The sequence below is a fragment of the Chenopodium album genome, chromosome 12 (assembly GCF_948465745.1).
Source record: "Chenopodium album chromosome 12, dcCheAlbu1.1, whole genome shotgun sequence".
NCBI classification, from domain to species: domain Eukaryota; kingdom Viridiplantae; phylum Streptophyta; class Magnoliopsida; order Caryophyllales; family Amaranthaceae; genus Chenopodium; species Chenopodium album.
Window position 1 is genome coordinate 32,845,796 of NC_137845.1, and position 72,089 is coordinate 32,917,884.

The following is a 72,089-nucleotide window of genomic DNA, read 5'->3' on the forward strand; positions in this document are numbered from 1 at the left end:
AGAACAGAGCTAGGCTAAGTCCTACCACTATTATTGCTTAAGTGCATTCATCCACAACAGAATCGAATTACTAAAAAAAAGTCGAATAAAGTGCATACGCGAAGCCCTACCCCTACGCTTGAATGAACTCCTAAAACAGCCACTTGAATTGATTCTACTTCATCTCCACCAGGCACCCCTTTCTCTCCTTACCAGACTGGACAAGACGGATGGGATGAAGGATAACAGACAAAGCAAGCCAGCCAACAAAGATTGATCTAGTTGTTGTTGGGGACTTTCCCGGGGATGGGAGTCCTTCATATCATATGAGGATTCACCTTTGAAACACGAAAGAGGGTCTTACCCTACGCCAGACAACAAGAATCGCCTGAGCCAATTAGCTGTTGTCGACCGTGCTTCACTCTACCTCGCTTCCTTAATGCTTTTCAAGCACTAAGTAAGTAAACAACCTTCCCCAGAGGATTTTGCCTACTCATTGACCAGTAACTTCGGCATCGAGACACTGACTCCCAAATCAGCTAACCACTCTTTGTAAAGCAGAGCAACTTTCTCATCCCTAGTGATAATCTCGTCACCAGTGGGATTGGGGGCTATAAGTTGAAATGAACTAAACCTGTAATCAAAACTGTTGACATGGGTGAACTCCTATCCTATAGGGACTATCCCACATTGAATCGACAACAAGTATCTTTCCTTTCAAAGATTACTGCTGGAAACGAAGTCTGACTCTTCCGGATACGCATCGCCCCCTTTTAGAGGCCTTACGACGGCTACTTTTATTAAAGAACTCGGCGTAATGACAACTTTAGATGGCAATCCTTGATTGATTTCAGAAGGGGTGTAAAAGAGTTCAACACTACGCTCATTTCGTAGATGTACGATTTTAGGGTAAAGGATTTTTGCTTAGCTCCTTAGCGAATCCCTTTGCTTTGATGAAACTGTTAACATTATCTTTGTTTTTCTTGATGCTTTAATAGCTATCCGGATAGCAGAAGTGCAATCATTTGCGAAAGCTTTTTCTTCGCGCTCTTTTGATTCTAAGTTCTATTCGTCCTCGGGCACTCTTCCAAAAACGATCTGATGTCTACATGCTTAACACATGAAATGGGCCTTGGCTAGAATAGCTAATAGGCGGGTAGATTGGTTTTCATACCCCTGTATTTCCTCTTTCTTACTTCCGGGTTGGTGAGTTACTTGCTAGTGTCGACATAAGCACTTTCTTGGTTATAACTGTTAGTCATTCTTCCAATGTAACCATTGGATTCCCAGGAAGAGACGAAAGATATTCGCGAATTACAGCCAAGTGGATGGAAATAGTAGAGCCAAGCCTTCTCTAAAAGAAGCAAGTGCAAGTCCCAGGAAAGCAACTACTAGCTAATGCTAGAGGATCTTTGCTTGATTCGACTTCTGCCTTGATGTGCCTCCTCCTTTTTCAATATGAAATTTGAGATTCACTAGGTTTGTCAGTCACACAAAAAGGAGTAGAGAAGGGTTCGGTTGCATTAACTTCTACGGATACGAGGGAGAACTCGCTATTCCTAATACTAAGACGGCGTCTCTTGCATACACTTACAAAAATGCAGATAATCTTGAATGAACGTCGGACATTTTCAGGTGGTGAAAGCCCAATGTATTCATTTTTTCTTTGATTCCGCCCGTTGGCGCTAACAAATAAGTCAGAAGCAGGTCCGATTGTGAAGGGAGAACACTTGCTTGGTACAACTCTCATGCGGACGTCCTGCTTGATACAAGCAATCAGTAGAAATTAAGACAATAGGCAGAGGCTATTAGTCAAGCAGGGACTCCCTTAGGAATTTAGTGAATATGATACCTTCTATTCTATTGATCTGGAATTGGGCCAATACGATTGATAGGTAAGGTAGTCGCCTTTTTAGGGAATGGGATAGAGGCTCTAGAGACCTTTATCCACGCGTGGACCAGATCGATTGAAAAGATTGGAAGGCTGGGTTAGGCAAAAAGACGGGTATGACTCTCCTAGATAAATGGACGTGTAGAAGCATCTCCATTAGTTTATACCATTTGTAATTGGTAACGAAAAGGATTGTTGATGCTCTACTTGTACACAAGAAGTCGAATTCGGCTTTTTCTTTTTATTATTATGAGTATGCCAGGTACTGCTTTTGGATGATCATAGGCCCTCAGATAATGATTGTGTCAGTGCATGATAACCCGAAGTCTTAGTGTGGTTGACAAAGGGGCTTACAAGAATGAACTGTTGAACTAGCTCGAGCGAAAAAGATATATTTGTTAGTAACAAAGAAAGTGCTAATCTCGCAGTCAGTTGGTAAGAAGCGGCGGAGAGAGGTGTAAATTATGAATCAGCAAGCCTTCCAACAAAGGATTTTGTAGTGGAGATTTGGTGATAGGCCTGTGTTGGCACATAAAATAAAGACTTTCCAACCCGATCATTCAAGGGTTGTAATAGCTAAAGCTATGCTTTTAGAAATAGACAAGATTGATTCTCCTTTCTTGGGTTCAGTTTTCATTAAATGTGTAAGGTCACTTTGGTTATTGAAGTGAAGATACTTGCATAAATAGAAACTTCGGGCGTAGAAGAAAAGCCCTTTCTGATACGTCAAAGAAAGAAGCCGATTATACGCCGTAAAGGAAGCATATGCCCTGTTACTGACCAGGAGGTGGTGTTCATCAAGCCTCCCTCCGGATTTAACCTAGACCTTTGTCTAGCCTAAAAACCCTTTCATTCTAAGTTGGAGTTCCATGGCACCTAACTTAGAGAGCACCCTAACCCCATTTCTGTTCAGGTGATAAAATAATAGAATATTCACCGACATATCCGATTTAGATAAACTGCGTCGGGTAGAAGACTCAAGGGCCGTAAGGTTCAAGTCTCGCTAGAGACGCAGGGTTTGATAGTATAGACGCCGGGAAGAAGAAGGCAATAACTTCTCTATATTCTATGTAGCGTAGCTATTCCTTAGTAGCTATTCCTTAACCTGCTTGATGGATCGGAGGATATCGCCACTTTTCGTTTACGGATTTTGCTTCGTATTTCCAATCTTAAATTTCATAAGAGTAGAAAGCGAAGATTGGTTCTAGTTTTACTTTTCTCAGTTTCATTGATGAATTATTTTTTGCATTCGTGGCTTGAACAAGTAAGCGGTGGAGCCAAAGAGCACCTCAGTAGCGCTCCAAAACGGGGACGGGGAGCCGGTTAACCCGCCGCCTACGATTATCACGAATGCTATTTGGATGAAAGAGAGACAATGGGGTCTTTAGACTCAAGTAGAGTATTTATGCCGGAAGAGAAAGTCTGTTTTCAACAAAAGTCAAGGAGGGGATGAATAGTAGATGATTGAGCTACACCCATTTTATAGCCCTCCATTGGGCATTGTCTCATTGATAGCAGCGATAGCCGGCAAAGAAGGAAAAAGAAGTTTCCATCTCAAGTGAAATTGATCGTAAATTCGTGTTTCAGGGTTTTAAATTTATAGACTACTAGCAGAGGTCTTCATATATAAGAAAGTTCAGTACTCAAGCTCAGTGCAAAATTAATGGAGCTTCCGACATCAGACGGTTGAGGCTTGGGTGGAGATGGCAGGACTGAACTTATTAAAACATTAGTCCTTACCATCCAGGCATAGAGTACCCGAGATTAGTTAGGAAGCGTGTAGCCTAAAGAAAAGAAATTATCATATCATGTTCACAAGGAAAGTCAAGTTTCTAATTCATAGTTTAACGGGTCTCACCGTAATGTTTCTAGCCCATGGTTTTGGATCGCAAAGGAAGTGGATTGTCATCACTAGTCCAATGTGTTGTTCTCTTGTATCGTCTCTACTCTTTTCGCTTATATATTTTATTTGGGAAAAGAGTCGTTTCTATCATTTACTTTATGATTGGACTTATAGGTGGACTTTATACTTATTTTCTATGAGTATCCTTTTCATCCAACTTGATTATGGTCTTCGTGCAATTTTTCTCATTCTTTGGCGTCTTTGGTGTTCTAGGGCAGCCACTTCCTGTGCCTTCCCCCCTAAATCGCCAGGGGAGGATTATTCTACCATGATGGCGGAAAATCCAAATCTAGAGTCTCTCTTCTCCGAAGGGGAGGCTTTTGCCCAAGCCTGGAGCATTTGCCGGCTAGTTCGGGGGGAGTGCCTGGGGGGTCCAGTACACCACCGGGACCCTTGGGGGATCCGTCTTTTGTTCCTGACGATGCCGATAGGCAGCCGGGTGATCCATCAGGGGAGGAAAGACTACAGAAGAGGCCCTGGCACGGGCCCGAAACTCCATTTCCGGAAGATTTCGCCTGCTCTCTAAGTGCCCGAGCCCTAATGAGGCGAATAGTTTCATTGATGAAAGACATTCTCCGGGAGCAGAGGACCCCCGTGGGGGATCCTCATAATATGGAGAGGGCTGTCGACTCCTATTTTGCAGGGGCTGAGGAAGAAAAGAGGTTCTATTTTCTAAAAAAAGGGCTAGAAGAGGGGTGGGAGAAAAGCCGAATCTATTCAAATCTATGCAGGGAGCTCGAGAAGGAATGTCTCACTTAGATTCTCCGGTGGAAATACGGGAAAACTCCATTCAATTCTCAATGGAAACGGAGTTTTGCAAATCCTCCCCGGAACTAGAAGATCATTTTGAGATCTTCGAACATATTTGAGTGTTCAATGTAACTATTGTCACTTCAGCCAACACACATGATGAGACTTTACTAATTTGGAGCGGCTTTTTGCAAAAAGATGAGGGTTAGTAAGATGCCGGAAAATCAAAATATACGAGATCACAAACGTAGATTGCTCGCGGCTAAAACAAAAAAGACGTTAGAAAGCTTTTTGTTAAGATCCCGATATCGGTTTTTCCGGCTCCATGACCGTAAAAACCTTACATACTAGTAACAGACCGAAAAGGTTTGTGAGGTTCCTGCTACAATGACTCTCATTCTAGTGGGGAGAAGACATGTGGGAACGAGCGGAGCGAGAGCAATTTCAAGAGGCGGGCTGTCTTCATGGTTCCCAGATCATGGTATAGAACTGCGATGTAGCCCTTTTGATGCGGTGCTTTCTCGATCAACTATATGACTTTAATGAAGAAAGAAAGCTCAACGAAGTGTTTTCAGCTTTGTTTTAGCCGCTGGACACGCTATTCTTTTTAGTGATTCACGTGTCCAGCTACATATGATCGTTCACTCCGTGTAGCTAGAACAATGATACGCTCGGAAGCCTAGACGATCTGGCTTCCTTCGCTCCCTAACGGAGAACTTTGTGATAGTATGGAGCTTGGGGTAAACCGTAAGGGTTCTTCTTCCTTAAGTATTTGTAGAGTACTCTCCTGTGTGTTTCACGGATACTAAACGATATCCTTGGGACATCGCTTAGAGGTAATGGGGGCGGCCATATCCAACTGGACATGCCCTTACCCTCGAAGGAAGGAAGGAAAAGTTTAAGGGCATGTTCATATTGTTCTAAGGCAAAGGGAAGGTGGGTCTTTATAGGGTATCAGACTGATAATTTGCTCATACTATTTATGTTGAACTTTATTCATACTTGAGCTTCCTTCATACTGTAGTTGCTCATACTGATCATTTGCTCTCATCATCTCATACTTGTTAAGCATTTTCTTCATACTGAAGTTGTGTTGCTCATACTGATCATTTGCTCATATTGATGGTTCATTAGGCTAATGTTGTCTCTGGTTGGTTATGCTACTACTGTGTCTGGTCAGTCTATTACGATCTAGCATTGGCCCCAACAAATTGTCTAGCCACAACGAATGAATCAAGCTAGGAAGTCAGGGATCGGAGCTGCTAGCACTGAGTGGTTTGTCTAAAAATAGGAGATGATTCAATATCAACCTATATCAACTGAACACCCCATAATAGATAGACAATAATAAAATCTAAATGATGATTTAGATTAATACCTTCTTGAGATTTTATTACATCTACTCTAAAGGGTATCAGAATTGATATCTGTACTTTTTTCTTGCTTTTCCCCCATAATGCAAGCATGTAAGCATATAAACAACCTTAATGCTTTGCAAGCACTAAGTAAGTAAACTACCTTTTGTACGATATCAGAAATGACCTATGACCTGAAAGAAAAAAGTTGTTCAAAACTTCCCTTTAGGAATAGGCAGTTAATTCATACCAGACATGAAATCCTCAGCCTCGAATGAAAGATATGAGGAATTTCATTGCCTCTCTTTTCTGGCTAAGGGGGTCCCGTAAACCTAGCTCGCCATAGGATTGTGCGGGTAAGACTTCTCTTAGAATGAGTAAAGAGGCTATAACTATAAATAAGAAAACATCTTAAACTAGCAGGCCCTTCCATAAGTGGGTTATGCCCGATACTTGGGAGAAGAAATTCTCTTTTTCCTCTTACTGGAGATACCCCTCTTTCTATTGAACTTTCTATTTCGATATGTTTTTTTGTTCTCAGAGGTTTTCTTTCAGTTCAATGCTTCCTCTCCTTCAAATCTTTCAAATTCTTCTTAAGGTCAAGGCAATATAATTGGCTCGCTAAAGCTTCTTTTCATTCTTCATTTGAGCATTTGCTTCTTGTCTTACTGACCTTGGGATTGGTAAGGAATTCATTTAATTAGCTGATAAGTAAAGCTAGATTTGTTAAAGAGCCCATAGCCTAACTCCCATTAGACAACCTCTAATAGGATGTATGTTAACTGCCCCTCTTCCTAAAACCGCGGTTACAAGAGAAGGAAGGAAAAGGGCACTCTCCGCTGCATTGGCACTGGATGTCTTTAGGACTTCAACAGAATAGTCCCTTTTTTAATGAATGGTAGGGAACTTTCCCAAGCGTAATAACTTACTTGCTTTATCCTATCCCTTCCTTATTGGTCATGTAAGAAAATCTCTCCACTTGAGAGACACTCGTCTGGAGACTCCAACTCCCAAGAACTCTCTCTCTCTCTGCAAGAGAACTATCACTTTCCTAATAAATTGAATACCTATCTTTCTTTCTCGCCTGAAGGCACAGGCAGGCCTATCTCATAGGTGGTTCAGGATCAATGGATGCCTTATTAAGCTACTGGATCTAAAGTTAGTTGACTTGCTTACTCAAGAGAGTAAGGTAATTCCTATTTGCTTACTCGTTAAAGTATGGAACAAGACAATTGAGGATGCTGGAAGGTATACCAGGCGAGGGATGAGCATTCCAGCGTTACGCGCCTTTTCAATAAAGGAGCGAAAGGTTAGACCTTAGAAAGTCAGCGAACAACATAATGAAGAAGAATGCGAAAGTATGGAAAAAATCTGGGAAAAGAACAATGAGATCTCTGAAAAAGAAAAGGCAAGGAAGTAGTCAAAATGTTTCAAAGGATACAACGCGTTCTTAGGCTTAAGAGTATGCGCATCTCGTGCTCGATCTAGCAATCTTGGACGATTGTTTTGATGAACTGTCATTAAACTAAAAAAGAAAGAAGAGAAAGAACTGGGAGTTGGCGCCTGGTTGCTTGCTTACCAAGCAACCCCGGCAAGCTCCTCCAGTTCGATTATTATTCTTTACTTGACTTATTATTATAAAAACTACTCACTATCCAATGAAAGATGATCGATTATCTACCCAAGAAGATAGAATGTCCTACATATGAGAAAAGGTCACAAATAGAGTTGAACCAAGTAACATTGCAAAGGCATAATGATAGTAGGGTCGGGATATCCCCGCCCTCCGAATCGGACGTGAAGGTCTCCCCTCATACGGCTCTCTGCAGGAGAATCTCCACTCACAGCTTCCCATAATATCCTCCCTTTACCACATCATGGGGGTTTACAGGAGATCCTAGAGGCTCGCTCGGAAAGGCTGCTATACTATACATTTTGACTTAACTCTACTCTAGTAGTCACTACCCTCACTATACTAGTCCGTCCGGCTGCTATTGCTGAAATCATTACTCTTCATTCTCCCGTGCTCTAGCAATCGCGCTCTCTATACCACTACCATGTAATTAGGTAGGGACAATCAATCCGTAGTGACGGGAATGACGGAATTAATGGGGATCCTTATCAATATCAAAATATTGAAAGAATATATAATTAGTTACACTACCTTTCTCTCACTCAATAGATCTATCTGGTTTGATACGGTACAGTACAATACGAGACGATCAAATGCAATGGGATGGATGGTAGAAGGCTGCCTGCGCTCAAAAGAGAGAATTCACTTGTCCCCTTGTCCATAGGGACCTCGTGGCATACAACCGAAACGACTCCCGCCAAATAGCCGCACCTTTCTTTTTTTCAGAACCTCGTGGACGGAAGAAAAAAGGGAAGTTTTAAAACAGCGCACAGAAGACTCGCGAAGTAGACAGCTCAGCCCCCTAACCTTGATATTTTATTAGTAAAGGGGACTCTATCATGATCTTATGAATTTAAAGATCTCAAAATGGAAGAACGAGTTCTTTTGCTGGCCCCTCTCTCTAAAGGGGCGTAAGCACTTCACTCACTAAGGAATGAAATTGATTCACTTGCATTCTTGCTAGCACTACAAAAAGCTAATGCCCCTACTGTTGTTGTGCAACCTTTCCTCGGGTTCGTAGAGTCGGGTTTCCCGTTTACCCACAACGGAGTAGCCTCCCCGACCAGGCAGGCGACCACGGGTCATAACGCACTTTTCGCACAACAAATCCACTTTGAAGTTGACTTATTCGCTCGACCAATCGTCGTAATGTGTACGAGATACCATAGGGGCCCAATATCTCAATAACACCTTTGTCTAAAGCTTCGAATGAGACTTCATACCCAAAATGCAAGAATGATCTAACTATAAAGTCATTAAAAACTTGATCGAAGAATCAGCATTTATTAAAGAAGCTTTAGAGTCGATTACAAAAAGTACTAGTTTGAAAGGCTCGTTGGAATTAATCCGCTACAGGATTTACTTATACGCAACAAAATCACCTGAAATACTAAACTAAATAGGTATAGTTTGATAATGGTTGGAGCAGCAAACTCGGATTCGGCAAGAATCTCATTTTTTGGTAATACGAAGAGGGAATTGGCCCAAAAATGGGGTAGGGGTCAAGACGCAGTCGGGCGGCAGCGGCTGACTTAAGTGCCCCCCGAACCGTGCAAAATAGTCGCCTAATACACGGCTCACTAACCCTTCCTAAGGTGAAGGTACTTATTATTCGTCGGCGGTCCAGCGCAACCCTACTATACAAAGCCGCCCCCCAACTCACTTAAAGGATGCTGCTTAATTACAAAGGAAATTATTTATTAATCTAGGGATTTCCCTTTCATTAAGCGCATCGAGCCAGGAGCGGAACTAAGAGAAATTAACACTTAGAAGACTATGTCTCTGAGTGCAAATCTAAATCATACCGCCGGACGACTTTATCTTACAAAAGGTTAAAGGATTCGGATTGGAATCTGCCCCTATTAAGGTCCTCCCATTCTTGCATCCTCCTTTCTAAAGGGAGAATTTCCCTGGTCCAACTATATGACGTCGGGTCGTTCCCCCGAAATCGAATAAAAGTTTGTATAATTTCATTAAGAGCATTTAACCGGGTACTAGATGTCCCAAGTCGTACATCTAATCGGTTAAGTGTGGAGGAAAGAAAATCCTCACTAGGAGGGAAGTTGAGAACGTTTAGGGATTGGAAGTAATCCCGGAGGTGTTCCCTAACCGGAAAGATTTCTTCCAGCGAGACGCCATGTGGTTCCAGGGGTGGCTGCTTAGGAACTGAAGAAGTATTCAGATCCGGAATTCCCGGTACTGCTGTAGGGCCAGGTTCTCCTGAAGGGGCGTCCGCGGCAAAAGCACATGTCCCTCCCCGAGAAAGCTCACTGCCCTGAGGGTGACGCCCTCCTCTGGAGAAAGGTTTAGATAATCCTGCCAGTTTGCACTATTAGCCGAATCTAATTCGGCGGGCATCACCCTAGTACCAACCATTTCTCCTGGTCCACAGGAAATGAGTGCTCCCATCCCCAGCAAGGAGTATAATTCTACAAAGCATGTCGCAAGGAAAGCATGTAAGTAGACCTTCCCATAAGTCAATATTAGTGATGAAATCATAACAAGAATAAAATAAGCCCAAAAAAAAAAAATACCAAATCTATTCATTAAGTAATTCGAGTAAAGATGAAAAAAAACTGAAGTAAATAAAAAGCACAAAAAAAGTGTTAGGTGAAAAAAGAGGACCCTTACAAAGTTGGAAGAAACAAGAACTAATTACAATAGCTTTAGAAGTACCAAAAATTCGAAGATAAGATGACATATTCTATTAACAAAATTTCCTTTCTGTAGTTCCGCTTCTTGCTCAAAAATGAAGAAAGACTTTTCCAAAATCACCGGTTGGGTTTGCCAACCAAGAAAGGCATGGGAATTTTGGCATATGAAGAAAACGATTCTTCTTTCTTCTCTTACGAGGTTTCTATTATTCGATTCAGCTTGAAAAGAAAGATCAAGCCTATAAGAGCTCATCATCATGTTCAAAAGAAGAACCTAATAGAATGTGAAAGGGCGTGACCTATCAAAGTAAAGAGTAGTAAGGGCTAATTGAAGTCAATCTTCAAGTTATTTTAATGACATAAGGCATTGGATAACTCCTACGTAGAAGCGGACTCCCACATAAGCACGCAAACAAGGGGCAACATCCGAAGCAAAAACAAAGTCTAAGAATTCGAAAACACATGCTCTTATTATTTGTTAGACGATACCACCCCCTAACTCTTCTTTCCCCCGCAGGCACTGCATCTAAAGCAGGTTAGGCAGATGCCGACAACGTTGGAAAGCATGTTTCAAGTAAGTCCTAACATTTTTTATCTATGAAAGGAGTCTAGCCCCAAGGGAGTAGAAGTTTTCAAGCTGATATAAAGTATACCAAAATTTATCAATATGGTTAGGGTTCATTAAGGTACGACCCTAAGCATATTCCTTTCTGCCTTTTGAACGAATCTAGAACCTCAAGATTCATTAGAAACCTTTCTTGGAAGACTCAATTCATTAAATAAGCCTAGTACATAATCACTGAAGACTAACCTCGTAGCTCACTTAGATCAATCAGTTCAAGCATTTACAAACCCACATTCCTTTTGTGTTCTCCGGAGACTCTTTCTGCCTTTGTCGAACTGCCTTGACGCTATTGCAGGCTTTGACCAGCTTTCCTTCGCTTACCGGAGAGCAGATTCTTTATTACTGACTTTTCGCAGTTGATCACACAAAGGAATCGGTCCTTGTGAGGAGGAGGACTCTTCTCTTGCTGTAAAAAGTGCTTACTCATGGTCAATCGTGCAGTTGATGATATCGTTCAGGACTAGTTTCCAGGCATACACTAACCATACATGCCGCTTTCTCGTTCAGGAATTTCTTAAAATGAAGGTTCAAAAGCAGCAATAGATGAGATTGAATCAGACAGAAGGTTTACCCCTCTCCCTTCTTAGGGCAGGGTTAGGGTTCCAAACCTTGCTCTTTGGCCCGCTGTAAGGCCAATAAGAGAATGAAGAAGGAGATTGGATTCTTTCCCTTCCATATGGTTGTTAGTTATTCTATGTCTTGGTCTAACTCGAATGGTTAAATGGCACAGCTATTAGCCAAATCAAATCGATTTCGTGTCGGCGTAAAGCTATTAACGAGCCTTTCCGTTCATTCAATATATGTCTTGTTCTAAGGCTAAGGAAAGTCCTATTGGAAATAAGGGGCATGCCTAAACCTGATATTCAACCATTCTAGCGGCGAGTTTAGCCATCCTTGTGGTGTGGGAGGAGCCTAGTTTGACTTGAAATAATGAAAGGAAAGTCAAGAATATCATTAGTCAGTTGCTATTGAATCAGCTTCTCGAGTAGGCAAGGCTTTCTTTTTCTTCGATAGGTCAATCATCCACTCTTGAATGAAAGGCGGGTTTTAGAGAATCAAAATAGCAATTTTAGCTTCTTGACTTTAGAAGATCTCGAGTGGACTAGTCTTCTCGAAGGTCTTTCGCTAAACCCTCTTCAAAAGCGGATTTTTCTGCTTATTCAATGGATTCTGAAACTGCATTTGAGGAAGCAGACTGGCCTGATTCCATTTAAACTAGTCTACCTCTTGAAAGGTTTATTCGCTGGAGTTGTGTGACATGCTAAGGATTGTGCGTCTTTCGGCAACACCATTTTGTTGAGGTGAATATGGTGCGGTCAAAAGACGACGAATACCATAAAGATAGAGAACCAATTGGACTGAGCAAGGGGATGGTTCTTATTAGAAATAACGCTAAAGGTCAAAATGATAGCTCTTATGCCCCCTTTAATTGTTATTTTTAAAATTGCCTCGATTTTGGTTACTCCAATTGCCCCGACCTTATTTTTTGCCACTTTGGTTATGATTACCATAATTTTGATTATGGTTCCCATATCCTTGGCCTTGGTTTTAACCACCATAACCATGGTGGTTATAATTGCCTCGGAAACCTTGGTTTCCTTGGTTTCTATAACCCCCATTGTGGTAATAATTATCAAAATTACCATTATTCCCATTATTTCTTTGATTATCAAATCTAGGTCCAACATTGTTATTAGACACATAATTCACATGTTCATTCTCATTGCCAACATAATCATCACATCTATCAAAAGAAGCATTAGGACAATTTGAAGCATCATGGTCATATGAATAACATAAATCACAAAACATATAACCACTAAACATGTTGCTAGAAGAGGGAAGGGGATTTGAGTTAGGAAATGTAATTAATCCAAACACAAAACAAGTGAAAGAAAGAAAAGCAATTTAAAATAAAAACTAAGAAAGATAGAATCAAAAGAAAAAAGTTATAAAACTGGGTTACCTCCCGGGAAGCGCTTGCTTAAGGTCCTAAGCTCGACCCTTCTTCCAAATCATGGAGGGTCAAAGAACACCACCTTGTCTAAAGTGGTATAGGAAACAAACTTCTTGTCATTCCTTGGCAACTTCACATCATTGTTGGATGTATTCTCTTTTGTTGAAAATTCCGAATCAAGTTTACTTTGCTTCAACTTCATTTACTTCTTCATAAAAGTTCTCTTTTTTTCTTTGTTTTCTTGCTCTTTGTAGTAGACGGCTTCTCATCATCATCACATTTGGAGTCAACCTCATCCTCTCTAGGGTAGAGCTCAAACCATGAAGGTATATCAATCACCTCCTCATCCACAAGCTTTGAATACTCCATGTTGTCTTCACTAACCTTCTTGCTTTCAACACTTGAAGGCACATTATTAGAAGCTTCAAGAACATTGTTAGTTGAAGAAACATTATCATTGGAGTGAGCTGAATTGATACACATAATTCCCTTCACAAAAGACAAAGATTCATGCATCGACTTAAGCTCAAAACTAGCCTTATTGTTACCAACCCGAAAAGTAATAAGGCCACCCTTCACATCAATCAAAGCTCCCGAAGTAGCTGAGAAAGGTCTCCCTAAAATGATAGGTATGTTGTCATCTTTCGCTATCTAAAGCACAATGAAGTCAACTAGAATTGTAAACTCGCCTATCTTGAGGGGAACATCCTCAACTCTTCCCTTTGGAAACTCACCTAGCTTAAGCTTCCTAAAAACCGAATAAGGCATTATGCTCACACTAGTACCAAGATCGCAAAGAGAATTTTGAAACAATTTCCATTGATTTTGCAAGGGATAGAAAAATTACCCGGATCTTTCATCTTCTTAGGTAAATCATTGTGAATCAAAGCACTACATCACTCCCCAACCTTTACCAAGTCAATCTCATTACACTCTCTCTTGCCACTCAAGATTTCCTTAAGGAACTTAAAATATCTTAGCATTTGAGTCATGGCTTCGGTGAAAGGGATTGAAAGAAGAACTTCCTTAAGCATATCAAGAAATCTCCCAAATTGTTCATCAATTTTGTTTCTCAAAAACTTTTGGGGATATGAAAGTTTGGGTTTGATCACATCCTTATGCACTTTTTCTTCATTATTCTATTCCTCTTTAGCTTCTTTGCTCACCTTCTTTGACACATCAAGCTCTTTATTCTCGCTTGAATCACTCACCTTCTCACCCTCTTCACTCTTCCTAAAAACTCTCTTCAAGCACTTTATTACTCCTTGTGTTGATAGAATACACGGCTTTCTTAGGATCAACTCCTTGATAGGGTAAAGAAGAAGGGCTAGCATTCACACTCTCTTTCAAGGTGTTCGCTAATTGGGTGATTTGTGTTTCAAGCATTTTGTTGTGTGTCATCATCTCATTGAGCTTTTTGTCCCTTACCTGAAAGGAATAGTGTCCTTCGAACAAGTGTATTATTCCGATAGGGGGTTCGGAATTGTTAGAAAGCTAATTTTTCAGTGAGGTCAAGTGATCGGAATGCCTGGGTAGAGGCCACTTCCGATCAGTAATATTAATGCATAATTAATATTACAGCTTAATCTTGACTGAACCCTTCGGGTCACACCCAAGCAACTAACGAGCCGAAGCGACGAATTAATTAGGAATTAATTAATAAGTCGACCGAGTAATTAATATTTAGACGTCAGAAATTCGAGCTTGGAGCGTCGAAACCGAGCGTCGGAAGTCGAGTCAAAAATAGTAAAATACGAGACGTGAAAATAATAATAAATCAACAAAGACCGAAATTCCCCTAGCATCGGAATGCCCCGAGAAAACCGACTTCTATAGGCATATAGTCTAGCAAGGAGGCTAGCAAGCGCATCAATCCGAGCCTAGGCTGGCTGGTGCGTGCTAGCGCACCTTCGCTATCAACAGCAACACAAGCTAGCAATGCTAGCTAGCTAGTAGTGCGCTAGGGTGTTAGCACTGCTAGCAGTGTGTGCATGCTGGCGCGCAGGGGCAGCGATGCATGTGGCATGGCGCACCACGCCCAGCACAAGCAGTAAGCCGAAGCTAGCAGTCCGCACCAAGTGCGAGGCTTGCTAGCAAGCTGCGGCTAGTAGCCCGCACCTAGTGCGTGGCATGCTAGCACGCTGCAGCTAGCAGCCTGCACGCATAAGCCTGCTGGGCCAAAGGTGGCAGCAGCCACAGCAACCTACTTAGGGTGCCTTGGTACCCAAGTGGGGCTGCCACGTAGCGCGATCTCATTGGGTGTTTGGGGTGTGTGTTGGCCGGTTTTGGGAGAGGGAGTGGGGAGCAAGTTTGTTTCCCCCTCTTCCAAATGGTCCTCACCTATCCTCTCACATGAGCTTTCCACTTGTTGATTTATTTCTAGTTTAATTGTTAATTTTATTTTAGCTTTAAAATAAAATGGGAAAATCAAATTCTCCCACATTGATGGGAGAGCTTTTCACACTCATGATTTTCCCTATATATACCCTAGTTGGGGTATTGGAAAAATCACTTGAGTAAGAGTTGAAAAGGGCATCACTAGTAGTGAAAACCTTTGAACTCAAGAGTTGAAAAAGGCATTACTAGTAGTGAAAACCTATGAACTCAATTACTCGGGTTTCGGTCGGGCCTTGCTAACTCCAAGGCATTGGACCTAGTCGGTGTTCGAGATGTGGGTGGACTTCCGTTGGAGGTCGTCATATTTTCGAGGCTAGCTTTCGAAGTAAGAGCCCCTCGAGGTCGGGCAAAGCACGCGTCAAAGGTATAATTATTATCTTAATCTTGTCATTAAGTTAATTATGTTTATGGGTTTATTTATTGCGAGTGTGGTCTTTGTTTTGGGTTTGTTTCCGCGGTGAGTCGGACTCATCAAACCCCAACAGCGGTATCGAAGCCTCGCTCGTTTAGTTTTGAAATCATATTATTTTTTAAGGTGTTTTATGGTTTAATTTTTCTGGTTTTAAGTTGCTAACTAGATTAGTAGCTCGTTTTATTAATTTTAACCTCGTATTAGAGCTGACTTCAGCTCCCGAACCAGATTTCGACCCACAAATGGTGAATTTTGGGTGGAAAAGGCGTTCTGGAAATGGTTTACCCTTTAAGGGCTCTCTTTTTAGCCAATAAACGACTAGAAGTGCACTTTTCGAGGGATTTTTCGTTTTGACGAAAAATTTTAAGTCTTTCTAACCTTGAAATTTAATTGCATATCTATGGTGGTTATGTAATTGGTTCAATACATATTTTATATAAAATTTTAAACCTCTTTAGGCATGATTACTTGGTAGTAATTTGTGTTTGAAAGCTTGGTTTTATTTTTCACATAATTGCAAATTAATTGCATTAAGTGTGAAATTGTTGTTCTTTGAGGCATCTAAGTACTAAAGATTCAATCTTTAATTATGTTAAGTGATTGAAACTTTAAAGTTACTAAATTCCATGAATTTTGTTGAACTTTAATGATTTAATAATTTTTAAGTTGATTGGAATCATAAAGTTTGAATCTTGTGATAGAAATTTGTTTATCTTCATATTGGAAGATATAATTTTTCAAGGATTCACAAGTATTAAAGTTGGAATCTTTATTGAACTTATGTTCATTTTTTTTCCAAACTCCCTTTTATCTTGTCAAAATCTCAAGACTAATTTAAATTGATTAAATTAATAGTGAGAAATTGCCTTATTTTGTTGCACCAGGTTAAACTAATTTTATTAAAGAATGGTTCTTGGAAATAATTTTAGTTCTATGCACTTGGATGAATTTATTTAAGTTGGACTTGTTATATTTTCATTTTTCCTCAAAATTAGTTGATTCTAAAATTAATTTAGAATTAATTAAGAATGTCACTGAAAATCGGGAATTTTTCCTGAGGCATGAGCATACAAATCGAGGCCTAAGAGCACCAAGCAAGCTCTCGGCCAGCTGGGCTGCTCACGCAACCCACATGAGGTTGTCGAGGCTGCTGGGCGCCTCGAATGGTGTGTGCGTGCGAGGTGTGCACATGGGCAGCATGCTGTGCGTGCGTGTGTGCGAGGGAGGTATGCGGCTGATGCTTGCTGCCAGCAGCATGGTGCGCCAGCCAGCAACAAGCAGCAGCGCAGTGCAGCAGCAGCATGATGCTATGCTTGGCTGGCCATGGTTGGTGCGAGCAGGATCTCGTGCGTGGCTTGGTGCGGCAGAATTGTGTGGGGGATGTGCTACGAGCTTGCGGCATGGTGCGCATAGCTAGCAAGCTTGTGCGGCCTCGTGGCTTGTGTTTTTGCACGCCCCGTAGAAGAGTCAACACGTATGCGGTATTCTAAGCTATGGGTGTGACGCTTAGCATGAGTCACGGCTATGCGCACCTCCCCTTAATTAGCATATATACCCCGGTTTTAAGGCAATGTTATTTTGCATTTTAGCCGTTTATTTATTTTAATTAATCTTGTGTATTTTAATTAAAATTTTGGAAGCTAGGCCTCGGTTTTGAGCGGCGTTGGCAAAATTTAATTTTCGCAAATTTTGGGCTTAATTAATTGGATTAATTAAGTTGGATGCGGAATTTAGTGGGAGCTTCAAATGTTAATTGCGCTTATTTACATAATCAGTTAAAACAACTTTGACTAGTTTTAATTAGGCGTGTTAATTGGATTAACCACCTAGATTAGTTACTAGTTATCGCGTGTTTATGCATTGTTACTTGTTTTATCGTTGTAAAATGCATGGGCCAGTCACAAATAGTGAATGGATGAATGGAATATATGTTCTCTCACGGTTTTGTTAAAATGGCGACTAGTGGGGCCCGATTAGGATAGAAAATACAGACTGCTATTCGTGATGTATTTTTGTAAATCTAAATACGGTCTGCGTACCGTTGAGTATTTTTGTACCTTAATATTTAGATTAGTCCTAATCGTAGATACTAGTAGTTGCATAATTTTGGTCAAGTCTTGAAGATGGAGGTTCTTGGAAGACAAAGCCATGAAGTTGCAAAAGAGGACCTTTTGAAGTCTTAAAGAATTCAAGGGGTCATGCTAGTTGCCAAATATGCATCAAATGCTTATGCTTTACATATTTATGATCATTTATATGAATTATATGTTAGATGCATGTTTAGGATTTCGAATGTTGTGATGATTAATTAAGTTCACTTAAATCAACCAACATAGAAACCCTAGGTCCTTAAAATATTGAGTAACCAAAACAACACTTATTGACCTATTGAGGGTAGTGATGGGCTACGCCAAAGCGAGGCATCACTACTACTCCCTAGACTCATAAGGCATACCGGGTATGCAAGTTGGTTTTGGTTATACTCAACGATATCAGTGATGGAGTCCTAACATGTCGTGGCAAAGTGAATAAATGGTTGAGAGAGCATTAGATGCGACGATTTATTCAACCAAGAGTGGCTTGGAGCCATTAGCAAACCGTTGCTTACATTGGGAGATTGAGTGCTAAGACAAGCCAAATTATGCTCAGTCACTCTATGTTTCCTTGGATCTTGGAATCGACTTATTTTCACAAAAATAGGGACAATTTTAGGTGTAAATAAGACGTTAAATTAGTTTGAAATATGCATGAATTAAATTCAATCTTATTTAAGCATTATGAATGGTTTTTCATTAAAATTCTTTCAATTATAGAATCATGTCTTCAAGTAACTCAAACAACCAGTTTTCATTACACTCAATTCTCGATAAGGAGAAGTTGAGTGGGCCTAATTTTCTTGATTAGCAAAGAAATTTGCGAATTGTTCTCATGCAAGAGAAAAATGAATATGTCCTTGATGAGGAAATGTCCGACGCTCCCTATGAGGAGGTGACACAGGCTACCCTAAACCGATGGCAAAGTGCCAATCGGGATGTCAAATGCATTATGTTGGCCACAATGTCTCCCGAGCTTCAAAAGACTTTCTTTGAGAAGGAGACAGCTTTTGAGATCATTTCTGAGCTGCAGAATATGTTCTAAGAGCAGGCCCAAACAGAGAGGATTGAAACCCACAGACAGATCCTTGAGAGCAATTTCAAGAGAGGAGAGTCAGTCAACCCACATGTACTCAAAATGATAGGATTATTTGAGAACTTGGGAAGGCTTGATGCAGGGTATTCAACCGAGATGGCAATTGACATCATTCTCCATAAGCTGCACAAAGGCTATGATCAGTTCAAAATGAACTATAATATGCACAACATGGAGAAACCCTCACTGAGCTTGATGGTATGTTGAAGCAAGCCGAGCAAATGCTCAAGGATGAGGGAAAACATGATATGGTCATGGTCAAAAAGGGCAAGCCGTTCAAACGCACGGGCAAAAAGAAGAAAGGCTTCAAGGGGAAAGGTAAGAATAACTTTCCGCCTAAGCCGAAAGCTACCAAGGACAACAAGGGGAAAAAGGTAGCATCTTCTAAATCTGATTCCAAATGCTTTTATTGTAAGAAGAAGGGACATTGGAAGAGAGATTGCCTCAAATTCAAGGAAGATAAGAAGAATGGAACTGTTGCTTCTGAATCAGGTATATTCGTTATAGACTTAAACTACACTAGCTCAACATCATGGGTATTAGATACCGGGTGTGGCTCACACCTTTGTTCCAATTCTAAGGGTTTAAGGAACAATAGGAAGCTAGCGAAGGGAAAGGTTGAACTTCGAGTCGGCAATGGAGCCAGAATTGCAGCCGTATCCGTAGGAACTCTCAGTTTGTCTTTACCCTCTAGGCTTGTTTTGGAACATGAAAGTTGTTACTATGTTCCCAACATTACTAAAAACATTATTTCCATTTCGGCGTTGGATGCCAAAGGTTTTGAATTCCGAGTAAAAGACAATGAATGTTCGTTTTATCTCGGTAATGTTTTATATGGTATTGCACATTCTGAAAATGGTCTTTATGTGCTTTCTTTAGACAAACAAGTTTATAATGTGAATAATACCACCAGAAGAGCTACGACCATGGAGTCAAATCAAACTTACTTGTGGCATTGTCGTCTTGGCCACATTAACATCAAATGCATCAAGAAGCTTCTACAAGAAGGCATTCTTGACTTTTTCGATTTAGAATCTTTTGAGAATTAAGAAGGATGTTTATTAGGCAAGATGATTAAGCAGCCATTCTCCAAGTTGGGAGAAAGGGCCGGTGACTTATTGGCCCTAATACATACCGATGTATGTGGACTAATGAGCTCCGCCACAAGAAATGGACATCGATATTTCATCACCTTCACCGACGATTATAGTAGATATGGCTATGTCTACCTCATGTCGCATAAATTTGAATCGTTTGACAAGTTCAAAGAATTTCAGAGTGAAGTGGAAAATCAGCTTGGCAAGAAAATCAAAGCCCTTCGATCGGATCGAGGTGGTGAATACTTGATCCAAGAATTCGATGACCATATGAAAGATCGTGGCATACTTTCAGAACTTACACCTCCAAGAACTCCACAATGGAACGGAGTATCCGAACGGAGAAATCGAACCCTGTTAGAAATGGTAGGATCAACCATGGGTCTTAGTGATCTTGCTATCTCTTTCTGGGGACACGCACTTTTAACTGCGGCACTTACATTGAACCGTGCTCCATCGAAAGCTGTTGAAAAGACTCCATACGAGTTATGGACAAAGAAACCTCTTAGGTTGTCTTTTCTAACGATATGGGGATGCGAAGCATATGTCAAGAAATTGATTTCTGACAAATATCATCCCAAATCTGATAAGTTTTACTTTGTGGGCTACCCAAAAGAAACCAAAGGGTATTACTTCTACAAAAAATCGGAGAACAAAGTGTTTATTGCTCGCGATGGTGTCTTTTTGGAGAAGGAACACCTTTCCAAAATGACAAGTGGGAGGAAAATAGAACTTGATGAAGTTCATGAGGATAAGCAACAAAATCAGAATGACGGTCAAAGTGCTCAAACAGCATCTGTTGACAAAAGTCAAAATGATCAAAATATGCAAAGTCGAACCGACAATGCAAATGCTCAGCCTATTACCCTACGTAGGTCTCAAAGGCCAAGATCTCAACCTGATAGATATCTTGGTTTAGTATTAACCGAGAATCAGGACATCCTGATCATGGATGGAGATGAACCGGCAACCTACAAGCAAGCGATGGCAAGCACCGACTCTGCTAAATGGCAAGAGGCCATGAGATTTGAAATTGATTCCATGTTTGAAAATCGAGTCTGGGACTTGGTTGACTTACCCGAAGGTTACACACCTATCGGATGTAAGTGGATTTTCAAGTTGAAAATCGACAACGATGGGAATGTATTCATTTACAAAGCTAGATTGGTAGCAAAAGGTTATAGACAAGTTCATGGTATTGATTACGATGAAACCTTTTCTCCAGTCACAATGCTTAAATCCGTTCGGATCCTCCTAGCGATTGCTGCATATTACAACTATGAAATATGGCAGATGGACGTCTGTAGACACCCAAGTATGTCTCCCCAAAACCAAACCTAGTGATGAATACCTTTTGCGTCGAATCATAATCGAACGAGGTGAAAGTGTGAAAGGTCTAGTGTTGCGGTTAGTTTTTATTAAATTCTTACTTTCTGTTTTCGAAAACAACTCTATTTTATGAAAACAGCCAATCCATTTTAGTTTGGTCCATGACAAGGGTCCAATAATAGTGTAGTTGGATGGGGCTTGCAAAGAGCTTTCCAACGATATATTATAAGCCCAATTTCGATGAATAATAAGGAAGTTATGGCCAAAATACTAAATTGGGCCCGGTTTGATCTTTACATGCGGCCCAATGATCTAGGGGAGGGCCTAATGTTAATTATTATTCCTAAAGTTATTAGAATTGATTATAGTCTTCTAGAATTCTCTAGAAGGTTCTCTTTAATCCTAGTAAGATTAGAATTAATAATTAGATTTTGATAAAGTTTTATTTGGAATAAAATATTATTTTATGAAAAATACGATTTCAGTTTTCATACGGACTTTACAAATCAATTTTGATTCATATGTGGACTCCATGTTGAAAGCGCGTAGGAAACTCATTGATTCGAACAACGTAGGAAACACTTTTGATAATGGTTATCAAACAGCGTTCTCATTATCAACACCATAGAGGCCATGATCACACTATAGAAGGACGTCTCATCCTCAAAGATCGCGTCCAAGACCTCATTGATTCGAGTCTCCTTCATATTCCTCCGTGCAACAAGAAGGCCAGGATTAGTAATGATAACAACAATGGCTGTAAAGGAAAGAAGAACGACTATCCTTCTTCTTCCGAAAACACCTACTCTAGCAACAGTGTTGGTACTTTCGACATTAATGAAATCTTAGCCATGGATAATCAAAGATTTAGAAAGCAACTAAGAAAGGAATTCACCCCTATTGGAATTAGCTAAGATGATGCTTTCGATCGACTCCATGCAAAGAAACTCATTACTCCTATTGGACCCATTAAAGATCCCCCACTTGAGAAGAGATTGCCTAGTTGGAACCCAAATGTACGCTGCAAGTACCATCAAGGTAGGGGTCATACTACTGAGAGCTGTTGGAAGCTAACGGAAGCAATCCAATATTTGATCGACAATAACAAGCTTCCTATACCTCCAGTCGGCAAGAAGACCGAGTGATGATAAGGCACAAGATAAGAGGCGAGCTTCAACGACAAGATTTCGTGACCTCTTTTTCTATTTCTTTTTTATTCCTTTCCCCAATAAGTCTAGCAATAGGCACCTTCTTCCTTAGATTTCTTTTATTATTTTGAATGTTTCTTTTCTCCCTTTAATAAAATGAGCATTTGTTTCCTTTCATGTGATCATCACATTGCATTGGATTAAAAAAAAAAAAAAAGAAACGTCGAACTAAGCATAAGGTGTACCAATGATTTGAGGCACCCCTTGTAGCCACATCATATCACCTTTCACCCTTTAAAAAATAAATCCTTTTTTGATAAACCACTTTGAGCCTCGTCTAACGATAGACCTTCCATTTTTCAACCCATATATACCTAACCTTGGGATAGGATGGTGTGCAACTTATGCAAATTCAAAAGCTTGAGTGACTTCAAAAGATTAAAATAGCAAAATAGAAACAATTAAAGTGTATAAAAGGGCAAGTGTTCCAATGTCTTTGACATGAATATATCTTTGATATGAACACGTCTCAGATTGCATTTCTTATCGAGTGCTCAATACCGTGCTTGAGAAACATGAATGCCAAGTGAGTGATAGACCGCATGATCGGGATTGCCCACACTCATAAAAAAAAAAAAAAAGAATGCAAAAGCAAAAAAAAAAAAAAAAAAAAAAAAAAAAAAAAAAAAAAAAGACCTTGGGGGCTTATCTAGGGTCTTGAGCCTTTATCCCTTTCTTCTATAACCTTTAGCCTAACCACGTTACAACCCTTAAAAGACCTTTTTGAGGTATACACACTTGTGCGAGGTTCGGCTAGAGCTACGTTTGGCTTGATTCCTAACGGATACGTAGGCAACCTCACATCGAGGTGCGGCCGCAATAAACATGCATTCATATTCACATTCACACTCACACCATGATCATATCAAAGGATCTCCAACGCTCATCCCTAACCATTTAGAGCTAGACTTGGGGGCTTCATCCTTACATTATTAGCCTTCCCAGCCTAAGAGTCACCACCATTTGACTCTTTTCGATATATTTTTCCACACACTTAGCCCTTGTGGCCTAACTTTAGTGTCACTATCACACACTACACAGATACATGACCAAATAGTCTTTCCCTTAGGAACCATTTGTCATGAAATCTTAACACAACGCTGAAGCATGCCTTGTCATGTCAAAATCAAGATCAATCATCATTGCATCATAAAGTATGAAGTACTTAGCCTCCGCGCCTAAGCTACCAAAATACTTTCATTATCAAGTTAACTAGGATAGTCTAAGATGTTACAATCCTTGTACTGTAAGAGAAAACATTAACGGATTAAGCTCATTCAACATGCACCTTCAAAAACTTCACTTCGATTCTTTTTCGCGACTTTCTTTTTCGGGAGAAAGTCGGTACCCTCCACAAAAAATGACGGAAAATTTAATGCACACACGGGTCTTGAGTCACACGTGTCATTTCACTTCGAGTCGAGTCAACCTCGAGGCAATCACAGTGAGTCAAGTTTATACCCTGAGTCGTGTCAAGTCAATGAGTCAAGCGACATTAAACCTTAGGTCAACCCTAAAATAATTAAAGAAATTAGTAAAGTCCTATAGTCAAAGATAAATACAGGTGCATCCCAGCGGCAGCAAGGCAAAATAGGGAAGACCCGACTCCAGCGCCAGACGACAAGGCTGTCGCCTGGCAGCAACATCTGTCACCTGGCGACAGAAGAAAAGCGCGGCGCCAGATTGTTCCAGTGTGCGTCGGTGCGGCGACAGGATACATGGCCCTCACAAGTCATTATGCGGACCTCATACAGTAATTTCGGGTTCCTTAGTACGCCAGTTAGCCCCTATAAGCAATTTGACATCATTAAGTAATCGGCTCGATTACAATCACAATAGATGATCGACCTGATGAAAGATCGTCTCACTTAGCTTAAAGTGCCTAAACATTGGCTCATTGCGAGACACCGACATAATGGTTCATAAACAGCAAAGGCACCGACGTAATGGTTCACAAGCAAGCAAAAGCACCGACGTATTGGCATAGCGGAAGCAAAGTTCAAGCGAACTTTAAAGGATCAACAGGCATTGGTCTTCGGTGATATTCTTCGGAGTATTGTCACAACAAATGAAGATGGCTACAAGCGGAGTTATCTTCGATCGTGTTCCCTAGGATGTGGAAGATGGTCACCAAAAACTGATGATGGCTACAAGCAGAGTTATCTTCGATCGTGTTCCCTAGGATGTGGAAGATGGTCACAAAAAAATTGAAGATGTCTACAGGCAGAGTTATCTTTGATCGTGTTCCCTAGGATGTGGAAGATGGTCACAAGCGGCGGAGAATGACTACAAGCAGAGTCATCTTCGATAAAATAGGAGGCAGCTACAAGCAGAGCGGTCTTCAACAAAATACAACAAATTGGTTACTTTTAGAGACGTGTGCTCGATGGTGCAAGATACGCGTTTCTTAACTCTCTTATCTGTTTAACTAATGCTAGTTTGCAGGTATCGGTGTTACAAGAATGATTTAGGATCGAAGAAAGTTCTGAAACATGCAGGTATCGTTTAACTAATGCTAGTTTGCAGGTATCGTTTTCGAAACATGCGTTTCTCCAAACTCAGTCAAAGTGGGGGCTTCTGTAGACACCCAAATGTGTCTCCCGAAAACAAAACCCAGTGATGAATACCTTTTGCGTCGAATCATAATCGAACGAGGTGAAAGTGTGAAAGGTCTAGTGTTGCGGTTAGTTTTTAGTAAATTCTTACTTTCTGTTTTCGAAAACAACTCTATTTTATGAAAACAGCCAATCTAGTTTAGTTTAGTCCATGACAAGGGTCCAAAAATAGTGTAGTTGTATGGGTCTTGAAAAGAGCTTTCCAACGATATAATATAAGCCCAATTCCGATGAATAATAAGGATGTTATGGCCAAAATACTAAACTGGGCCCGGTTTGATCTTTACATGCGGCCCAATGATCTAGGGGAGGGCCTAATGTTAATTATTATTCCTAAAGTTATTAGAATTGATTATAGACTTCTAGAATTCTCTAAAAGGTTCTCTTTAATCCTAATAAGATTAGAATTAATAATTAGATTTTGATAAAGTTTTATTTGGAATAAAATATTATTTTATGAAAAATACGATTTCAGTTTTCATACAGACTTTACAAATCATTTTTGATTCATATGTGGACTCCGTGTTGAAAGCGCGTAGGAATCCAGGCTGTTGCCAAACGACAGGCCTGTCGCTACGCGATAAGCCTTGTCGCCACGCGACAGACCCTGTCACCAAGCGACAAGGTCGGTTTTGCAGCGACAGCGTGGAGTTTTATTCCTTATCATATTCTACCTATTTGCGGACTGTTTTCTTATAAATAGGGTCCTGAACCTCCATTTTTATTCAATCTACAATTCACAATCATCATCAATTCTCATCTACAATCAACAATCAATCATCTCTCTCTCTAAAGCTAGAAGCTTTCTTTCTCTATTCTTTTTCTAAGCCAACTTTTCACAAACAAAATTCCTCATACATTAGTATTAGACACACCTAGCCAAGTTCGAAGTTGCCTTCGTCCTAGACGTGGAAGGTTATAATTTCTGAGGGTTTGGTCCCTAATCTCTATTTCAATTATTTGATTTTAATTGTTTGATTTTATATTCTCCTTGAAGTTACTAACGCGTGTATTTTGTTATTAGAAAGAGATACGAGGCATCCAAGTAAGTACTTTAATTGTTTTATTGATATAGAAATCATGTTTAGGTTCCTATTTTGATTCCTAATATCATGTTTAGGGAAAAGGTTATAATATCAAATATGCTTATTATGATTCCTGCGATGCTTCCTATTTTCTGTTCTAATAGCATGTTAGTACCATGTTAGGTTTAAAGCTTTGACCTTTAATGCTTAGTGACATGCTAGGGTTTGTTATTAATCTTGTTAGTATCATGCCTAGGATCTTGCTATTATTATGCTTTAGCGTTAACATGATTATAATGATGATTATGATGATTATTGTGTTGCTTGATATATATTATTGTTGTTGCTTGATGACGCCCTCTCTTACAGGTTTAAAGGGAATTTGTACTTGTAATCACGCTTAATAAGATAATTAATAATCTTGTTTAGGGCTAATATGATTATAATTCAAGTGATCGCCAATAATAGTTTTGCTTGTGCATTAAATTCAACCAACATAGATAAACAGGTTTAGGGTTAATCTATTGTTTGTATGCTAGTCAGAATGCGCACAAGAATACGAGAAGAATAAAGTAGAGGCCTATTATTAGGGCAGGTTCAATCTCTTTTAGGTTGGATTTGTACCTTCATCCCCGAACCCTATTTGGTTCAAGACCTTTTGGAGTTGACGGTCTCATGGATCGTTAAGGGGTGTAATCTTCACCTTGTGAACGGTTTACAAGTTCCTAAAACTTGTTGGCGACTCTTTTTCTCTAGCTTCCTTCCCTTTGGACGCCACCATGCTTAAGTGTATGATCACAGTGGGGTTCAAGCTTGGGGTTAATGGCTTGAAATATTCCCTACAACGTCAAAACCGCCTTCCTATATGGTATTTTGGAAGAAACTGTGTATATGACACAGCCTGAAGGTTTTGTCTACCAAAACAACGCTAGAAAGGTATGCAAGCTTAAGAAATCCATTTATCGATTAAATCAAGCAAGCGTTGAAACCGAGCGTGGGAAGTCGAGTCAAAAATAGTAAAAGACGAGACATGAAAATAATAATAAATCAACAAAGACCGAAATTCCCCTAGCATCGGAATACCCCGAGCAAACCGAGTGCTAGGGGCATATGGTCTAGCAAGGTGGCTAGCAAGTTCATGAAGCCGAGCCTAGGCTGGCTGGTGCGTGCTAGCGCACCATCGCTAGCAGCAGCAACCCAAGCTAGCAATGCTAGCTAGCTAGCAGTGCGTTAGGGTGCTAGCACTGCTAGCATGCTGGCGCGCAAGGGTAGCGATGCATGTGGCATGGCGCGCCACGCCCAGCACAAGCAGCAAGCCGAAGCTAGCAGCCCGCACCAAGTGCGAGGCTTGCTAGCAAGCTGCGGCTAGTAGCCCGCACCTAGTGCGTGGCATGCTAGCACGCTGCAACTAGCAGCCCGCACATGGTACGAGGCCTGCTAGCAGCGGCCTTCGCCCAGCAGCAGCCCGCACGCCCATAAGCCTGCTGGGCCGAAGGTGGCAGCAGCCATGGCAGCCCACTTGGGGTGCCTTGGTACCCAAGTGGGGCTGCCACGTGGCGCGATCTCATTGGGTATTAGGGGTGTGTGTTGGCCGGTTTTGGGAGAGGGAGTAGGGAGCAAGTTTGGTCCCCCCTCTCCTAAATGGTCCTCACCTATCCTCTCACATGAGCTTGCCACTTGTTGATTTATTACTAGTTTGATTATTAATTTTATTTTAGCTTTAAAATAAAATGGGAATATCAAATTCTGCCACATTGATGGGAGAGCTTTTCACCCTCATGATTTTCCCTATAAATACCCAAGTTGGGGTATTGGAAAAATCACTTGAGTAAGAGTTGAAAAAGTCATCACTAGTAGTGAAAACCTTTGAACTCAAGAGTTGAAAAAGGCATCACCTTTGTGAAAACCTATGAACTCAATTACTTGGGTTTCGGTCTGGCCTTGCTAACTCCAAGGCATTTGACCTACTCGGTGTTCGAGTTGTGGGTGGACTTCCGTTGGAGGTCATCGTATTTTTGAGGCTAGCTTTCGAAGTAAGAGCCCCTCGAGGTCGGGCGAAGCACACGTCAAAGGTATAATTATTATCTTAATCTTGTCATTAAGTTAATTATGTTTATGGTTTTATTTATTGCGAGTGCGGTCTTGGTTTTGGGTTTGTTTCCGCGGTGTGTCGGAGTCACCAAACCCCAATATTACCGACATGTAAGTGTTTAAAATCTTAGTTTGGTTCTCGATGATTTCTTCCAAGGTAGTTCTAGAAGATGAAGTTGAGCATAGGAATTGTCAAAATTTAGAGTTAGAAGATGTACCTCTCCCCTTATTATGGGTGGGAAGAGTAGGTGCTTGTGATGAAGCACTCTCAAGCTTTGCTTTAATTGAGGTCATTTCCTTTCCCATGTTTGAGAATTGTGAGGGCAAACTGTTGATGGCATTGAGATGGTCAATTGAATACACCGTAGAACCGCTTTTGCTTGTCGACTCTCTCTCACCTTCTTGCCAATCCATGTGATACCTTACCACATCTTCAATTAAGTCCACCAATTCACCCTCCGTTTTGTTCATGATAGGGCCTCCGGCACTGGCATCTAAGCAAGAATTACCTTGGGGGCTTAGACCTCCATAGAAGATTTAGATGATTTGATAGGTGGGAATCCCATGGTGCGGGCACTCTCTTTGGTATTCCTTATACCTCTCCTATGCCTCATAAAGACTTTCATTTGGCTTTTGCTTAAAGCTTTGAATGAGAGCTCTTGCTTCGGCCGTCTTCTTTTGTGGATAGAACCGAGATAGAAACTTCTTAGTCACTTTATACCCTGTTCACAAAGAGTTTGGCTTCACCTCTTTGTCCAACCACTCTAGAGCACGTCCAATAAGAGAGAAAGGGAAAAGTTTGAGTCGAATGAACTCTTGAGTAACCCCATTCACCTTGATGGTATTGCAATACTTCTCAAACTCCTTACGATGGTTGAGGGGACTCTTATGCTTGGCACCACTATATTGACGCCTCTCTATCAAAGTAATCATCGCCGGTCTTATCTCAAAATTATTTGCCGACGTTGTGGGAGGAGCAATTCTGCTTTCAAACCTATAATCTCCCTCTCGGATTTGCACCCATGCTTTCTCGTTCTTCTTCTTTTTCTTGATGGTTTTCCTCTCTTGAGGGACTTGAGCTTGAGGAATGATTGGCAACCTTTATCCTTGTTATGGTCCTCTCAATTTCCGGATCAAATGGCACTAAATTTTGATCTCGTGCCTTGCGCATACAAATCTCAAAGGAAAATATCAATAGCACGGCTACAAATGTAGCCTAAAAGAAAGAAATTTTTTTGTGTTTTTCAAATAAAGTGGAATAGACTCAATCAACAATAGCAAATAACCATGTCATTCCCCGGCAACGGCGCCATTTTTGACACGAGGATAACCTAGGTCGTTTATTTCTAAGTATCCCCAATCAAAACCAAATTTATAACCAAACCTAACCCTAAGTATAGGGGTAAGTCCGGGTCGAACCCAAGGGAATGCGGTATAAGATAAAGTCTCTAGTTAGGCTATTCCGAAATCTTAAACAGTAGGGTTGGTCTAAGCTAGCAAATCTACTCAATCAAAGCTACTAAATAGATTTCAATATCAAGCACTAGGGATTTAGGATCCACATGCACTCACGATAAACTTGCTAATTTTTCGGGAATTTGATCAATCAAGCAAGGGAGGGAAAATGATATTGGCAATCAAAATCACTTAAAGAGCTATTTCCTAGGGTCAAGCTAGATGTCTCTACAAATGACTTCAAAGGAAAATCGCAAACTAGTTTAATCGATAATAATAGCTTCCAAATCAATTTTTCGTGTCATTGAAAACTACTATGCTATCTAGCTTGATAAACAAAGGTTAGCTACTCCTCATTAAATCAAACACATGCACAAATTCCATCAACTAATTTAATAACATCATCAAATCAATCAAAAACCTAAAAATTAGCTATAGCTTATCACTCATAAATGCTTCACCATTTCCCTAGCAAAGGAACTACTCACTACACATTGTAAAATTGAAAAGCATAACTAAACTAATCATCAATTTCATCATCAAAATTTTAATCCAAATATCACCAATTAAATCAAACAAACTATAGAAATTCAACAATATATCAAGAATCAAACACTAAAATAGCATTAAAGAGGAAAGAATTTTTACAAGACTTTGATCAATATCAAAGAGAATGAAGATCAAAATGTAGCAATCATCAATTACCAAGTTTCTCTCTCTAAAATCCAAGAACAAAGTTTCCAAAATCTTGAGCCTTTCTCTCTAAAATTCCAATCTATTACAAATTCTAATTCAATTCTAAGCTATTCTCTATTGATTCTCTCTCTAGAAATGAAAAAATTTTATATATAGCAAAACTAACAAAGGAGAAGTTAGTTAGACGTCCAAAAAGAACCCCAAAAGGCGCGCCCTCTCCACACAATGCGCAGCCGGAATGAAATGGGTACGGAACAGGGGAAGAGCAGGTGCGCGGCCGCACCTCCCACCTGCGCGGCCATGCACAGGGCCTGCGCACCCGCGCCTGGGATTAGAGGAGAGCTTCCTCGTGCGGTCGTTGATGCTCCCGTGCGCTCCACTTAATACATGTTGGGGGTGGAAGTCTTCAAAGGTCTTCATGGTGGGTTTAACACCGATTTTAATGCCCACGTAGCATGAGAGCGCGGCCTTGAAGACTTGGTTTTTGCGCTCCTTTACTTTTGAGCTTCAAGGGGAGAGACCAGCTTGCATATTGAGCTTTATAAACCCTGAGAAAACGCCATTGAGTTCCTTAAACATCACCAATCTCATGAAATCAAAGAGAGGCAAACAAATAAAGGAGAAAAGGAAAAATAAACTAAGAAATGCAAGAAAATGGGAAAACAACTAAGGAAAATACAAACTAGAGAAATATCAAGTAAAACTAAAGAAAAAGAGATAAAAGAACTATAAAAGCAATCAAAATTCATCCTAAAAGAGGCTAAATGAGTGCCATAAGTGACACTCGTCACCATCTACAACCCATGTTCGGGGACAAGCAAACCATTTACAGACCACGTTCGGGGATAAGGAAACCATCTACAGCCCATGTTCGGGGACAAGCAAAGTATCTACGGCCCACGTTCGGGGACAATCGAACCATCATCATTGTTCATTTTTTTAGTGATCATCTCCAAAAGTGAAGACAACTCACGGCGCAAGGTTCTCGATACACATAGACTTTCAATCTCATCATCAGACAAGTTTTCCCTCAAACATGAAAAATTGTCGGTCGTTGCCATCTCTCAAGGCGAAGAAGTCAGCGATTATATCAACATTTCTCAAGCATGGAAAATATCACAACAATCTTCATCCAATGGAATTCTTCAGGCATAGAAAACTACCAAAAAAAATTTCCACCGATACACAGGTGTCAGATACTATCGAACATATTCGTCACCGATACACTGGTGTTAGATACACATTATATCTTTTTTCACTTTTATTTGTGGAACTAACGTTTTCAATAGGTATTGGCGTATAAAAGTGATTTAGGATCGCATAACGTCTTAAATCATTCTCCGTCCCTATCGACTACTTTGACTATCGTTTTCAAAACTGGAATTTCTACAAACTCAATCAAAGTGGGGGCTTCTGAAGACACCTAAAAGTGTCTCCCCAAAACCAAACCCGGCGATGAACAACCTTTCACCACCATTATTTGTTGAGTTGAGTATTTAATCTTTGGAGTGCTTAATCCATATTTTCATTCAATAAACCAACCCAATTATTAGCCCATTTCCCCAAGTCATAAATTACTTTCAACTTTTCGTGTCCACATCACAAAACTGAGCTAATCTGATTTTGTGGCTATATAATTTTGATCCAATATTATTTTCTTGGATAGAACTTTCAATAATATATACAACAATATCATAAGCCCAATTCCGGTTTAAAACGAAAAGATATGAGCAAAACACTAAACTCGGCCCAAAACCGACACCCTTTCACTAAAATGGCCATATCTTAAAATCTACAAAAGATTTTGACTTGATTCTAATTGTGTTGGAAAGTAAACTTGATAAGATTTCCAATGATATATTATATTCTTTATTTCAAATTACGGATCAAAAGTTATCATAGTTTTAAAAACGTGTAAAAACTGAATTTGCCGCGTTACGGCATAAATGCTGCGCCACGGGTTTACTGACATGTCACGGCACTGTGCACCATGTCATGGTATTTTGCACCGTGACACGGTTCTTTTCTAGGGTTTTTTCTTCGCGGCGCTTCACTTCTAGGGTTCCGTGCTTCCATGGGCATCAAAGAGGGTGTGCAAAGAGACCCTTTGCACAAGGCCTCAAATTATGAAAGGCTCTAAAATTATTTTTTTTCCCCCCATGAATTAATCCTACTCTACTACTGCATTCTCTATGAAAATTTTATAGTTTTATATTATTGCAAATTTATAGCTTTTCATCTTCTAATCTCTCATTAAACTTGTATTAACCTTTTAGATATCCAACGTTTCAACTAATTACATTTGTTAATTAATTATACATTTGTAATAAGAACTTTATATTTTAGATGGTTTTTACAACAACTTGCTATGAATAGGACATACATTACCTTCTTTTTTCTAAGTACTACCCAGGCCATGTACTATTCACTAGGTTAAAGTTTAAAATTTTGACCATGTCTAATTATATACAGTAAATATGAAAACACTATCAAGTTTGATCTTATTAGATTATTATTGTTATGAAATTCTAATATATCAACATTTTATAATTTTTAGTTTTTTACTCCTTACTAATGCACAATAAAATAATTTAATGGTTAAAGTAATGATTGTCACGCGGCGTAAAATACAAGTGGGAAATACTTAGCAAAATAGGGGTAGTACAATTATACAATTTAATCAAAGAGATCATAGATGTGCTCTAGGAAATTTTAATAGTCAAGCTTTGATCCTTTTGCTAAAAAGATTATCGTACGGATAAAATTTAACTACATATTTGATTTTTTGAACGGAACTACATATTTGATAGGGCCAACATTTTGTGGTAGCACAGGGCCTCCAAAGTATTTAAGACGGCCCTGCATGCTTCACCCTACTCTTTTTCTCTATAAATACGAACCTGATTCCTCGGTTTCGGGGCACCAAAAAGCATTCTCTTTCTCCCTACACCAAAAATCATTTTCTCTTCTCCCTCTTATGCTCTAACCTAAATACTATCCTCTTATTCTCTTATAATACTTTTCCTAAGCAGTCCAAGGAGTCCATACTTAACCCGAGGTTCTGTCCTTAAACCAAGGCGTGAAAGCAATTTAAAGGAGCACGCGAAACGTGAGTAATTAATTAATTTAATTACTTGTTTTATTTTAATATTGCTAGTACCATGATTAGGGTTATTATTATTATTTGATTTAACTAACGATATTATGGTTAAATTGCTTCCAATATTAATGTTTATTCTATTGTAATTATGATCACCATATTGCATGTTAAAGAGAATATGTAATCGAAAATCACGCCTAATAAGATAATTTGGACGATCGGTTTAGGTTCCTTTTTAATCTTGTTGTTAATTGAAGTGATCACAATATTTTAGAATTATATTTTGCATTAATTTTCAACCAATTTAGATTAATAATAGTTTGGAGCGAATTGAATCTTTGTTTGCATGCCTTTGAGATCGCAGGAATACTTTTTACAACAAGAATCAAGTAGAGGCCAATACGGGCGAATGTGACTCCATGACTCACCTCGTACCATCATCGCCGATCCTCCTTTCGTGGTTCTGAACCATATGGAGTTAGTAATCTCATGGATTATGAATAGGGTATAACCTTCACGGGTCAATCGTTGTTGCCTTTCGTTGTCCCTTTATCGTAGTTGCCTTTTATGATTCGTGAACGGTTTACAAGTTCCTTAAAATCTTGTTGGCGGCTCCCTACTTTCCTTGTCCCTAATCGTTGTCCCTAATCGTATATATCAATTCCCACTTCCTAAGAGTGCCAACCATATTAACACATGCATAACGTAGGCGCACTTTGAACGATGCCTGCATCACCCATTTAATATTGGTGTTGAGTTAAGAAGTTAGTTTATTTAATTACTCGCTCAAATAAGTTGAGATTGAGTCAAGGAAGTTTATTAGTGCATTTTTACACTGAGGTAGTAATCGTACAATTTTGTTTACAAAACTAGGCAAATAACCTTAATTAAAATAAATAGTATGTGCTCACTAATTAATTCAAGAATGAAATGGAAGTATGTATTGAATGTTGTTATTAATTGGTTGGAGTCTTCACGAGTTAAATTGGTAAATCACGTAAATTATAAGAGGATACGCACCAAAACTCTTGGAACGTATATACCTTGAGTATGAACATATAGGGGGAGTTATGGGTTTTTATATGTAACCATAACTTCTGCAGGGGTACAAGACGCTGTACTTTCTTTTATTATTCATGGGCTGGAATTCCGTCACCAAGTGTGAAACAGTAGGTGCTAAATGGGGTAACTCTCTAATTGGAAGCTCAATATTTAATGGGCTAGTTTAAAGGAAGGAAACCCGTTCAATGCGTAATCCAAAGCTATTATTTAATAATTAATATTTCTAGTTATGAGTTAAATGTAAGTTGACATGTGATTGTACGGCGAGCATGTTTTAATTATTTTATTAATGATAGGACATTCATGTTAGTGTGGTGCATATGTACTCATCTTTTGTTGATTCGTAATTTTTGTTTGTGTTTAGATTTCCTTTAATTGGCCCTACTATGACCCATTTATATGGTGAGTAGAAGGTTGAAATAAAGGGAAAGTGGCAAGTACTTGAAGCATGAAGAGCATGAAGGGAATGAGTACAGAGAGTTACTTGATATGCTTTCTTAGTTTTATATTATGAATTATTGATTTATGGTGGATGAACTAACATTACTATGTTTATTTCTAAGTTGGATTTTAAAAAGGGCCGTGTTTGGATTAGTTCCAACTTGTGAATAATTTAGTTTTACTTTTGTTTTGAGGTGGTGAACTCAAGTTTTATTTTAAAAGTTGATTTTTATTTTAGTCTTTCAATGAGTGACTTTGAAAATTAGCCTTAACCGCTATCTCAGTGGCGGTAATATTTTGGATATTTCCTAAAAAGAGTTTTAATTAGAGTAGCAAGTGTATTTTAAAAGAAGGAAATTTTTAGGGTATTACAAATGTGGCCGCACCTCGATGTGAGGTTGCCTACGTATCCGTTAGGAATCAGGCCAAACGTAGCTCTTGCCGAACTTTGCACAAGTGTATGTACACCTCAAAGAGGTCTTTTGAGGGTTGTGGTGCGGTTAAGTTGATGGTTTGGAGAAGAAAGGGTGAAAAGGCTCAAGACCGAGAGAAACCCCTCAAGATGTGCAATCGTGTTTAGATAAAAGGTAGGAATATAGGTCGCGAACTATCTCCTCCTAATCAAACGATATTTTTAAACATTTTATTACCCTAGAAAAAGTATAGGGGCAAGAGAAGGGTCGAACCACAAGGACTAAGGGTCAATGATTTTAGTCAATTAAACAACTAGGTTGGATATGAAGTTGGGAAACAAGATTATGTAACACAAGACAAATAAAATCAAGTGATAATAGCACTAGGGATAGGGGAATTGAGGAATAATGATGAATTCAACCAACCAAATGTGCATAAATTATCAACAGCTTAATTAGGAGAAATCAACACATTTAACTCACTTCTGCACAATCAAACATGCACTAGTAGAAAAAATTCTATTTGTAACGCCTTATTTGTAACTGGCATAAATTATATTATTAGTTACAACAACAATATTAGTAACTAACATAGATTATGCTGGTTACAAATAAAATAGTATTAGTAACTAGCATATCCAAGGTCAGTTACAAATAATAGGTCAATGATTGGTTGACCAACTATTAGTAATGGACATATAAAAGGTCAGTTATAAATAAGAAGTCAAACTTTATTGACCGTATTAATTAAAATGAGCTTTATTCAGGTCGGTTACTAATACTAGCACGAACCACTCACATTTTTTTGATAAATCAGTCGCATTCTTTGTTCCTCCCACCTTCACTTTTATTTTTTTTTCCCTACATAAACCCGCAACTCCCCTCTCCTCTGAACTGCTTAAAGCTCTTCTAAAGCTTCTCCAAAAATGGTTCATCAAGAATATCATCAAGGTATGCTCCCGATCTCTACCAAATTTATGTATTATTGATTAATTAGAAGTGATTATTTGATTATATGAACTAAGAAGAATTCTAGGGTTTGTTTTGAACTTTCTTAATTAGTTTAGTAGTTTACACTATCTAATTTGCATGAATTTATATCTAATTTATTCATGAGATAGGCGAGTTGGATGAATTTCTAGTTGAATTTGTTAATTTTTCTCATCAGAATTCATTATCCAGTAATATTGAAGTGGATTTTGATATGTTTGAGTTTTATTTTCGATTTTCCTTTTTATGTTTTAAACTTTATGGAACATTGTTTTTCCATTCGTTATGATTTCTGGCTATAATTTTCGTATTTAATCTGACGATTTTAGTGCACGTGACTAGAAACGTTAGTTTTTGAAGAATTTTAAGCCATAATTTGAGTTTATTGAGAAATTTGGTAGAATCTCGCTGAAACAGTTTAGAGGTCTGACTTCTCCGGGCTCGTTCTCCTTCATTACAAATGATTTTTAGGTGATTTATTTGTTGAATTTTGGGTAATTTTTTGTCCATTCTTTGCCTATAAAATTTTAGAATATTTTAAGTTTGTTTGCTATTAATTTGGGTTGTTTTTGTAAAATTGGTCAGTTTTGTTTCAATTTGGTATGTGCTTCTGTTTTAGTTCGTTTTTCTTAGAGCTATGTTGAGATTTTTGCTGTGATATTCCTGTGTGATTTAAGGGTGTTTTAAGTGTGTTTCACTCATATAATTGGGGTACAATGTATGTTTTCTCCTTGTAGCATGTGTAAATGTGTGCTTGATTATTGGTGTTTAAGAGATGTCTAGCTTTCTTATTCTATTTTGTGAATAGAATTTCTCAAATTATTCATAAAGTTTGATGAGAGTAATAAATTGACTTTTGAGTATTCTGACAAAGAGTATTTTCTAGCATACGTTTGCAAAGGCATTGACAAATATCTCAAAGGAGGTATCAAATCAACCAATACCAAATTTAACGGTTTATGTAATTCTCAATCAACTATACTCTTATATGCTAAATAATTGGAAGGTTTAGGAAATTATACCTGGTTGTTACAATTATTGTTGACGCATTTTGAACCTTGATTGTTTTGGCCATTTAAAGTAGTATATAATTGGAATGGGAGTTTAATATCTATGATGGTGCCTTCTTCTATACAATTGACAGTTATTTCTGTATTTTTTTACTCGCTGCTTGTATGTTTGCTACTTGTTAGCATATCAAGATTACTAACTAATTGAAACATTTGTTATGTAGTATAAGTCAAAACTCTCATGAATATAAACCACTAAATTATGTTTGAAAGATAAGGAGTACCTGGTCATTAGTTGATTAAATTGCATAAAAGTGTCTAGCATAAAATAATCCTAGCTATTTTGTCTAGGTGTGGCCATTAAAAGATATGATCAAGTGACTTCTTCATATCCATGTTCATTGATTAATCGAATAGGGGCTTTACATGAAGGTTGATTGCCTTATCAATTTGGGAGATTTTTTCTTTTTTAATATGTAGGTTCTACTTTGCCAAACTCCTGTTATAATGTATTATTGGTTGTTGCACATTTATTACAGTGAACTACAAGTTGGGGTACGTTAGTTGCATTTCTTAATGTTGTTTAACAGTTTAAGGATTATGAGATAATATTTATATGCCTTTTGGTTTAAAATTAGGGACTTTGCTTTGAACCCTCATTTGTTAGAACATAGATCTTTGGCAGTGAAAATTTTAATTTGCTAGAACAGATTGATGGTGGTGAATATTTCTTTAGAATTCTTAATGAACCTTTTGATGTGGATTAATTCCCTTTAACCTAATAAAAGATCTAAAATCACACCCTTAGAATAAAGCTTCGTTCTTGATCAGAAATTCGAACCAAAAACGATTGAAAGTAACTGTAAATATCACCTTGAAAACAACCACTTCTGGAACGAATTCAATGCCTAATCAAACTACTTAGACTACTCCTAGAACTAAGTATTTTGATGAACAAATTTTAGACTACTCCTAGAAATAAGAATTGCACGTTCTAATTATCAAAACCACTCCTTGAATTGAAAACTAGTAAGAAAACGTTTAAGCAAAGCTAAACAATTTTTATTGAAATTAATCTGATTTTCTATCTCATGTCTCTAACAGCCATGAAATTCCTCTATTTATAGACTAAAAATAAATAATTCTATCCCTAAAAGGATTAGGACAAACCCCTAAGCTTGTTCCCCAAGTATCCTAACTAGAATAGAATTACAACTTCTAATTAGAATAGGAAACCTAATCCTTAACAAACTCTAATTAACTAAAAACTTTACTAACAACCTTAGGAAGTTTATAGCAATTAAATAATAGAAAATAAAGCTTATCCTAAGTGCTTAAACCAAGAAAAACCCTTTCAAGTGAAATGTAAAAACTTGGAAGCAAAACTCAAGAAAAAAAATTAGCCATTTCACATCGCCGCTACAAAACAACCTCACACGCCACCATAGGTGACACGGCCTGACTGGCGTGTAGCTGGCCTCAATCCGGTGCCGAGACGCCGGTGTGTGGGACCCAGATCGGCGCGTTTGCATAGTCATCGTCGCCGGAAGTGAATTGCTGTAAATCTTCTTCCTTGGTGATCAAGCTTCCTTCTTTCCCATTTGATCTATTGAACCTTTCCTTGTTTAATTCTTTGTTTGGGCAGCCTATAATGGAGTTCTGTAGACCTTCTAAAAGTATATTAGATCCTTCAAAAGAATTAGCCTCTTAATTCACATCACCTTTCCTTCAGGGATTAGGAAAATTAGCATTTAAAATTTCTAGTTGTTAATAATTTGTCAGAATGCTAGTCAGGCCCTCTTCTCTGTTTTAAGTTCAAATGACAATGAAGCCTCTTCTTGTCTTTTGAATGCTGCTAATGATGTTTTAATGAATTTTTTTTTTTCTCAGCTTAAATGATAATGAAGCCTCTTCTCGTCTTTTGGGTTGCTTCCTCAGTTAGTGTAGAGGTAAATTTCTTTGATTGAGTTGCTAAATTTAGTTTCGGTTATTTGGGGATTAATTTTTTTTTTGTCTTTTTTAAATTTAGATCAAAATTCACATTGGAAAATTGGATGGGGAATTTGGTGGGTTCAAAGAACCAGATTTGAGGAGGCTCAATAATACTTTTCATAAAATAAAATCAGTAAAAATCTGTAAGTACCACCATGGCTCTTAATTAAAGCACAACATGTTATAGGCTTTCTTATGGGCAATATAATGTTATAGGATATTAGTAAAAATTCTCTTGAAAACATAAAACTCTTTTAAAAAACATTGAGGATTATTTTATCAATATTATAGTCATTGTTGATCTTTCAATTAGTTCATTACTATAATTTGTAAATTCTCATTTCAGGATGTGAAATGTTAAATCGAGCTCAAGAAGCTTGTAGATCGAGCTGGTGCATGATTTCTAGTAAGTTTTTGATCAACTGTGACTTTTCGTGTACTTGAAAATTCATACGGAGAGATTGAACAGGCACATTTGTGAAGCAAAAACAAACATAATCGTCAAAATTTGAAGATTGACCATTGTATCATTTAACTAACTAGCTTTTCTAGTTAGAGTATTGTTTATCGTTAATTGGGAAAGATATTCTTGTAATTTACAAGTACATCAATTCAGTATTATTATAGATGATGTATATGTAGAGGTCGCTTAAATTTGGCCTTATATTGTTTAGATTGATAATTATTGTATTTTATAAAAGTTTGTTAATAATTTATGATCTTCACATTGAAAAAAAAAATATAGAGTACGGGTGGTGGCAGTATTGGAATTTGCTACTACTTCCATTTTATTTATTTTTTTTAAAAAAGAGATACACTATTCGTAACTGGCGATAGGATATGCAAGTTACAAATAATACCCTATTTGTAACACGACGTAACTAAATGCCAGTTACGAATAGTATGGTTTCTAACTTGAAAAATAGACTATTTGTAACTGGCGTTAGATTAAGTCAGTTACGAATAGTATATTATTAGTAATTGACATTAGCCGGTTACGAATAATTTTCACTAGTTGTAACGGTGGCATTCGCAACCAACAATGCCACTTACAAAAAGTCAATTTCGCCAGTTACAAATAGCACTTTTTCTACTAGAGATGCTAATTAACTTAACTAAATTAATTCACTCCTGTGCAATTAAACTAGCCTAAACATGGATGAAATTATACCCTCAATTAACTCACTCTGGCACAATTAATTAAGAGCATGATAAAAATTATAGGGGCAATTAGCTAGAAAGACCTTAAGCAATAAAGTCATCATCCATGTCCACAAATCAAGCCTCAATGACAATTTAAACACAATTAATCTATTAAAAACATCAATATCCCCTTCATCCATTTCCCTAGAACAAAATCTAAGCAATCATAATAAAAAAGAACATGGAAAACAATGTAAAACAAGAATTAAAGCAAGAATCATACAAGTAAACTTATTATCTACTCTAATCACCAAAGAATTAAGCAAAAACATGAATTAAACAAAGCAATAAAGGTGAGAGAAATTTAGAAAAGCTCATTGAATAGATGAGAAGAGAACCCACAAAGATGCTTCTTCAAGTTCTCAAATCTCCATTGAAATCCAAGCTATCTCTCTATAAAACTATTCCTAAACTAGAGAGAGAAAATCCTAATCTAACCCTAATCCTTATAAGAGAAGAGAGAAAATGTAAAAAATTGCCTAATGAACCCCAAAATAAATTGTTCTATTTATATTATAAGAAGAAAAAGAAGAAAAATCGGAGATAAAACGCGAACAAAACCCTGAAGACCGCGCCCGTGGTGGCTAAGGGCCGGGCCAGCAGAGAGGCTTCTCCGGGGCATCTACAGGAAGCTGGCCAAGTTTGGAAAATCGTAGTGCCGAGCCCGCGGCGGTAGAGGCCGCACTAACGGTGGGTAGAGGCAGGTTGCCGCGCCATGGTGCAGCTCACTCTGCCACGATGTGGGCCGCCGCACCATGGTGCACCCCACCGCGCCGCGGTGCATGCTGCTGAGCTACGCTGCTCCTTGCTACCTATGGTGATGCTCGGGGTGATTGGAGGGTTCTAGCCTTAAGTACTACAATTGCTCAACTTCTTAGCTTCTTTCTTAGCTTCAAGCTTCTTCTATTGAACTTTACGGCTTTCTCTCAGGTCATAAGCATCAAAGAAAGTGCCAAGCACCTACACAAATAGACCAAGAGAGAAAAGAGTGAAAGACACATAGAAAAACATGTAAATCAAGCTAGAAACCGAGCAAAAAGCAAATTATTCTCAACTAAGGCCTAAAAACATAAACTAAGACAAAATTAACTAAAACAAGACTAAAAGAACTAGAAATAGTCAAGAAAGACCAAAATAAACCTAAAATTAAGGGAGAAAAACGCCCTAAAATGCGTCATAAATGACACTTATCATGTTTTGGAACTTGAAAGTTTTTCAAGTTTATTTTTCACAATTTTTTTTTTGTTTTGAATTTTTGTTCTTTTTATTCTTTTGAATCAATGTGGGAAATCTCAGATCATGCGGTCCATCACTTACTTAGCATTCATGTTTCTCAAGCATGGCACCAAGCACTTAATAAGAGACGTAATCCAAGACGTGTTCATATCAAAGACATTGGAACACTTTCCCTTAGTCATTGTTTTATTTTTATCATTCTTTTTTGAACTTGCTTTTGAATGTTACACCAATCACACACCTTCCCATCCCAAGGTTAGGTGAATATGGGTTGAAGAAATGAAAGCCAATCGTTAGACGAGGCTAAAAGTGGTTAGTGAAGAAATGGAATATATGTTTGAATTGTTTAAGGGGAATGAAGGGGTTGCAATGGTTCCTTAAGTCATTGGTATACCTTGTGTTTGGTTCTGTAATTGATTTTTTTTTTTTTACCTAAAGTGTGGCATGATCAAGATGTAAAAGGAAATATAGTGCTCATTTTATTAATGGAATAGGGAGAACGAAACATACAGAAACATATAGAAACTCAGAAATAGAATAACCTATGCTAGACGTGAATGGGGAAAAAGGTAATGAATGATAATTAAAAAGAAAACATCATGAAATCTTGCTCAAAGTGCTCATCTTGGTCTTGTCTTCATCGCTGTTTATTATTTCTTGCCACCTTGAGGGACAAGAAGTTTATTGGCATCCACTAAATCTTGAATAACATCCTTTAAATTCCAACATTGCTCAGTAGTGTGGCCCCTTCCTTGATGGAACTTGCAGCGGACAATGGAATTCCACTTTGGCACTCCTTTCTTCAGGTTTTGGCTCTAAAAATATCACAATAGGTGTGATCACGCCTTGACTGTAGAGGTGATCAAAAGCAACGTCATATGTCATTCCTAAAGGATTATAAGTTCACCTTTTCTTGGGTAATGGAGCATCGAGAGCTAAAACTTCATTGAGATCCACCTGGCTTACATTGTTGGTAGTATTTTTGAGCTTAGAAGACGAAGAAGAAGGAAGGTCGTTCTTCTTGTTTTTCCTAGTTTTATTATTGTTGTTACTACCGACAGTCTTTATTAGCTCATCCTCAATATTGATGCCAATATCGTATAAAGTGTTCAATGGCAGGAATTTGATATCAAGCATTTTAGCTAGCAAAGAAGAGGTAAATTTATCACTAACCTCTTTCAAATCACCCTTGCAATCGCTATGGGAAGATACTATCTCATACATGTATCTCATTACTTAATAAGCACATTTGGTACCACCACATTGTTGAGCACACTAATTCAAATAAACATAGTACAATAATTTAATAAATTAAATAGTACTTTCATTACTAATAGAACAAAAAAGCAAGAATTATACACTTACCTCCATTCTTAGGTGTAGTAATTGTGGCTTACTCATTTTGAAAGCATTTCCTTTGAGGCGTGACCTATATACATTGTAAGGTCTAAAAAAATCATAAAATGCATCAGATTAGACGAATGAAAAATAACTTTTAATTTCATGCCTCTGAGTACGTAGTCTATTTAAGTAGGAATGTTGTGTACTAACAGCTCCAATATTTTGGACAACTTTGAGTTTCGAGCGTTCGGAGGCACATGAAACTTACGTTGCAAAGTCTATTCCTATATACATACATACATATATATATATATACATATTGATAGTGAAACGCACATGAAAACCAAAAAGAAAAATTCAAGGAGTCAAATATGTCATAACATGCTCATTATGATAATTAAGAAAGAAATGCCAAGGGAAAAAGAAAGACATTCTAACAACTTAAGATCCAGGTTCTCAACTGGAAGTTTGTTTAGCAAATACTCAAAGGTACAGTACTACAGCTACAACATCTGTACATATTTAAAAAGAAACAATATGAACTTTAATAGTCAACCATAATTCATTCTATGGCCAATCCATGAAATTCATCACCAGATGTATGTCATGCATCCACAATAGTCATTTGCAACCTTTATTATTATGTTATAAAGCTCATTATAGATTAGCAGTCCTAGAGGGAAAAGGCATTATATCATTGAGGTCATAATGCATATCAATTATCAAGGGATCAATGCAATAAGGATATATTAACCTATACTAAAAGCAAATCCTTCCATGACACTTTTCATTACCTTGTAAAAAATTTTAATTCCATATAAAGTTCTGAGCTTCAGTTCTGAAATTCAGCTTTGAATTCAGTTCTGATTTCAAATTCTACATTTAGTTTTGAAATTCAGCTCAATTGATTATGCATTCCTGTGATAGTTTTTCATGATCTTTAACTCAGTTTATATGCATTATGTATTCCCTTTATGTTTACTTTATCACTTGTGCAGCCCAAAATAAATTACGACAAGTTAGATGAGAAACTGAGAAACTAGCACATTTATGAATAAAGGAATTCAGTTCTGAATTTCAACTCTGAATTCAGTTCCGAAATTCAGCTCTGAATTCAGTTATGAAATTTAGCTCTAAATTCTATTCTGAAATTAATCTCTGAATTCAGCTCTGAAATTCAGTTCTTAATTCAGCTCTAAATTCATTTCTGAAATTTGGCTCTAATTTCAGTTCTGAGCTTTCACTCCTCTATTAACCTATACTAAAAGCAAATCCTTCCATGATACTTTTCATTACCTTGTAAAAAAATTTCCCACCTTTTTTTTTATTAGCAAAATCTTTAAATAAACTAGTTATACGATATATTCTTTCAAGTTTGACAACCATATTCCATATATACCCAAATAAAATATTTCCAAATATCTATTATATACTATATATCATTGCACGGGATTCTAATCTAGTGCATATAATTTAATATAGTCAAAAGAAATCATTAAAAAAAGACCAACCTAAAGTCTATTATGTTGATGAAGACGTACTAATCATCTTTGAAGCTCCTCAACAAAAGGGGTAACAAAAGGACCTTTAGAATTAAGCAAAAGAAGTACTTAGGCAGTAATAATGGCTTTAATATGCTTCTACAAAGTAATTAATCGAATATGTTTCTCATTTCGAAAGCATTACCAACTTTGAGGATAAAGCTCTTGTATTTCTATAATTTAAACAATGCCTATAAGACGTAATCATCCATGCATCAACTCATGAGCAAGTATATATAGCACCCGTCAACAACTTGTATGTTAACAAAGCAAAAATAATCACCGATTAGCTTATTGAAAGAAAATTAATAGAACTAATTGAAATTCTTATAATGAAGTATAGCCAGCAACCTCCACTGTGAGCTAGGTTCAATATTGTAATAATCATCAGTAGTGAAGCTTACCTAGGCAAACCATATAGAACAAGAATTGCTATAACTTTACAGTTTTGGGTTAGCTTTTGGGGTTGTGTTCTCATTCCTACCAGTCTATGTCCTCTTATTTTTGGCCTTCTTAGTATCTGGTTGATTTGGCAAACGATAAAGGGGAATAAGGATCTTAAGGACATACACTAGTCATAGTCTTCTCTTTAGAAAGACATAAACCTCTTGTCTCTGGCATGTGATGAAAGTCCTTGAATACAATCATTCACCGAGTTTAGAGATTGTTCATAAAAAAAATTAAAAAAAAAAATAGATGATCATCATTCTCAAGCTCTACCACCAGTACCAACAACAAGATGATCACCTTAAACTTAATGTAACTACAATCAGCATTGACCAACTATGGCCATTGAATATATCACGTTGTAAAGTTTTTAAAATATATCTACTACCTCCATTACATATTAGTTGCAACTTTGTAATACTTTATCTCTCACAAATAATACCCAAAGTTGCAACTAATATGTAACGGAAGTAGTACATGATATTAGTAAAAACAAAAGACTTTTTATTAAACATAAACAACGAATGAACACTTGTCTTATATTAAAATGTTAATGAAAATTGACTTTTCGTGTAAACCCAAAATGGGGTAAAGGACACATGGAAATAGTATAACAACTTTAGAAACTAAGAAAAATTGCATGATCCAAGGAATAAGAGGGTTCATCCAATTATGTAATATATACTTATAATTAATACCCATATTAGTTTTTAAGTAAAAAGAACATATATACTTACATAAGTAAGAAGTTGAATTGTGAGTAGTCTAAAGATTATCCTTGCCCTGCAACAGAACATCAATGACTTAAAAGATACAAATGTTTAAAAATTATATAACAACAAATTAGAAAACTATTATGGCTCTAAAAAAAAAGAACTTAATCCTTGCTTATTATATCCGGTTGCTAAGATGCATTCAGCTCTCACCAGTTAACACACACACGCAAAGAGAAAGAAGCACCCGTGGACAATGGCACAAAAAAACGAATTCAAAAGCCAAATGCAAATGTACAACGCAAGATAATATTAAATTTCAAAAAGCACAAAAGGCATGCAACATCTTATAAATAACACAATCCATGAACCTTTTTTTTATCTCTACCTCAAGTAACATTTCCCATTATGCGCTAAATTTTTACCTCAAGGCTAAAAATTAGCAAAATAATAGAATCATTTCTAGTATTTAGTTTCTCCATGACAAACTAATACTACAGTTCTCCTAATCGCATGACACTACGTTCTCCATGACAATGTAGTACATACACAAAAACAGAGCATGTTTCGAAATTGCACAAAAACAACAGATTGGCACATCATAGCATATTTTACAAGATCTACAACAATTATATTATCATTTCAAGTGCAAGAAACAACAAGGAACAACAATATCACATTCACGCACAAAGTAGTACCAAAAATGGTGATTTGCTCATTTCTTCCCCAAATCATGCAAACTTGGTCTCAAATTGCTCATAAATCAACATACATTCATATACAAGCTAATTCAGGGCAAGAATTTTGACATAAAAGCTCAAAATCAAAACCCCCTAATTTGATTTTTTAAGGGTTTCATGCGAAAATGGATCATTTACAGCAAAATTTGAGACAAAAGGTAAGGAAACTTACGTAGATCCTTGTAGAGATTCAAAAATGAGGAAGCTAGCAAGAAATTTGAGTGAATTTGATGGAGAATCGAATGAGAAAAGCTCGAAAAAGCTGGCGGCATTAGCAATAAACTCAAGCAGCAGCAGCAAAAATGAAATGAGGAAGAAGAAGCTGCAATTTTTCGAATTTAAAAGCAGCATACAAGCACCATGATAAGGTACTTTATGCCACGTCACGGTAACACGTGATGTGTCACTGTTCAATCCCAAGCTACGCGGTACAACAGCAGATCAAACGGCACGAAATTCGAGCACGCATGATTGCTGCAGCGGAAAAAGTAGCCCCGCGTCACGGTAGAGTTTACCGCATGACGACAAAATATGTCGCGTCACGGCGCCCAGCCTCGTGACACGGTGCACGCGAGTGCTCTTGGAATCCCAAGGAGAATATTCTTTGCATTTTTGACTAATTCCACAATTAGGAAGAAACGCCGCGTCACTTTAAATTATGCCATCTGACGGCAGATTATACCATGTCACGACACTATGCCACGTGACACGGTGTACATGTGTGTCCTGCACACCTCAAGACCTTCTCCAACGAATATTCCTGGCATATTCCAAGCATCTTTTGACCAAGTTTGAACGATTTTTCGCAGCTTTTGTCAATTATTTTTCCATCGAAAGACTTGCGGGAAATTTTAACTGATATTTAAATGGTACCAAAATTACCATTTTACCACTACCAAGCATCAAAGTCATATTTCAAGCACCTAATACGGTCGGATAGTCGACTTGAAGGTCTAATCATTTACGGCCCACGTTCGGGGACAAGCGAACCAATTACAAGCCCACGTTCGGGGACAAGCGAACAATCTACAGCCCACATTCGGGGACAAGCGAACCATCTACGGCCCACGTTCGGGGAGAATCGAACCATCATCATTTTTAGTAATCATCTCCCAAGCGAAGACGATTCATGACGCAAGGTTCTCGATACATAGAGACTTGCAATCTCATCATCAGACAAGTTTTTCCTCAAGCATGGAAAATTGTTGGTCGTTGCCACCTCTCAAGGCGAAGAATTCAGCGATTATATCATCTAACGACTTTCCTTAAGCATGGAAAGTATCTCAACAAACATCATCCGGCGGATTCCTTCAAGCATAGAAAACTACCAAACTTGTTTGCCACCGATACACTGGTGTCAGATACGTATTCTATCTCTTCACTTTTTTATCTGTGGAACTAACGTTTTTGTAGGGTTCTGCATATAAATAGTGATTTAGGATCGCAGAACGTCTTAAATCATTCTCCGTCCCTATTGACTACTTTGACTAAACTCAGTCAATGTGGGGGCTTCTGTAGACACCTAAAAATGTCTCCCCAAAACCAAACCCGATGATGAACAACCTTTCACGGCCATTATTGGTCGGGTTGAGTATTTAATCTCGAGAGTGCTTAAAGTCCATGTTCGATCAAAATCAGCTCACAAGATAGTCAACGGATCAGTCCTAATGTTTAGTCAAAGCATAGTCCAATTTGTATTTTTGGCCCGAACCTTTTTAATTCATTTCGAATTAAATATTAATTGAGCCGATTAATGAATAATAAACCTAAACGGCCTGAAATTATGAAACGGCACTTAAAAATGCTGAGCGTAATTAGGTTAAAAATGAATTAATATGGAAAAAAATGTACACCGTGTCACGACGCCACGTGCCGTGCCACAGTGGAAATTGCCTCGTTCTTTGCCGTGTCACGGTACATATGCCGTGACACGGGATTTCCCCGTGTTTTTTTTCCGCGTACATTAATTCACTCGCTTTATCTATCTGAATCATTTTAGGGCAAAAAGTGTTCCGCGTCACGGTCATATACACCGTGTTACGGCAGTCACTTCCGTGTCGCGACAGACATGCCGTGTCATGGTTCCATCCTTAAACTAAGGCGTGAAAGGTAGAACTGTTTGAGGGTTTGGCCCGAAATCAACTCTATTTAATTTAATTTTAAATATTGTTTTATTAATTTCCTTGAAGTTACTAATGCGTTTATTATTTTATAGTTGTAAGCAAACAAAATCAAAGTAAGGAATTATGTTCCTTTTATTTCTATTATTTTTTTATTATGTTTGTCATATATTAATTGTTGGATTATTGTTAAATTGCTTCCAATATTAATGTTGATTTTTACTATATTTTTTGATCACCATATTGCATTTTTAAAGGGAATATGTAATTGAAAATCACGACTAATAAGACAACCGGTTTAGGTTCCTTTTTAATTTTGTTGTTTAATCAAGTGATCACGATATTTTAAAATTATGTGTTGCATTAATATTCAACCAATTTAACATAATAATAGTTTGGAGCGAATAGATTCTTTGTTTGCATGCCTTTGAGATCGCAGGGAATCACTTTTCACAATAAGAATCGAGTAGAGGCCAATACGGGCGAAAATGACTCCATAACTCACTTCGTACCATCATCCCCGATCCTCCTTTTGTGGTTTCGAACCATATGGATTTAGTAATCTCATGGATTATGAATGGGGTGTAACCTTCACGGGTTAATCATTGTTGTCTTTCGTTATCCCTTTATTCGTAGTTGCCTTTTATGATCCGTGAACGGTTTACAAGTTCCTTAATACTTGTTGGCGTCTCCCTAATTTATTTGTTCCTAATCGTATACGTCAATTCTCACTTCCTATGAGTTCCAAGCATATTCACACATGCTTAACGTACGCGCACTTCAAACGACGCCTACAGATCCAATGGATCTTACATTGATGAAAACCGACCAAAATAGATAAAATAACCATAAAATTTCCGTTCATGGCCTAGACATATGGATAGCCCTTTCAAATCGCTTTCCAATGGTATATTATAAGCCCAATTCTGAGTTAAAACGAAAAAGTTATGACCAAAACACTAAATCTAGCCCTAAAACCGACATCGTTGAACTCCAACGGCCATATCTTTTGATCCATAACAGATTTTAACCTAATTCCAACAGAATTGGAAGTAGACAATTATAGATTTCCAATTATATCTCACACGCCTTAATTCAACTTCCCAATCAAATGTTATGGAAGTTTTAAAAACGCGTTTTCTTCTAAGGCAAACCGCACCAAACGCAACTCAGTGAGCTGAGCGCGCCAAGCGTGTGCAAGTCATTGAGATGCACGCGACTCCGAGATTTGCACGCGCCACCTGACGTCGTAACTCTAAAACCCTAAACCTAGATTCCTACGCCTATAAATAGGGGTCTTCGTTCAACCCTAAGGAGGACAGAAAAATTAGAATTCTAAACCCTAGTATTCTTGAATCCCTAATCTCTCAATTTCTCTTATTATCATACTACTTTTCTTCTTTCTTCCCAAATAATTTCCAGCCCTAATTGAATCCATTGAAGTCCTTGGAGGTACGAAGAAGAAAGAAAGTCTATAAACGCATTAAACGCAGATTTAGCATAAAAGAAGAACGGTTAGTTTCCTGAGCACTTAGATAAATCACTTTTCTTTATTGTTTAAATAACTTTAATTGATTAATTAGTGTTGTTTGATCACTTTAAAAAAAATTAATTAATTTATTTCACATAGTATTCTTTCGTTAATCAATTATTAGAATTGAATAATTAATTGTTGTTTTATCACCTAAGTCAAGGCGAATATTGTTCATTTATTGTTCAATTCACGAATTTGAATAACAAAAGAATAACGACTGTATGAGAACTCGCTGAGAGAATTCAATAAGTTTTATCACCTATCTTCTTAAACCCTACTAGAGAGTTGTTTAAGATGATAGACCAAAGAAAACTTCCTACCTATCAGGGAGAATTTGACCCAACTGTCCTTGAGAACTGGCTGAGAGAATTCGATAAGTTATTTGTGGCAGTAGCATGCCCCAATGAGTCCAAAGTGAGTAGTGTAGCTTACTACCTAAGGGGTGAGGCATATTTATGGTGGCAGAAAATTAACAGACTGTAAGAGCATTACCTAACTTTGGATTGAATGTGTTCAAGGAGTAAGTGAGGAACAAGTTCTACCCTATATTCTTGCAAAAGCAGAAAGCTGATGAGTTCTTGGAACTCAAAATGGGGAGTATGTCAGTGAATGAGTATTACACTAAGTTCATTCAGGTGTCTAGTTTGCTAACGATACTATGGCTACTGATAGGCAAAAATCTAGAAGGTTTGAGAGAGGATTGCCTCTTTCTCTCCAAGGGAAGTTGTCAGGACACGTGTTTGATAATTTCGATGAGTTGTATTGTAAGGTGGCACATTTACATGCATTGGAGTTGAAGGAGAAGGCTGAAAAGGTTTAGTCGGAAGCTAAGGCGAAGAGAAAGGAGCCTATAACTAATTCTGGACCATATGGAAACCAAAATAACTTTTTTTTGGGGTTTTTTGTGATTCCCTCGGGATACTGGTCACGTGCTTCGGCCGAATGGTCTTGACATCTACAAAACAACGAATATTTCGTTTACCAGAATAATCGCCTTCGATGATCAAGTTAGTGATCAGAAACGGAAAATCTAGAGATAAAAAGTATAGAGAAGTTGGAGCTCTTAGTGCTTTTTTTATGTTATGTCACAATCCACCCTTCCCATCATAAATTATTGGGGTATTTATAGGGGTGAGGAAGTGTCCCCTTTAGGGTTAATGCCCAAAATTCCGTGCTCTTATTTGCGGAGAAATCAGGTGGTGGCACTTGTCCAAAAGGGGGCGCCGTTGTGCAGCTTTCTCGGGATTTTGGCCTCCTGATGTAAGGAGGCCCTTTACTCTCTTTTCAAGTGCTCTCGTCATCTTCCTATAGGGACATGTGTCGCCCTTTAATTGGGCCACGTGTCTTTATGGGATTGCACCACGTGTTGGGGGTATTTTTACCCTAAACATTTGATCCTTAGAGAGGGTGACTCGTATTATACGGGTCGCATCCTTTGATGATTCTTTTGGTCCGGATACAGGCGAGAAATTAGGATTTTTGAGCATTTTTTATTTGATAGGGAATGGATAGGAACGTCCATCCATCTTGAAAGTTTGTCCTCTTGGCTAGCTGCCTCATCCGGCTCGCCTGATTTCAATGGTGGACTCTAAGTCTTAAAATCAGGCGGACACTATGTTGCGAATGGCTATTAAAGGGGACTAGCTATTTTTTGGGTTTTCCGGAATGATGGTTCAACTTCCAAGATGAGCATTAACTTTCACAGATCATTATGATGACCGTTTGTCTTCCTGTCTTAAATGACAAAGCGATTTTTAACCGTTTAACTTCTAGGTTAAACTTTTCAAAAGTTTCATGTTTAACTTTCTTGGGCGGGAACGGTAATTTTACCGTCCTACCCTCACAAATTTTGCCTATAAATAGGAAGGGTTTCACTTCATTTTGTTACTTCGGATTTTTTAACTTTCTAAAGAGAAGTCAGAGCTTCTAGACAGAAAAAGTTACTTTTCCTTCACATCTTTAAGAGCTCTATCGTGCACTCGGAATTTCTGGTCAAAAGTTTGAGTTTCCTGATCAACTTCATCCAAGATCTTAAAGGTTCCCATGTTTTCTACTCAGACAAAGGTAACCGACTGCTTACTTTTTCTTTTCCCTTCTTTTTATACTTGTTTTATTTTCAATTACACACTGGCTCAACACTCGAACTTGTCCGTTTCTCCACATGAGGTCGGTAGTTCGCCTGAAATTGTGGAGTCTAGAGTGGATGGGGACGATTCCTCGTCTCTATCGAGTGGGTCCATTTCTAGTGTGTACCAACTCACCCCCACTTATTCTTCTTTGTCTTTGTAGTCGAACATGGCGCGTATGATGGAAACGTACGACCGATATGCTGCCAGGAATCTGGACGGTAGCCTAGTAAATCCTCGAGTTCCAAATGATCTGAATAATACAGACATAGAGATCAGGAATACAAATACGAATACCACAACTTCTAGTGGTACTGCATGCTTGGTGGTCGAAGTGACCACCTCTTTTGAGGAGCTAGGCACTTCTACGCATGGGCGAAATCAGCTAGGCATTTCTATGTCCAGGCGAAATCCGGTTGTTCACCGTTCTCAATTTACTAACTCGGTCTTAATGTCGTCCGAGTTGCCTTCTTTTAAGAGGCATCATTCTTCATCTCGATCGAGCGCTATAGACACCTGATTGTGTCTCCTCAAAAACCAAACCCAGTGATGAATATCTTTCACGTCATTGATTATCAAATAAGGTGAAATGTGAAAAGTCTTGTGATACGGTTGTTTTAATAAAAATACTGCTTTTTGTTTTTGAAAATATTTCTTTTCGTAATCTATTTATGGAAAATGTCTAATTTGGTTTAGTTTGGTACATGATAAGGCTTCAATAATGGTGTAGTTGTATGGGGCTCGAAAAGAGCTTTCCAACGATGTCTTATAAGCCCAATTCCAATGAATAATGAGGAAGTTATGTCCAAAATACTAAATTGCGCCTAAAATGATTTTATACGGCTAAATGATCAAGTGGAGGGCCCATTAATTATTATTCCTAAAGTCATTAGGATTGACTTTAATCTTCCAGAATAATCTATAAGGTTCCTTTAAATTCTAATGGAATTAGAATTAATAATTATGTTTTTGGAAACTAAAGAATTTTCTTTGGAATAAAACAAGTCTTTTAAAAGATTAAATCTGATTTTTAAAGGATAAATACGGATGTTAATTAGTCTAATTTTATTAGATTACGGACTCCCTACGGTTTTAAATTAACACGTTCACCATCGCGAACCGACAGCTCCATCGCGCCGCGATGGACACTGTCGCGCCACGATGGACACTGTCGCGCCGCGATGGAAATAGTTTTATTCCGAATCAAATTCGATCTTTTCTGATTGTTTAGGAACTATTTTCTCTATAAATAGGGTCTTTATTCCTCGTTTTCAATCATCAACAATCATCTAATTCTATTCTCTTCTCTCTCTTAAGCAATTGCTTGTTCTTTCTCCCTCTTTCTAAGCCTAGCCTTTTTACAAACACAATACCGCATTCACGAGTCCTAGACACACCTAGCCAAGCTCGAAGTTGCCTTCGCCCTAGACGTGAAAGGTTGACACTTTCTGAGGGTTTGGTCCTAAATCTTATTTCAATTCTTTGATAAGATTTACTGTTTTATATTTTCCTTGAAGTTACTAACGTGTGTATTGTTTTGATAGAAAGAGATACGAGGCAACAAAGTAAGTTATTTTATTGCTATATCTTTAGAAAGCATGTTTATATTTTAATTCCTAGTATTATGTTAGGATGTTATTTATTGCTTTCTAGTATCATGTTCATGTTGCTTCTTATTTTCTTATATCATGTTAGTATCATTTTAGGGCCAAAGCTTTAATCTTTTGTTTAGTGACATGCTAGGATTTTTTATTAATCATGTTAGTATCATGTCTAGGATCTTGCTATTATTATTATTATTATTCATGAGATTGAGATTATTTTGATGATGATGATTTGTTGTATCAATAATATTATGTTGCTTGATATTTTTCATGTCTAGGATCACGCCCTCTCTTGCAGGTTTAAAGGGAATTTGTACTGGAAATCACGCTTACTAAGATAATTAATAATTTTATTTAGGCTAATATGATTTTAATTTAAGTGATCGCCAATAATAGATTTGTTTGTGCATTAATATTCAACTAACATAGATTTGAACAGGTTCAGGGTTAATCTATTGGTTGTATGTTAGTTAGAAAGCGCACATGAATATGAGAAGAATAAAGTAGAGGCCTATTTAGGCAGGTTCAATCTCTTTTAGGTTGGATTTGTGCCTTCATCCCCGAATATCCAGTCATGGTTCAGGACCACTATGGAGTTAGCGATATCATGGATCGTGAAGATGTGTAACCTTCACCCTGTGAACGGTTTACAAGTTCCTAAAACTTGTTGGCGACTCTTTTGCTCTAGCTTTCTTCCCTTTGGACGCCACCATACTTAAGGGTATGATCACAGTAGGGCTCAAGTGTGGGATGCTTGAAATATTCCCTACAGTTTTTGGCGACTCCACTGGGGAGGATTTTTATTTTAATTCCTAAAATATATTTTGGCAATAATTTAGAATGAGTGGATGAGACTCGAAACGTTCTAAGTATTCATGTGCGTAATTCTGATTGACATTATTAGCATAAGCATAAAAAAGGTCCGCATTGGATAGACCATCCGTTATGCGTCAAAAACATAGGCTTTTTACACGTAGGAAATTTGGGAAATATCTTTCACAACTTGAATCGAAAAAACGCTGCGAAAACTGGAAAATTTTAAGAATAAAGAGAGCTGCTGAGGCATGTAGGAACTGGCGCTGAGAAAACATTGTCCATCGTAGTACGATGGCTCTGTCGCGGCGCGATAGCAATATCGTGGCGCAACAGGGCTATCGTCTCGCGATGGTTCCTGTTATCTCGCGCTACGTTCTTCCAATACCGAGCCAGAAATCTGCGTTCTTGCTTTGACCGGTTCTAGTACTGTTTGCTCGGTTTTACTTCCTGATTGAGTTTATCTCACTTTTCTGAACCCATATGTGTTCTACATATGGCCATAACCCTCTTGGAATTCACAATCCATCTACCTAATCGAACGCTCATTGCAACGAAGGGTACATCCGAGTTTCTGAATTCACCAAACCATGGAAACAAGTTTAACTTGTGGGGTCCCATCCATACGCGCCAACCCTTCTTAAGGTAAGGCTTCCGCGCGATGCATCCAAACTCATAACCATAGACCCTCTTTGACTAACCCTTATCCTTGAACTTTAGAGAACTAGAGCCATGGTTAGGTTGCAAACTCATTGGATCATATCATGCTTACTTGACTATTTGTGCATTCTTGCTTGTGCATAATATATATGTGTTTACGCTAACCATTTGTTTGACTTGTGCATAAGTCTAAATAAACTAATTAATGACTAAATGACTTTGTTTAATTAATTAATAAACAAATAATTAAAGTCTGATAAATTGATTGAGTCTGACTTAGTACGACTTTAGGCTTGTCCTTTTAAGGTAGAACGCTGGAAACAGGCCCAGACCGACGCATCAGTAATGACGCGAAGGTTGGACATGTGGCGCGACACGAAAGTGTCCATTGCGATGTGATAACATTGTCGAGCCGCGATGGCCCCTGGCGTTTCGCGACAGTTCCTTTGATTCGGCAACGGTCGAGTTTTCTGCTTGAGTCTTCACGCTGAGTCTAATTAACCAATTTATTAACAGCAGAAGCTGTATTTAGTCCTTGTTTGAGTCTAAGAACATAGTCCCATGGTCTTATACAAGTGTCAAAGCATGCCACTTTCACTCACTTTTTAAGCACACACTTTGTAAATATGTACACCATGACCATGTCTAGAGAGTTTTGTGTGCGCATGTTTCCGTCATTTTTTTAAGGGGGTAAGTCGGATATTAATCCTCCTAATATAACTATGTTTCTTGAACCCCATATACTTAATTCCCAAAAATATACACCCTATTTTTTCTTTTTGCCTTTAAAACTAATAAAGTCAAAGTCAATTTGAGTCAAGTCATTAAGTCAAATATGGTTTAATTTACAGCTCTTGGTCAAGAAAGGAAGAGAGATTAATCAAGGACAACGCTTTTGTCCAAGTTTTACTCTTTGATAAACCGATTCAACAAAAGTCAAAAGCTAAGAAGAAAATGGCAACTCAGGAAGAAGTCAATGAACTTAGGCAAAACCTTGCTAGTTTAACTGAGATGATGAAGACTATTGCTCTTCAAGTCAATGACCCTGTGAAAAGGGAGCGAATGGAAGAAAGCTTGAGCAAGCTCTCCAATGACTATAAGTTCCAGGGATTAGCTCACAAGGGGTCTCGGTGGACAAAGAATTTCTTCACGGAAATTCAATGCCAATAACATCCCAAGATTCAAGCCAACTGACAACCCCTACTTCCACTTAAGAGCTTTTGAAACGATAATAAATATTAAAGGGATTGATAGGAAGACTTTCCATTCGTTGTTTTCACTATCTTTAGAGACCATTTGTCAACAATGGTTCTTTTCCCTTGATAAAGAGAATATCTCTTCTTGGGATTCAATAACAAACGCTTTCATAGATAGATACAAATGCAACATTCAAGTTGAAACTTACCATAGGGAACTTGAGATGTTGAAAAAAAAAAAGAGAACGAAGGGTTCACTTCCTTCTTTAACAAGTGGAGGGAAACTTCTGCTAAAATGGTTGAAGTTCCTACTGAAAAGGAATCTATAAGGATGTTCATCAAGAACCTCTAAGAAAAGTACTCTAAGCATCTCAAATACCAAAGCAATTTGAGTACTTTCAAGGCCGTCTACGACATAGGATTCAACATTGAAGACGACCTTGCAAAACAAAAAGTTGCTAACAATTCCAACAGCGGCTGGAAAGGAAAGAAGAACGAAAATCCTTCTTCTTCCAAAACTACCTACTTAAACAACGTTAGCACCTTTAATTTAAATGATGTCCTAGTGACGAGAGGTGGATTCTAGGTCGTTGGAACTAAAATTCCTCCAATCAAAACTAAAATTTCTAACCAAACTTACACCTAGTAATAGGGAAAGTTCGGATCGAATCACTAGGAATGGGGGGAAGTTAGCTATTGCCAAAGTCAAGCTATTTCGAAGCGTAAAAGGAAATGTAGGCTATCTAAGTTCAACTAAACAAACAAGACAAACACAAAGTAAATCAATATATCAAACACTAGGGATTTAGGATCCACATATTCTTGCAATGGACACATACAAATCGTGTTGGAGATCGATTAATTCAAGTATTGCGAGGGAAAATAGACAATGCAATCAAAAGAGCTCGACAAGCTATCTCTTAGAGGCCTAACTAGCGCCAACTACGAAACACTCTACTAGGAACGTCACAAACCAAGCTCGATCGATAAATGTGAGCTACAAATCAATGGTCCGTATCAATGTAGGCACACAATGCAATCTAGTATGACAATTAAAATTAGCTACTCTTTAACTAATCACACACATGCACAAAATCAATCAACCAATTTAATCACATTGCTAAATCAATCAAAACCTCCTAATTAGCTATGATCCATCACTCAAACATGCTTCACCACATCCCTAGCAAGTGAACTACTCACAATCCATGAAAGAAATCAAAATCAAAACTAAGCAAATCAACAAATTCATCATCATCATTCCAATCAAACCAAATTCAATCAACTATCAAAAGCTAAAGATTGCAATAAAATAAAAGAAATCCTTACAAACTTTGGTGAAATCAAAGGAAAATGTGCTTAAAATCATCAAACATCAATCATCAACCATGAATTTCTCTCTCTAAAAATCTAAGAATAAGTGTTTCTCTCTGTAAACTTCTCTCTAAAAACTCTAATTCTAATTCGCTCTTCTTTTCCCAAAAAAAGCAATTCCCCCTCTAAAAATAGAAGAAAAATCTATATATAGTAGAACTAACAAAGAGAAATTAGTTAGATCGTCCAAAATAGACCCGTATAGGCGCGACCTTCTTCAAGAGGATGCGCGGCCGCGCAAAAATGGGTACAGAACAGGGGGAGCAACAGGCGTGGCCGTGCAAGGGCCACGCGCGCCCGCGTCACCAGGCCGCGCGGCCGCGCCATAGTCACGCGCGCATGCGCTTGGGAACAGGTCAGCCTCCTTCCCCTTCACCTTGATGCTCCTCGTGCGCTCCACTTGGTGTGCTTGATGAACACGGAGCATGGCAGATCCAAAAGCACCTCGACGTTGGGTTCAACACCAGAATTGGTGCCCCCACGGCTTGAAAGCACGGCCTAAGGTTACTTGGAACTTGCATATCTCCATACTTGGGCTTCAAATGGAGAACACGAGGCATCCTAATCAATGCAAAACTCGGGAAGAAGTCTCGGGAATCCTTAAACAACGATCTTAACTTGAAAATGAAAGAAAACAAGCAAATAAAAGGGAAAAAGACAAGAAAAACCAAGAAATGCATGAAAAAGGAAAATCAACTAAGGAAAGTGCAAACTAAAGAAATAAAGATCAAAACTAAGGAAAAACGAAAGAAAAGAGATATAAAAGCAATCTAAAATCACCCTAAAAGAGAACAAATGAGTGCCATAAATGACATTCATCAAATTCCCCCAAGCTAAACTTTTGCTCTTCCTCGAGAAAAACCAAGCAAGCAAGAAAAAGGATGAAAGACTTATTCAAAAATGAAAAAGAAAGACATGAGATGAGAATATACACTAAGACTCACTTTCATTGGAATCACGGTCAATTTTAGCAACTAAAGACAAGCCATTTGAACCTCTAAATCGCTCTAGAGGACAAGTGATGCTCTCGTAAGGGTTTCCTAAAAGATTAACCCATAACTCTCAACAAACAAACATGAGACAAATCACAAAAGCAAAAGAAATCAAAAGAAGAGTAAAATCAAAACCTTTACGACTTGGACTTTACAAAATGACTACACTTCAAATGAATAAACAACTTTCTTAAGTAAATAGGGGTATGCACGTTCCAAGATATCCGAGGTTGATTGAAACATAGAATATGTTAAGCGTAGAGAACTAGGAATCACAATCCACCTTCATCCCATTCGATCTTACCGCGTTCTCCCTGTAGTCTCAAATATCCCTCTAGTGAGCATCTCAATAGCTCCTCGGAGGAGCCGAAAAATAACATATTTTAGGCTACTCGACGTCTTGACTTTGCATCCCCTCTCCTTAGGCTTTAACTCATAAGTCCCTCCCCCGATATGTGACTCAACATCTAGGTCAAAATTAAAGGACTTTCCCAAAGATTGTAACATAAGGGAAAAAGGGTGAGGGTAGGCTTAAAATTTAAAATTTGGTGGTATTCCTAATTAGTGAAGCAAAAGGGTGATCAAACCTTCTCCTCATAACCAAGTAATCACCAAAAAAAAAAACAAACTAACACCCCCAAGCTTATTCAAAGCTATATTCACAATCATATATACAAAAAGCGTAAACGCTTCTCCCCCAAGCTTAAAGGAAGCATTGTCCTCAATGCTTAAAATAGGGAGAAAAGATTCACATCAAAATATTTTTGCATGTTCCATTTTTTTACTTTTTTTTTTCAAATTTTTGCTAAAGCGATTGAAAGAGCTTAGCTTTTTCTCATTTATTTTTTCATGTTTTCACTTTATTTATTGTCCTCGCCTCTTTTAACTATGGACGACTTTTTCAACTTTGCAATTGAATGTCCTTGCCTTTTTAACTTTGGACGGCTTTTTCATTTATTCACTTGCCATTATTCACAAGATATACAAAACACAAGCTTGCTTACAAACAAGAACCAATATCCAAACTCATATACCACAATCTCAAAAAACATGATCATTTGCTTCACAAAAACCAAAATGGAATAAAAAAAATGAAACAAAAGGCTCAGAGTTCTAAAGATGTGGCTTGAAAAGAAGGGAAAAAGCTTAAATGGTTAGCAAGAAGGCAAATGTAAACCCAAGGACTAGAAATAATGAAGACTATCCTAGAAAAGAAAAATCACCACCCCGAAAAGATGCCTTTGTCCTCCCTAGATGGTTCGGTCTCGTGTTTGAGAATTATGAGTCAAGATTCAAGATTAGGTCTGCAATAATCAAGGATCCATGCCGCTCATGCAAGTAAGTGTAGAAGGCTTGTAAAGTAGTGAACCTCACATGGATGTAGCAAAAAATCACTATAGGTGTCAAATCGACCATAGTAAGCAACTACCAAGCATGCCACAAACAAGTAGAATCGGGTTTCATGATCCCCCTAGTTCTTAGACATGCTACCTGAGCATACGCCATCCTGAAATCAACCAAGCATATTCTCAAACCGCGCATACCACTAACAATTAGGAAGATGTTTATTCAAAAGCAAAAATCTGTTGGTATATAGTCCAAATCACAAGAAAGACAACAAAAAAAAAAAAGAGTAAAGCCTCAAATACTTTATCCAAACCAAAAACAAAAAGAAAATAAAAGAAAGGAAAAGAAAAGTAAAGAAAATAGGAAAACAAAGATAAAGGAATAGTAGGAAAATAAAGAAAGGAACAATGATGCAAGTATAACACGTAATTCCCAATCGATAAACAAGTGGTCATTCGACAACAACGTCAATGACCCCAAACACTCTAAGGTGTTACAATCATACATCCTCGAACTGTTCAACTTCTCCTAAATCGAATCCTAATCTATGCATCCAAGAAAAGTAAAGAAATAAAAGAAAGAAAATAAGAAGGATCTCACGGGGCTTCCAAGCAATGCTAATAAAAATAAGGCGAAAGATCAACCACCTTCATTGAGCTTCAAAATCAAAAGCATCATCATCGAAGCTAAGTGAGAAGAAAAATAGAAAATAAAACTATAAACAAAGAAAACGGTTAGTAACTTCAAAACAAAATAAAAGAAAACTAAACTAAACAAAAAGAAACAACAAAGCAAAAATCAAGTTAAACTACCAAAAAGAAAATGAGAATAAGCAAAGAAAACTAAAGGAACTATACACTAAACTTAGCAACTAATCACCTAAACTACAAGATTTGAATTGAAGGGATTTGGATTCAAGGGGGTTTTGGATATTAGGGCTTTGGTTTCACGGGAGCAAGCAACATCACCATTATCATAGAAATCAATACAACAACAACATCATAAAGAGAGAGAGAATAGAAATGAAAAGCTCATACAACAATCAAACACCACCAAGAAGAGACCAAGGCATGCAATTATCAATCATCGAGACAAAAGGTAAACAAGGCAATTCCCAGCAGCAATATTGGCCACCGTGACAAACCCCTAAGAAAATAAAGTTCCCCCAAGCTAAATATGAATACATCTCAACATCCCATCAATACAAGGCAAACAACACATAAAATAAGGGATGGAGGAAAAATTCACAAAATAGGGGAACTAACTACCCCTCGGCCCGGCATTATCATTGTCATCCTCGTCATAGGAAAACCCAGATAGGGGACCATAAGGATCCCATCCCCCGGTGTAACCGGGTGGCCAACCATAGTGCCCCTTGAAGTTGTCTTGTTGCTGACGTAAGGAAAAGTAGGTCGTTTTCTACCCTTTCCTAGAGCCAAACTAAATTTATAAACACTCGACTAACCTAATACGAGTATATGGTAAGTCAAGGGTCGAACCCAAAGGAATGAGTAGGTGTAAGCTATAGCCTAGGTCAAGCTACTTCGAAGATTGTAGAAAGATATGGTTGGTAACTAAGGTATCGAGAAAGCTAGATAAAATGAGTAATTCAATATGCTAAACACTAGGGATATAGGTTCCACATGCATGCTCAATGATTATGCTAATTGATGGATCACTCAATCAATTCAAACATTACAAAGGACAAACAATAGTTGCAACCAAAGTAATCCAAAAGCTATCTCCTATAAGCCAAGCTAGGGTTCAGTATGAATGACTAACTAGGAAAATCACAATCAAATTCAATCAATTAAAGCAATTCTCAAATCAAGGGTTCATGTCATTGAAATTTGCAATACAATCTAGATCGATTAATCTTACAGGTTGATCACTCCTAGTCTAATTAATCACATGCACAACTATGTCAACCAATTTAATTGCAACAATTCAATCAATCAAGGATCATCAACTAGCAAAAATCATCAATCAAGCATGCTTCCCCTTCTCCCTAGCAACTAATCTACTCACTAATCATGGTGAAATTGAAAAACAAAGCAAATTCAATCATAAACATATTCATTACAAGTTTAATCAAGAAGAAATTCAATCATTCAACAATTTCTCAAGCAAAGATTAAAATTCAAATCAAACATTCAAGAATTAAGGGAAATTGCAATAAAGGTAAATTCAAGGAGAGAAATCTCACAAACTTTCATTGATTTGAAGAAGAAAATCCAAGATCAAGTTGAAATCAAAGATCAAATTGAAGTACAGTCAAGTAATCCTAAACTTCTCGCTCTACTTTCACTCTCTTCTATTTCTGTAAAAATAAGTGTCTAGTACAAAATACGTCGTCCTCCTAGAAAAGGAAAAGTCAAAAGCTATAAATAGAAATTCGAGCGAAGAGGGTCGGAGCCCCAGGTTCGTGAGCACCACCCAGGGCCTACGCGCACGCACAGTGAGGCCTGCGAGTGCGCACCCCTGTTGTGGTGCTCGTGGCTTGCCTTCTTTGCTTGCTCGATCGATCTTCGCGCTACCGAGCACCCCTATCATTGGTGCACTCGAGGTGATGCCCGCGAGAAGGGCAGCCCTTTTATTCTCTAAGCACTTGAACACTTGGAACCAAAACATTGCTTCCAAGGAGCTTGCGCTTGCGGAGCTAGCTTGAATTGCATGTTTGGATTCCCGAACTTAGCTCCATCAACTTCCTTGAATGTGCTCGAGCTTCCTCCTTGATAATTAAACCTCGGGAAACTCAACACACCTACAAAACAAGTCAAAGAAACGAAGAAGCGAGATAAATAACCGAGAAATGAATAAAATAGAAAGAAAACCATCAAAAGCATACATTTCTCTAAACTTACACACAAACACACAAAACAAGTATTATTATGTAAAAACACGACATAAAAGACTAAAAACGAGCATAAAACTACAAAGAAAACCTAGCCTAAGAGTGCCATAAATGACACTCATCAGTTGCTAGGGGGCAAGGGGAGAATATAGCTCGGGCAAAGCGAGCGGTAGTGGATGATCGGGGTGGACACAGGGGTAGTTAGGATCACCCCTATAATCGCTCCCACTGGGAACACGGTAATCATAGTTACCGTGCTCATTGGGGTATGAGCGAGTCTCGGTGTTAGACCCCGGGGGTCCTTGCCAATAAGGATACCAATCTTTGGAATGGGACCAAGTTGGGGTGGAAAATATAGATAGTTAACTATGGGGGTGATCTCCCCACAGTTGACACTTGCATCATACAATTGTTGTTGTTGGAGAAACATACCTTGTTGCATCTCCGAAATGCCTCTCATTTGATTATATATTGCTTTAAAAACTAAAATTCCTCCAATCAAAACTAAATTTGTAACCAAACCTACACCTAGTAATAAGGAAAGTTCGGGTTGAACAACTAGGAATGATGGAAAGTTAGCTATTGCCAAAGTTAAGCTATTTCGAAGCGTAAAAGGAAATGTAGGCTATCTAAGTTCAACTAAGCAAAAAAGAGAAACACAAAGTAAATCAATATATCAAACACTAGGGATTTAGGATCCACATATTCTTGCAATGGACACATACCAATCGGGTTGGAGATTGATTAATTCAAGTATTGCGAGGGAAGATAGACAATGCAATCAAAAGAGCTCGATAATCTATCTCTTAGAGGCCTAACTAGCGCTAACTATGAAACACTTTACTAGGAACATCACAAACCAAGCTCGATCGATAAATGTGAGCTACAAATCAATGGTCCGTATCAATGTAGGCTTACAATGCAATCTAGTATGACAATTAAAATTAACTACTCTTTAACTAATCACACACATGCACAAAATCAATCAACTAGTTTAATCACAATGCTAAATCAATCAAAACCTCCCAATTAGCTATGATCCATCACTCAAACATGCTTCACCACATCCCTAGCAAGTGAACTACCCACAATCCATGAAAGAAATCAAAATCAAAACTAAGCTAATCAACAAATTCATCATCACCATTCCAATCAAACCAAATTCAATCAACTAGTCAACAAATTTGAACAATCAACAAACAATTAAAATCAAAAGCTAAAGATTGCATTAAAATAAAAAAAATCCTTACAAACTTTGGTGAAATCAAAGGAAAATGTGCTTAAAATCATCAAACATCAATCATCAACCATGAATTTAACTCTCTAAAAATCTAAGAACAAGTGTTTCTCTCTCTAAAATTCTCTCTAAAAACTCTAATTCTAATTCTCTCTTCTTTTCCCAAAAAAAACAATTTCCCCTCTAAAAATAGAAGAAAAATCTATATATAATAGAACTAACAAAGAGAAATTAGTTAGATTGTCCAAAATAGACCTGTAAAGGCGCGGCCTTCTTTAAGAAGATGCGCGACCGCGCAAAAATGGGTACGGAACAGGGGGAGCAACAGGCGCAGCCCCGCCAGGGCGACGCGCGCCCGCGTCACTAGGCCGCGCGCCCGCGCCTGGTTACAGGGAAGCCTCCTTCCCCTTCATCTTGATGCTCCTCGTGCGCTCCACTTGGTGTGCTTGATGAACACGGAGCATGGAAGATCCAAAAGCACCTCGACGTTGGGTTCAACACCAGAATTGGTGCCCCCACGGCTTGAAAGCACGGCCTAAGGTTACTTGGAACTTGCATATCTCCATACTTGGGCTTCAAATGGAAAACACTAGGAATCCTAATCAATGCAAAACTCAGGAAGAAGTCTCGGGAATCCTTGGACAATGATCTTAACATGAAAATGAAAGAAAACAAGCAAATAAAAAGGAAAGAGATAAGAAAAACCAAGAAATGCATGAAAATGGAAAATCAACTAAGGAAAGTGCAAACTAAAGAAATAAAGAGCAAACCTAAGGAAAAAGGAAAGAAAAGAGCTATAAAAGAAATCTAAAATCACCCTAAAAGAGAACAAATGAGTGCCATAAATGACATTCATCACCTAGCCATGAACAATCAAGGACAAAAGAAGCCATTTAGGAGAGACTTCACACCTATTGGCATGAGTTATGACATAGCATTTGATCGTCTTCATGCAAAAGGTCTCATAATTCCTATTCGACAATTTGGAGATCGACCAGTCGAAAGGAGGACGGCTAATTGGAATCCCAATGTACATTGCAAATACCATCAAGGCAGAGGTCATTCTACTGAAAATTGTTGGAAGTTAAAAGAAGCAATTCAGGATCTAATTGATAGTAATAAACTCCCATTGCTTCCTGCAAGAAAGAAGCCAAGTATCAATAATGCTCCTCTTTTGGATTTCTTGGCCATTTCTGATGAGGAAAACCATGTTAATCCATCATCCCTCATCAAACCAATTGAAGAAACTCATGCTATCGAAGAAGAGGAGGAAACCTTTTTCGATGCCATGAGTGATTTTCCCACAGGAGGTGTGGCTTCTTATAAAAGACCTATATCGCGAGGCCCTCGATCATGAAAAATTGGTACAAAGTAGGCATGCCCGTGATAAAATGATGCCTGTAAAGACTACTGAGAGAAAAACTTTCTCTCTCAAAGTAACTGAGACACCCAAAAGGAGTAACAAGGTATACACACCTATTGGGACGTCTTATGAAATCATGTTTCAAATTCTCTTCGAGAATGGGAAGGTCCAACCTCTCGAGCCAAGACCATTTGAATCACTAAGAAGGGCCGATAGATTCTATTGTCCATACCATCAATCAGGAGGGTATACCATAGAACATTGGTTTAAATTCAAGGACCTAGTCCAAGGTTAATTGACAGTAAAAAGTTGGTTCAAATGCATCCAGAAAAAGATGCTAACATCAATGGAGTATGGGATAGTGATGATGAGGATGTTTACCTTAAAGATGTGGAAGAAAGTTCACTTTCATCAATATACCTAGTCGATGACATTTGGGATGAAGAGGATTCTCCTATCAACGTCCTCACAAGATCAGGGAAAATGCAACCTCCTATCACGACACAACCCATTCCTACTACTCAACAAGTTCCCATACCAATCGTATGATAGGAATAGTGTCCTACGTGATAGGAATGGTGTCCTTCGAACAAGTGTATTATTCCGATAGAGGGTTCAGAATTATTAGAAAGCTAATTATTCAGTGAGGTCAAGTGATCGGAATGCCTAGGTGAAGGCCTTTTCCAATCAGTAATGTTAATGAGTAGTTAATATTACATCTTAATCTTGACTGAACCCTTCGGGTCACACCCAAGAAACTAATGATTCGACACGACGAATTAATTCAGAAGGAATTAATGAGTCGCTTGAGTAATTAATATTTAGACGTCAAAAATCAAGCTTGGAGCGTCGAAATCGAGCGTCGTAAGTCGAGTTTAATTAATTAAAGACGAGACGGTAAAATCACTAATTAATCAACAATTTACATAAAAATACCGCTAGCATCGGAATGCCCCGAGCGAATCGAGTGGTAGTGGCAAAATGTGCTTAGAGCACATACCTAGCATGCACCAAGCCACGCACATGGCAGCAGCAACCCGCATGTGTGTGCATGGCCTGGTGCGCTTATTTGCGGGGCAGGTGTGCTAGTGCCTAGCTGCTGGCGCGCCAAGCACAACGCAGCCAGCTAGCATCGTAGCTTGCTGGCCTGCGTATGCTGGCATTGGCACAACAGCAGGCCTCGGCCAGCAGCCCGCACTTGTGTGCGTGGCTTGCTGGGCCGAGGCAGTAGCAGCACAACCATGTTGTCACGCCAAGGGCAACATCAACTAGCTGTGCCGAGGCAACAGCCCATACCCAAGCTGCCCTGGTGCCCAAGTGTGGTTGCCACGTGGAAGCGGGTGATTGGGGGTGTTTTAGGTGTAGGTGGCCGGTTATGAGGAGTGCTTGGGGATCAAGTTTGGTCCCCGCCCTTCCTTGTGGTCCTTACCTAACCCCTCCTCTAAATGTGCCCTTGTTCATTAATGAGTTGTTGGCTGTTTAATTTTATTTTTGATTTAAAAATAAAAGGAAAATATTGATTTTACCAACTCTCCCACGTTGATGGGAGAGAAGATTTTACTCATGAGTTTCCCCATAAATACCCAACTTGGGGTATGGGAAAACTCATTTGAGTAAGAGTTAGAAAAGGCATCTCCATTGAGAAAACCTTTAAACTCATAATTACTCGAGTAGTTTGGTCGGACTTTGCTAACCTCTAAGTAATAGACCTAGTCAGGGTCGTGTTGTGGGTGGATACCGTAGGAGGTTTTCGCCCGTTGCGAGACTTAAGCCTTTTCAAGTAAGAGCTTGGGGTACGAGCGAAGCACGCTTCAAAGGTATTTTCGTCTTTCCTTAATTCTTGTTAATTATGTCTTTTGATTATATTAATTGTGAGTATGATCTTGGCTCGGGTTTTATTTTCCGTGATGAGTCGGACTCATCAAAACCCTATAGCGGTATCGAAGCCTTACTCATTTATTTTTATAATCATAATTTTCAAGGTGTTTTTATGGCTTTATTTTTCTTGCTTTATGTTGCTAATTAGATTAGTAGCTCGGTTTTATTAATTTTAAACCTGTTTTAAAGCTGATTAATTATGGCCCCGAACCCAGATTTTCTCTTGAAAATAGTGAATTTTTGGTGGAAAAGGCGTTCTGGATATGTTTTCGCCCTTTTTAGACTATGTTTTAGGCCAAAATCTGACCAGAACTGCCTTTTTCGAGGGATTTTTCGTTTTGACGAAAAATTATAAGTCTTTCTAACCTTGAATCTTAATGGCATATTTATTTGTGTTCATAATTCCAACTCCCCTTAATTTTTTCAAAATCTCATGATTAATTTAAATTAGTTAAATTAATAGTGAGTAATTGCCCTTGTTTATTTTATTGCACCAAGTTGAACCAATTTTATCAAAGAATGGTTCTTGGAAATAATTTTGGTTATGTGCACCTTGATGATTTTTTTATTTAAGTTGAGCTTGTAATAATTTTTCATTTTTTGCTCATTAAATTAATTCTAAAATTAATTTGGAATTAATTATTTAGTCACGCAAAATTTGAGTTAAAACCCCGAGGCTTTGGCATGAAGATCGAGGCAAAAACCTCCCTTGGCTAGCCGGCTACATAGCAACCCGCATGTGGTTGCCAAGGGGGCTGCCTCGTGTGTGTGTGCTGCGTTGCGTGGCTGTTGCTCGCTTCCAGCAGCATGGTGCGCCAGCCAGCAAGCAAGCAGCAGCATGGCGCAGCAGCATGTTGCGCGCGCATGGCAGGGCGAGCAAGCGAGCCTTGTGGTGCAGGGTATGCTTCGAGTAAATGTATCTTGGTGCATTGCGAAGGGGCAAGCAGCCTTGCGCGTGTTGCCTTGCACCTTGCAACCCGTAGCAAAAGCTACTAGGCTCGGCCTAGCTAGTGCTACGTGGTGTGGTGCGGGAACATGCACCAAGCCGCATTGCCCAAGGAGTGCTAGGCACCCTTGGCTAGCAATGGTGCGCAGTAGCTAGTCTAGGTGCGCAAACCATTTGCGTGCGGTTAGCTAAGTGTTTGCTTATTTTGCCGTTTTAATTATTCTAATTAATATAATTATTTTGGTTTTAATTATTTTAATTAAATTTTTAAGGCTAGGCCTCGGTTTTGAGCGGCATTGGCAAAATTTTGGGTTTATCGGCTTAATTAAATGAATTAATTAAGTTGGATGCGGAATTTAGTGGGAGCTTCAATTTTAATTGCGCTAAATTACATAATCGGTTAAACAACTTTGACTAGTTTTAATTAGGGGTGTTAATTGGATTAACGACCTAAATTGGTTACTAGTTTACGCTTGTTTGTGCATTGTTACTTGTTTATCGTTGTAAAATGCATGGGCCATTCACAAATAGTGAATGGATGAATGGAATGTATATTCTCCCGCGGGTTTTATAAAAATGGCAACTAGTGGGGCCCGATTAGGATAGAAAATGCGGACTGCGTTCCGTGATGTATTTTTGTAAATCTAAATACGGTTTGTGAACCGTTGAGTATTTTTGTACCTTAATATTTAGATTAGTCCTAATCGTAGATACTAGTATTTGCATAATTATGATCATGTCTTGAAGACGGAGGTTCTTGGAAGACGAAGCCATGAAATTGCAAAAGATGAACCTTGAAGACTTGAAGACTCAAGAGGTCATGCTAGTTGCCAAAATGGATCATTATTTATGTTTTCAATATATATTTATGATTATATATGTGAATTATATGTTAGATGCATGTTTAGGATTTCGAATGTTGTGATGATTAATTAAGTTCACTTAAATCAACCAACATAGAAACCCTAGGTCCCTAAAATATTGAGTAAAATTGCCATTCCAAAACAACACTTATCGACCTATTGAGAGTAGTGATGGGCTACGCCAAAGCGAGGCATCACTTACTCCCTAGGATACGTAAGGCATACGGGGTATGCAAGTAGGTTTTGGTTATACTCAACGATATGAGTGATGGAGTCCTAACATGTCGTGGCAAAGTGGATAAGTTGTTGAGAGAGCATTAGATGCGACGATTTATCCAACCAAGAGTGGCTTGGAGCCATTAGCAAAGAGTTGCTTACCTTAGAAGATTGAGTGTTAAGACAAGACAAAGCATGCTTAACTACTCATGGTTTCTTTGGATCTTGGAATCGACTTATTCTCACCAAATGGGGACAATTTAATGTGTGAATAAGACGTTTAAATAAGTTTGATTAAAAATGCATGATTTCAATCTTATTGAAGTATTATGAATGGTTTTTCATTTCAAATTCTTTCAACTGTAGAACAATGTCTGCAAATAACTCAAACAACCAATTCTCGTTACGCTCAATTCTCGACAAGGAGAAGTTGAGTGGGCCAAATTTTGTTGGTTGGCATAGGAACTTGCGTATAGTTCTCATGCAAGAGCGAAAGGAATATGTCCTTGATGAGGAAATGCCCGAGACTCCCAATGAGGAGGTGACTCTGGCTGCCCTAAACCGATGGAAAATTGCCAATCGAGATGTCAAATGCATCATGTTGGCCACAATGTCTCCCGAGCTTCAAAAGACTTTCTTTGAGAAGGAGACGGCTTTAGAGATCATTTCTAAGCTGCAGAACATGTTCCCAGAGCAGGCCCGAACTGAAAGGTTTAAAACCCACAATCAGATCCTTGAGAGCAAGCTCAAGAAAGGAGAGCCAGTCAGCCCACATATACTCAAAATGATAGTATTATTTGAAAACATGGCAAGGCTTGACGCAGGGTATTCAACTGAGATGGCAATTGACATCATTCTCCACTCGCTGCATAAAGGCTATGATCAGTTCAAGATGAACTATAACATGCACAGCATGGAGAAAACCCTCACAGAGCTTCATGGTATGTTGAAGCAAGCCAAGCAAATGCTCAAGGATGAGGGGAAGCATGATATTCTCATGATAAAAAAGGGCAAGTCGTTCAAATTCTCAAGTAAGAAGAAGAAAGGCTTAAGGGGAAGGGTAAGAAGAAGACCTTTCCGCTTAAGTTAAAGGCTACCAAGGATAACAAGGAGAAGAAGGTAGCATCTTCTAAATCTGATTCCGAATGCTTCTATTGTAAGAAGAAGGGACATTGGAAGAGAGATTGCCTCAAATTCAAGGAAGATAAGAAGAACGGAACCGTTGCTTCTAGATTAGGTATATTTGTTATGGACTTAAACTTCACTAGCTTAAACTCATGGGTATTAGATACCGAATGTGGCTTACACCTTTGCTCCAATTCTCAAGGACTAAGGAACATTAGGAAGCTAGCGAAGGGAGAGGTTGAACTCCGGGTCGGCAATGGAGCCAGAATTGCAGCCGTATTCGTAGGAACACTCAGTTTGTCTTTTCCCTCGGGGCTAGTTTTAGAACTAGAAAACTGTTTTTATGTTCCCAACTTTACCAAAAACATTATTTCAATTTCAGCGTTGGACGCTAAAGGTTTTGAGTTTCGAGTAAAGGACAATAAATGTTCGTTTTATCTTGATAATGTTTTATATGGTATTGCACATTCTGAAAATGGTCTTTATGTTCTTTCTTTAGACTAACAAGTTTATAATGTAAATAATACCGCCAAGAAAGCTAAGACCATGGAGTCAAATCAAACGTACTTGTGGCATTGTCGTCTTGGCCACATTAACATCAAACGCATTAAGAAACTTATACAGGAAGGTGTTCTTGACTCATTCGATTTGCAATCGTTTGAGAATTGCAAAGGATGTTTATTAGGCAAGATGATTAAGCAGCCATTCTCCAAGTTGGGAGAAAGGGCAGGAGACTTGTTGGGCTTAATACACACCGATGTATGTGGACCAATGATCTCCACCACAAGAAACGGACATTGATATTTTATCACCTTCACAGACGACTATAGTAGATATGGCTATGTCTACCTTATGTCGCATAAATCTAAATCGTTTGAAAAGTTCAAAGAATTTCAAAGTGAATTTAAAAATCAGCTTGGCAAGAAAATCAAAGCACTTCGATCGGATCGAGGTGGTGAATACTTTCAAAATTGACACCTCTAGGAACTCCTCAATGGAACGGAGTATCCAAAAGGAGAAATCGGACCTTGTTGGACATGTTACGATCAACAATGGGCCTTAGTGATCTTCCTATCTCTTTCTGGGGACACTCACTTCTAACAGCGGCACTAACACTGAACCGTGCTCCATCAAAAGTTGTAGAAAAGACTCCATACGAGTTATGGACGAAGAAACCTCCTAGGTTGTCTTTTCTAAAGATATGGGGATGTGAAGCATATGTCAAGAAATTGATTTCTGACAAACTTCACCCCAAATCTGACAAGGCTTACTTTATGGGCTACCCAAAAGAAACCAAAGGGTATTACTTCTACAATAAATCTGAGAACAAAGTGTTTGTTGCTTGCGATGG

At 38.3% G+C, this 72,089-nt stretch overlaps 2 long non-coding RNA genes and 1 pseudogene across 2 annotated transcripts; 2 read left to right on the plus strand and 1 right to left on the minus strand.

The window, feature by feature from the left end:
* Positions 1-28,669: 28,669 nt before the first annotated feature.
* LOC145573470 (small nucleolar RNA R71) lies at positions 28,670-28,767 on the plus strand (annotated as a pseudogene).
* A 7,334-nt stretch (positions 28,768-36,101) lies between these two features.
* LOC145572314 (uncharacterized) lies at positions 36,102-39,900 on the plus strand. Its single transcript, XR_014096774.1, has 3 exons — positions 36,102-36,228; positions 39,168-39,226; positions 39,616-39,900. It is a non-coding gene; the product is annotated as an uncharacterized LOC145572314 (long non-coding RNA).
* Positions 39,901-42,881: 2,981 nt separating this feature from the next.
* LOC145572315 (uncharacterized) lies at positions 42,882-46,767 on the minus strand. Its single transcript, XR_014096775.1, has 4 exons — positions 46,663-46,767; positions 45,775-45,820; positions 43,074-43,137; positions 42,882-42,983 (listed from the first exon to the last, which is right to left on the minus strand). It is a non-coding gene; the product is annotated as an uncharacterized LOC145572315 (long non-coding RNA).
* Between the last annotated feature and the right edge of the window lie 25,322 nt (positions 46,768-72,089).